A 72,089-nucleotide genomic window follows, 5' to 3' on the forward strand; every position below is an offset into this window, starting at 1 on the left:
CGACATCCATTGCTTTCGTGTCTTCACTCAATGCCACGAGGGGCAACAACAGCAATATGCCTTAGCATCATTTCCTGGCACAGGTTTTAGCCATCTGGAAAATTTAGGATCTTTCTCCCACTGTCCGGCAAGTCTGTGGCCTGTGCTTACTTTTCCGTTGCTCTTCAGATGCTGCCTTTCTCTTTGCTCCTCCACTTTCATCCTCCCCTGGGCCGCGTTAACCCTTGCCGAGGCCCTGGGCAGACACCCCCCCGAGGCCCCCCCCTGAGGCCCCCCCCCGCCTGTTGTCAACTGCACTCAGCAAATTCACCCCCTCAGACGTGCCTGTCTAACTAGACACAGAAACTTAAATAATGACAGTGGCACAATTAGAAATACTATTGAACGATAAAACTTTATATCCATCATCACCTATTTAATCGAGAAAAAGCAATGGTGAAATAGGCAATTGCATGGTGAAAAAATCCATCAGACATCACGGTTAACAAGTCTGGTTAACTAAAGTTTAGCCTCAAGAAGCCTTTGAATGAGTGAGTCAATGAACAACATGTCAAGAACATAACCTAGGCCTACAACAGTTTCTTTAGTATTCAGAACAAGAACATTCATTTGGTAAATAACCGTTCGTTTTCATTTTGGAATCCAGGCGACTTTTAACTTGTGAAAACAAAGAGCGATAACAAAGAAAGAAAAATATCTTGCTTCTCAGAAATAAATCTCAAAATGTTCGGCTATGTGAAACATTTCATCCTTTCACACACGTAATGTCCCAAACAGCAGTGGCACACAGCTTTGCGCATTCAGTTTGACAGCCATGGGTCAACTTACAAGGGCACTTTCCTACTTTTCTGGAAAGCGAAGTCATTAATTAAATCATTGAACTCAAGCTGGCGTAGCGTGTGAAGACATGGTGGACAGTGATCATATTGACAATGACGGGTGATTTATGCGACGGGACAAGGTGGGATTCCTTACGGGTGGCGAAATGCATCAAAAATGTTATCAGTATGATCAAAACTTCTGAAAATATTGTTTCATATTTTCCGATCTGGGCGGCACGGTGGTGTAGTGGTTAGCGCTGTTGCCTCACAGCAAGAAGGTCCTGGGTTCGAGCCCCGGGGCCGGCGAGGGCCTTTCTGTGCAGAGTTTGCATGTTCTCCCCGTGTCCGCGTGGGTTTCTTCCGGGTGCTCCGGTTTCCCCCACAGTCCAAAGACATGCAGGTTAGGTTAACTGGCGACTCTAAATTGACCGTAGGTGTGAATGGTTGTCTGTGTCTATGTGTCAGCCCTGTGATGACCTGGCGACTTGTCCAGGGTGTACCCCGCCTTTCGCCCGTAGTCAGCTGGGATAGGCTCCAGCTTGCCTGCGACCCTGTAGAAGGATAAAGCGGCTAGAGATAATGAGATGAGATGAGATTTTCCGATCTCGCTACCGCCGAGGCCCTGGGCAGCTGCCCATGAAGCCCATTAGGATAACGCGTCCTTGATCCTCCCCTTCGTTTTCTGAACTCATTTAGGCACTTTTTACGTCTCTTTGTCGACAGTTTCTCTCTTCTCGCTTAGCTGCTAGGCTCAAAAGTTGTGTGTGGTAATGATGCATACATTTCTATGGTTACGTGTGTGCGTTCTGTGTATGTCTTTTGATGGCGCCTGAGTGGAAAGCCTGCGAAATGATTCTTGGGGGTCAGAGAGAGAGAGAGAGAGAGAGAGAGGGATGCGTGTTTGGACAACCAACTGAAAACTTTGAAATTATCGTACATTTCAGATTTTTTCCTATTATTGATCGTACATCGTACAGAGGGCAAAATTATCGTACATCTGGCGACACTGGACTCAAAAGAATCTAATGCAATAATGGAATGACACTGAAGGTGGCAGCAATGCAACAAATTGAATACCAGCTGCCATAAAACGCCATAGAAGAAGAAGCAGAAGAAGGAGAAGCTGTGTGTAAGGTGAAGTGACACCTTGTCACCTGTAGGTGGCAGTAATAACAGTTGAAGTGTTTAAGGTCGATTGGACGAAGAAGCACTAGGAGGCTTGTGGGTAGCTGCTGCACGTTGACATTGGGATCGGGTTGTATCTCGTGTGAGCGGGTGAATTGAAGTAAAGGCTTTATGCTTGGCTGTATTATGTATTCTTTACTGTGGCGTATGTGGGATGGATAGGATTATTTACACTTAGCGAGATGCTAGTAGGGGTCGTTAATAGGAGTAAAGTACATTTAATTGGGAATATGTTGAAAGTATGTACACTGATTTAGCTAGCTGTTACTGCTGATGGACAATTTATGAATAATTAATCGCTTATGTGTGTGTATTTATTTATTTATTTATTTATTTACTTATTATCGTTTTCCTGAAAAGTACTCGTATCCTTCATGCCTGTAACAAGAACTCGGTTAGCTGAGAGAATTTTTTTTTTTACCTGATTTAATTGAGAATAACTACATCTAAATAAAATTAGTTTGGATAATTAAAATGTCTGGTAAAGGTAAACTATTGATAAGCTAGCTTAATTGACTTGCTTTAAAGGTCACCTTGTGCAAATGTTAAGTACATATTTATTTCACTATACAAGTTGCTGTCACTAATTATTTGAAGAAAGCAAGCAAGTAAGCATACATAACACGTAGTTTGCTAAATGGTCCTCTTGTTTGGCTATTTAAGGCTCCTTATGGCTTATGTAATATCCATTTCCTGTTATTTCTTTGAAGGAAGAGTGCAGGACTTGAGGATGGGTGGCTCAGTGTCCAGTCCTGCTGCCAGTGTGAAAGCAGATGCTCAGTTTGGCAGCAGCGTGCCACCACAGGGCTGTCCAATGCACCAGGCACGCCAGGAAAGTAAGTCCATTGCAAAACTTAGGTCTTCACTGATCAACTTAGAACATTTTTCACATATACCATGTCTTAAATTCAAGCTTCTCCTCCATCTGAGTGCCCCATGCATCAGGCTGAGTCTCAGACCGCAGTTCCTGCAGGACCAGCGCACCAGCTGAGGGCCTACGACTTTGTGCAGTGCCCCATGAAGGCTGCGAATGAAACGTCTGACATTGATCCAACAAATATGGTACAGACCCTTACTTCTGGATATGATACTTTGCTTGTTTGCTTCTGAAATGATGAACCACAAACTGACTCTCGTGTGTGTCTGTGTTCCTGTTAGATGCCACCACCAAACCAACAGCCAGCTCCTGACCAGCCTTTCCCCTTGCCAGTTAACAGAGAGGAAGCCACCATTCCTAGATTTGGGACTGATAAAAACTGGGTCTATCCCTCAGAACAAATGTTCTGGAATGCCATGTTGAGAAAGGGGTATGTTTATAACATTTTTGTCGCATACTAAATAATACTAGCACATTCAGATATTGCTATAGGTTGTATTCAGCCACATGACTTTTGCTTGCGAGTTTACTTCTGGTGAATGAAGTGGTGTTCAGGCAAAGCAGTTTAGCTGCAGTTATGTAATGAACTAGTAAAAGCGTCTGACTATTTTCGCAGTTTAGAGGCTAATGCACAGTCAAGATACCTTCAGAAAGTTGCTGTTTACAGTGGGAGAAATCCTTACACACTAGTAAAGAAGGATTTTTCTGTTAAGTTGGATAATTATCCATTTGTTGAGTTCCTGACATCTCAAACTACCTGGTGCTGCAGACATCGTTCTGCATGGACACACAGATTAAAAACCTGGAAGAGCATGGAGGCATACAACTTTTTATGTGGCTGGGTTAAAGATCTGGGGATCAGGACACTACAAGATAAATCCTGTTTTGTTTATGCCCGGGTAAGTAGGCATTTTTGGGCTTTTTGTACGCGTCTTTGCAGTGGTTGCTAGGACGCTACAAGTTTTAATATCGGGTGTAAACAAACCGCAGCTGCTCAATTCTCAATCCTGCCTGCTCTCCTCTTCCAGCAAAGGTATTTTTTTTAACAGAGAAAATGCAGTGAGAAGAAATAAATGCTGCATATCATAAAGATTGGTAGGACATCCTGATAAATAAAGTGAAAACATATATATGTTAGTTTACAATATGGTGACCACGATCAAACATTAAACAAAAACACATCTGGAACAAAATAGAAACACAAGTACTTCTTAATTATAACTAAACACTAAAAATAAGTTCTGTTTTCTATCTCATCTAAACTCTGTGGGCTTGTCAGATCACACACTGATCGACACCAGTGTCTCCCAACAACATGAACAACTTCTTGATAGTACCAGTATTGGCAGTCATTGAGTGATGGGATGGGATGTTTTGCACAGGGAAGGTGATGAAAATAAGATAAGATTGTGTGGACTCCACTGCTTCTTCCCGTTCTCCTCGCTTGTTTAAAAAAGCAACACTGATCAGCAGTGCAGTTTGCAGAAGCAGCATGTTTATCATGTCTGGTTTAAAATGGCATGAAAGCCTTTTGTCTGCTAATTCAGCTGCTTCCAGTCATGTGGTGGCATGCAGCTTATTTACCATTTAGGGTAGTGAGTTCTGCTGGTGAAGCTCAGCAAGATCAGCTAAAATTGCATATTTGTTAAATAGTTTTTGACTTTTCAAACTGCCCAAGTGTAAATTATAACTATTACATGTTTATTATGAGTATTAATGTGGGTTATTTGGACAAATATACAGCTTGTCTTGCTTCTCGCAGTGCTAGCTGTACAGTAGATCAGTGGTCACCAACCTTTTTATGCCCGAGATCCCTAACCTCTGCCTAGATGGCAAGCAAGATCTACCCCTTGAAGCGTTGACAGAAAAAAAATCCAGACTAGACTGTTTCAAGTTGAGGCTTTTTATTTAGCCTAATTTTAACTAAACAATGGAAATTAACTATACACAAAAAATATATAGGCCTATATATCTGTAGAGCAGAATGAATGAACCACCAATGACTCAGATTATCAATATCAACTAATAATATTATGAGAAAGCTGAACTGTTAACACCAGTTGCACTGTCTTGTTTGTATTGTAACACTAAATTAATTAATTTCACAGCAACATAAAATGGAAATTGTCAACTGAAATTACAACACAACAGTGATGATATATCACAAATTGTAACTTATTAAGTGACAAAATGACAACTTCAATTCAACATGAAATGATTTTCTTTAACCATGCACACACAATAAAGACAAATATGTACTTGCAGTGATATTACTACCACACATTCATGAGGTCGTCACCTGGAATGCTTTTCAATTAACAACTGTGCCTCGTCAAAAGTTAATTAGTGCAATTTCTTGCCTTCTTAATGTGTTTGAGATCAGATAGTAAATAATATACAGTAAATAGCCCTATTTCACAACTGTAGTAATTCATATTATATCAAGAGCCGCTCAACTAAGTAAAGAGAAATGACATCCATCATTACTTTAAGACATGAAGTAACTTTTAATGAATAAAAATAAAGAAAAACCATTGAATTAGGTGTGTCCATGCTTTTGACTGATACTGTAGTGCTGCCAACCAAAAATAAGATGGGGGGGGAAATTGAAACTTCTAATAGAAACAAGAAAGTTCTTTCTTGTTGCCATTCATGGTACATTAAGCTCTTAAGAAGATAATTAAGCTAATTAAAAGGAAAATAAAGTGACAGGGGCTTTGAAACTTTTGTTTCAAATGTAATGAGTAATGAATTAATTCCAGCGTGCAAATACAGAAACCAACACTTTTTCTTAACATGTCTGAAGCACAGAAATAATGGTCTTTTTGTATAGGTGGCGTTGGAAGGATGACAGTCTTTCCCCAGAAGACATGACTAATATCATCAAAATCCACAACCGCAACAATGAACAGGCCTGGGAGGAGATCCTAAAGTGGGAGGCACTGCATGCTCAGTGAGTACATAGTTGTTGTTACCTAATAATAATAGCAGTAGTAGTAGTAGATTTACTATCTACTTTATTAGGAATACTTGCTGATGACGGACCATGTATGGGTGGGGATATTTCTTTTTTGCAAAAAGAAGTATTGGGAGATGTGGGCGGGGGGTGTTAGGGTTGTTTTGTGTGGGTTTTTTTTTTTGTTCTGTTTATTGTAGTCTGCACAGCTGGGATTGTGGGTGGGCATTCCCCTCTATGGGCACACCTTCAGATGTTCAATGTATTATTACCAAATGGCTAAAATGATGAAAATTATAACATGGAATATAAATGGTTCCCAGATTCCTATAAAAAGAAAGAAGTGGTTAAGCTATCTGAAGTCTCACCAAGCAGATATTGCTTTAATTCAAGAGACTCATATGGAGGGTAAAGAAGCAGAGAAGCTCAAACGTGATTGGGTAGGACAGGTATTTCACAGTTCGTACAGTAGTAAGAAGAATGGGGTGGCAATATTGGTGCACAAAAAACTAAACTTAGTAATGCTCAATCAGAAGAAAGATGAGGAGGGTAGGATGATTTGTATTCATGCTGCCATTGATGGAGTGAAGATGAATATTTGTAATTTGTATGCTCCAAACAAAGATGATAGCGACTTTTTTCATATGGTTAATAAGAGTGTTGGGGAACTTGAAGAGGCTCAGATAGTGATGGCTGGTGACTTTAATCAAGTACAAGATGCCTATATAGATCGAACTACATATCATAAATCTGTGCCAAGAGACAGGTTAGCTATACAACTGATGATGAAAGACCATGGCCTGATAGATATCTGGAGGGTGGTCAATCCTAGAGAAAAAGAATATACTTTTTTCTCCCACGTGCATAAATCATACTCAAGGATAGACTATTTCTTGGTTTCAAGAAAAATGACTGAGGTTGTAGCTGAGTGCAAGATTGGAGCAATAGCTTTGTCTGATCATGCTCCAGTAGAGTTGATATTAGAGCTGAAATCAAGTAAGCCAAGTGGAGGTCGGTGGAGACTAAATGTGTCATTTCTTCAGGATCCCACACTTAAGGCATTTATGGACACCCACCTTAAGAGCTTTTTTGAGCAAAATGTAGATTCAACAGAGAAGATCTCAAGTGTATGGGAAGCTTCAAAAGCGTTTATGAGGGGCCATTTCATCTCAAAGTCAAGTTATTTAAAAAGAATGTCTTCTTTGAAGATTAAGGAATTAGAATCCCAGATCAAAAGTAAGGAAACCATGTTGTCACAATCTTATAGTGAACATCGATTTAAAGAAATATGTAACTTGAAATTTCAGCTAAATGAGATTTATAATAAGAAGGCAGAATATGCCCTTTTCAGATTGAAGACCAGTTTCTATGAGAGTGGTGAGAAGGCAAGTAAATTGTTGGTTTCACAACTGAAGAGGAAGGATGCTAGCCTCTTAATACCAGCCATTAATAATGATAGAGGGGAGGTGCTGACAGAGAATGCAGAAATTAATGGGATATTTAAGAATTTCTATGAATATTTATACAGATCAGAAATCCCTGTTGATAAGGATAGGTATACAGATTTTTTTTTTTCCAAATATAGAGATCCCTGTTGTGTCGCCAACACAAGTGCACATGATGGATACCCCTATAGACGAATTGGAGGTTAGAGCTGCCATTCTGTCAATGAAATCTGGAAAGTCACCGGGTCTTGTTGGTTTTACGGCTGAATACTACAAGGTCAATATTGACACATTGGCTCCCATTTTAACAATGGTTTTCACAGAAGCATTTGAGGAGGGGGAACTCCCTCCCACCTTTAATGACGCAGTAATAACTGTTCTACTGAAGAAAGATAAGGACCCGTATGCACCAAGTAGCTATAGGCCAATTAGCTTGGAGAACGTGGATTGTAAAATTCTGTCTAAGGTATTGGCAATGAGACTGGAGAAAGTCTTACCAACGATCATTAATGGAGATCAGGTTGGTTTTGTTAAGGGTAGATCTTCTGCAGATAACCTTAGGCACCTGTTACATCTTATGTGGATAAATCGTGATGAGGGTGTTCCTGTGGCTGCTTTTTCTCTGGATGCTATGAAGGCGTTTGATAGAGTAGAGTGGGGGTATTTGATACACACACTGCAGGCCTTTGGTTTTGGGAAGGGATTTATCAAATGGGTTAAGGTTTTGTATTCAGCACCACGGGCAGCTGTTCTAACGAATGGCATCATGTCCCCTTTTTTTAATTTAGGAAGAGGCACAAGGCAGGGGGACCCATTATCCCCACTGTTATTTACCTTATTTGTGGAACAGTTGGCAATCGCTATAAGAGCTGATCCAAAAGTTAAGGGAGTGTTGGCAGGGGGGCAAATGCATAAGGTGTTTCTATATGCTGATGACATATTACTGATGTTGTCAGATCCAGCCTCCTCTATTCCAGGGGTTATGGATATTATTGAGAATTTCTCAAGAATTTCAGGCTATAAAATCAATTGGCAAAAATCTGAAGTAATGCCAGTGTCCAGTAGTTGCTCAAAGGCAGATATTGGGGCGTTTGCATTCACTTGGATACCATCAGGAATGAAATATCTGGGCATAAGGTTGACCATGGATTTCCAAACATTGGTACAAATTAATGTGAATCCAATTCTTCAGAATATTAAGACCAGCTTTGATAGGTGGAAAGTATTACATTTATCTTTGTGGGGTAAAATAAATACAGTTAAAATGATGGTCTCTTCAAAGGTCAGCTATGTTTCCATGATGATTCCTCTGACTATTCCTGATTCGTTGATAAGGCAATATAATGATATGGTTAAAGAGTATTTGTGGGAGGGGAAAGAAGCCTAGGATTAGTTTAAATAAATTATTTACTACTAGGAGAAAGGGTGGACTGGCTTTGCCAAATGTGGATCTGTATAGTATCTCCTTTGAAGTGTTCAGACTGTGTGAGCACTGGACACAGAATGACTTAAAATTGGGATGGTTAGAAATTGAGAGGTCTCTGACCTTTCCATTTAGACACATAGATGCTTTGTCTCAAAAACTACTAGATGCCCAAAAAGTCAATCCCATATTTCAACATTCCAGGTATGTCTGGACAAAAGTCCATAAATTGCTTGGAGTGAGTCCTTACAAACAGGCTTACTCATCTATATGGGACAATCCTGCAATTAAAATAGGGAAGAGACCAGTGTTCTGGAAGACATGGCACGATAAGGGTATTACCACTATTGCTGATCTTTTTGAGGAGGGAGTGTTTGTTTCATTTCAAAGGCTCAAAGACAAATATAATGTAAATGACAAGGGGGATTTTTGGAAATATCTTCAGTTACGAAGTTCTGTATTGTCTATGGGTTATAATGCAGGACAGGCTGAGAATGTCCTGCAAAGTTTCTTTAAGTTTCCAAGGTTTGGGCAGTCATCTTCTGTTTTTTATAACATGGCTGCTAATGCTCTGTATGGTGTAAATGAAAATCTGAGGTTAATATGGCAAAAAGATTTAGGTCTTGAGTTGGAACAAGGTGTTTGGGATAATATTGCGCATAACATGGGTTGGTCAGTGAGAGATGTTAAGACAAGATTTGTACATTACAAAATAATTCATAAATACTACTGGACGCCTGTTAGGCTTAAGCGACTTGGTCTAATCAATAGCGATGAATGTTGGAAATGTAAGAATTCTAGGGGTACTTTTCTACACCTCATGTAGGATTGTCCACTTGTCTCTCCCTTTTGGACTCAAGTGATTGGGACTATGGAAGAGTGGTTGGAGCAGCCTTCGCCGGGTTCACCTCGGTGCTGCTTGCTCGGCGATCGAACGGTGCTAACGGCTGATCTTACAAAGGCACAGTTTGGATTAATTCTTGCAGGCTTCCTTACTACAGCCAAAGTTATTTTAAGGAAATGGAAAAGTACAAGTGCACCTTGCTATAAGGACTGGATCGAGCTCATGACAAGTACAGCCTCTTACGAACTAATGCTTGCCAAAGTGAAAGACACTGTGTCAAAGTTTTCTGCTATGTGGGATAGTTTCCTTACATATATTAAAGGGGAGGATCAGTGAGAAATGAGGTACAATACTAACTGACCTAAGGTACTGTGCATTGTGATGTGTGCTGGGGGAGGGGAAGAAGGGGGGATCTGCTGTGTGGCTATGTTGTGTTTGGGTGTTGTAATTGTCCTTATGCATATGTTTGAAAAAAAAATGTGAATTACAAAAAAGGAATACTTGCTGATCATAATATCTCGTTTCTAGAGTTGTATCCTCAAGCTTGTGCATTCTGAGATGCTTTTCTGCTGACCATAGTTGTACAGAGTGGTTACATTACTGTAGACTTACTGTCCTCTTGACCCAATCTGGTTATTCTCCTCTGATCACTCTCATCAATATGGCATTTCTGCCAACAGAAATGCTGCTCGCTGCCTTTATTTAAAAAAAATAAATAAATAAATTCTGTGTAAATTCAAGACTGTTCTGTGTGGAAAATCCCAGGCAATCAGCAGTTTCTGAAATACTTAAAGCAGACTGTCCAGTGTTTCCTCTAAGATTTATTTCAGCAGCGAGGGTAAAGGGTTTTGTTGTACCTGGCTGGTACACATGCAGTATGCCAGTGGTTGGAGTGAATATCAGTAGGTATTTAAAAACATTAATTATTAAATTATTTAATATTGTTTTAACTCTTTACCCCTTAAAGCAGTTGCTACAGCCACCCTTGTATATGTATATACTGTTCACCCTGAGAACATATTTACAAGGAAAAAAAAAGTCTAAAGACAAGGTTTTGACAAGGTTTTAGGCCCTGTCCACATGGCAACGGATTCAGGTGACTCCGATACAATTGCTTATCGTTTAGGCCTGGCATCCACACGGCACCAGCGTTTTGGGTGCCCAAAACGCAATCTTTTTGAGAACGGGTTCCAGAGTGGAAAGATCTGGCAACGTTGCCGTTGTGAAGTCGTCTGGATGAGTAGAACGGATTTGTTTACGATGACGTCACAACCACATGACTGTGAGTGCTTCACGCCGGGTAGAAGTGTAACGAACTCGATGCGAGTTGTCAACAAATCCTATAACTTGGTTCATGAAACATGCTTACAAAATATTTTCACTGTGAATATTTATTGTGTAATGGTGCAAAGTGAGAGAGAGAGAGAGAGAGAGAGACTCTGCCCTTAGGGCAGAGTCAATCCCGCCAGCAAAAATAGGGAAAAAAAGGAGCGATCTCACCTCTTCAGATGATGGTTTAAGTCCTACAATACATTCCTCAAAAAGGGCATAGAAGAGCAAATTAATCCATCAACGTGTAGCATTCAATTTATTCCGGACCATTAAAGACGCCGCCTTCCGCGTAGAATCATACGTCATCCTCGCCGCCATATTGGATAGGTCAAAGCGGAGAATAAAGATTCATGTGCTGCGTTTAACTGTGCCAACAGGTTTACCATCCAAACGAGATCACATGGGATTACCTTTCACAGGTGAGAAACAACAAATTAATCCATCAACGTGTAGCATTCAATTTATTCCGGACCATTAAAGACGCCGCCTTCCGTGTAGAATCATACGTCATCCTCGCCGCCATATTGGATAGGTCAAAGCGGAGAATAAAGATTAGCTGCGTTTAACTGTACCAACAGGTTTGCCGTCCAAACGAGATCACATGGGATTACCTTTCACAGGTGAGACTGGAAAAATACTTTTCATTGTATTTGGTCATTATAACGTAATTTTACGAACAGATTTTCCTGACTTTGTGGCTAATATGAAGTCTCGCGCATAATAGTTTATGCGCATGCGTCCTTACTACTTCTATTGTTCTGGTGTCTCCGAAGGGACCGTCTTACAGCGCCCCTAGAGGTGTGGCATGTGTATTGCATCGTTTTCAGCAAGCGTTGCGTTGCTATATGGACCTGATATTTTACTGATCGTTGCCCATTTGGACGCGATATATTTTTAAATAACATCTCGTTGCCGTTGTCGTGTGGATGTAGCCTTAGACAAGGCATCATATGTCGTCATTAAGGGATATACACGGGGTCGTCATATGTTGTCATTAAGGGGTAAAGAGTTAATTGCCTATTGATGGTCACAAAAATAGTGTCGTCACAATACATGGGCAAAACCAACTTTGATTATTTAATGTTTATAAAATAATTTAACAGTAAAGAGGAAAAATCCAATTCTGTAATTTCAAAAAATCATTTCATAGTTTTAAAAATTAAGTTTAGCATCAAATCAAAATATTTGCATTTAAAAAAAAAATGTATAACTGGGTGCAAATAAGTGGATTGTGACAATCTATCATGATATGGATATTATATTGTCCAACTCTGTTATAAATGTATTATTCTTGGGCACGTTATAACTGAATTTTTTTATTTTTATTTAACAAGTAATTTTATTTTATCTTGGTCTGTTTTTCTCCACTCTCCTCTCCACTCTGCTGCACTACTCCTGCCTCTCTACTTGTCCAATAATGTTACATTTGAGAACGAGTAACGTTAGATAATTCTCTCATCACAAATATTTAATCACACATCCAGTAAGAACATTAGTGGTAGCTATTACAATATTTTAATGTTGCATATTTTAGAACCATAAGGCATTTCTTTCCGTTCAAAACTATGGAGCATAGCTAAGAACCTTGAGCCCCTTCTGAGCTAAAGCATCCTTAAGGGGATGCTGATCCTGGAAATGCCTGGCTTTCCTGCTGCTCCTGCAGACCTGCCCAGGCTGGTACCTGGTGAGCACAGATGGTTCCACCTATAGAGAGAGGGAGTTACTGGCAGCATTGGCATGGCAGCACAAGGGGGTGAGGGAAACTGGGAGGAACGCAGGCTTTGGGGGAATTGGCCCCAAATTTTACCCAAATGTTACTGGCTTCTTTCTGCAAGAATGCAAGAGACACAAATTGCCAGTAATCAAACATAGGTGAAACTCATCACGTGTTACCTGCCAGGTCTACATGACTCCTCCCCACCCACTGTTGATGCTCACTCACACCCTTGCTGCCACAATATTGTAAATATTAATAATTAGTTGGCCAGTAACAACAGTAGATAATGCATTGTGAATGTTTTCTTTAAACAGTCAAATCTATTAACGTTAGCTAGTTAAATCTACCTTTCTTTCTTCTCTTTCTTTTTCTCTTCTTTCCATCACGCCTTCTCATCTCGGTCAAGTGTCGCAACATGTCTCCACTTCCTGTGCCATTTCAAATTAAACACTGTCTCGTATAATTACAACTTCATGGCGTTTCATAAAATTCTGAAGCAGCGGCGGCAATAATTCTGCTGCAGCTGGCCACTGCTGCAAAATGTATTAGTGCATCTCAAACAATTAGAATATCGTGAAAGTTTATTTTTTTATTTGTAATTTAATTCAAAAAGCTAAACTTTCATATATTCTAATTCATTACAGTTAAAGTGAAATATTTCAAGCCTTTTTTTTTTTTTGTTTTCATTCTGATGATTATGGCTTGTAGCTCATGAAAATCAGAAATCCAGTATCTCAAATTAGAAGACTTCCTAAGATCGATCCAAAAAGGATTTACAATACAGAAATGTCCAACTTCTGAAAAGTATGTTCATTTATACACTCAATACTTGGTTGGAGCTCCTTCACCACGAATGACTGCATCAATGCAGCGTGGCATGGAGGTGATCAGCCTGCAACACTGTTGAAGTGCTACTGAAGCCCAGGTTGCTTTGATAGCAGTCTTTAGTTCGTCTGTATTTTTGGGTTGGTGTTTCTCATCTTCCTCTTGACAATACCCCATAGATTCTGTCCAATGTTCAGGTCAGGTGAGTTGGCTGTCCAGTCAAGCACAGTAATATCATGGTCAACAAACCATTTGATAGTAGTTTTGTCACTGTGGGCAGGTGTTAAGTCCTGCTGGAAAAGGAAATCGGTATCTCCATAAAGCTTGTCAGCAGATGGAAGCATGAAGTGCTCTAAAATCTCCTGGTAGAGGGCTGTGTTGACTTTGGACTTGATAAAACAGGTCATCTACTGGTGTTGGTCCACTGGCACCCCAAATCATTACAGACTATGGAAACTTCACGCTGGACTTCAAACACCTTGGATTCTGTGCCTCTCCACTCTTCCTCCAGACTCTAGGAACCTTGACTTCCAAATATAATGTAAAATGTACTTTCATCTGAAAAGAGGACTTTGGACCACTGAGCAACAGTCCAGTTCTTTCTCTCCTTAGCCCAGGTAAGATGCTTCTGACGTTGCCTCTGGTTCAGGAGTGGCTTGATATTGGGAATGTGACCGTTGTAGCCCCTTTCCTGAAGATGTCTGTGTGTGGTGACTTGATGCGCCGACACCAGCCTCGGTCCACTCCTTGTGAAGCTCTCCCAAGTTCTTGAATTGACTTTTCTTGACAGTCCTCTCAAGGCTGCGGTCATCCCTGTTGCTTGTGCACCTTTTCCAGCCAGCTTTTTTAGCAATGACCTTCTGTGGCTTGTCCTCCTTGTGGAGGGTGTCGATGATCGTCTTCTGGACAACCGTCAAGTCAGCAGTCTTTCCCATGATTGCAGTTGCTTGTACTGAACTAGACTGAGAGATGCATAGTAGTTATACTATTTTTATTTATTTATTTATTTTTAATTCAAAATTGAAATGAAATATTCTAATTTTTTAGGGGTTTTTTTTGTGCTGTAGGCCATAATTATCAAAAATAAAATTGAAAAATGCTTGAAACATTTTAGTTTATGTGTAATGGGTCTTGAATATAGTGAAAATATAATTTCTTAACTAACTGATGGAAAATTAAACTTTTTCACAATGATCTAGTTGTTTGAGATGCACCAATTTACAATTTAAAAGCAAGTGTCTGGTTCCAGCAACCAGGAAGCAGTCACTGAAATTCCATTCTAATGTTTGATGTGAGCATTAACTGTAGCTGTTGGCCTGCCTTTGCATGATTTTAATGCATTGTGAGCTTGTGGCAAGAGCATGAATTGCATGAAGGTGCAGGTGTATAAATGTTTCTATGAAAGTGGTTGGGGAGTATAGTAATAGTTTCATGGCAGTTCTACTGAAGTGTAATGCTAATTCTTTTCATTGTTATGGTTTTAAACTCCTGTTAAATCTTTTTTTTTTCTTCTTTGTTTCTGGTTTATAGTGAATGTCCATGTGGCCCAACTTTGAAGCGGTTTGGTGGTAAAGCAAAGGAGTTTTCACCTAGAGCCAGGATACGTCATTGGATGGGGTATGAAGTCCTGTCCTGTTTAAGTGATGAGCTAGCTAGCGTTCTTCAGCTTTCCCTGAATAGTATTCTAACTTTATTTGTGAAGTGTGTTTCAATCAAGCTATTTTGTTTGTAGATACGAACTACCCTTCGACCGGCATGACTGGATCGTGGACCGTTGTGGAAAAGAGGTCCGGTACGTGATTGATTATTATGAAGGAGAGCTTGACAAAAACACGTACCAGTTCTCTGTCTTGGACGTGCGTCCTGCGTTTGACTCTCTCAATGCAGTGTGGGACAGAGTAAAGGTGGCCTGGTGGCGATGGACATCTTAAACTCCTGAAAAGCTTGCAAGGACACTTCTCCTATATCAAGATGTAAATAAAAATTGAATGGTGAAATAGCAATGTATGTTAAAGTATTCTGCACACTGATCACCATGTGGGGGAGTAACGTAGACTTGTGTGCAGATGTGTTTTAGAGATGTGACTGAGATTTCAGTTCTGATCAGTGGCAGGATACCATACAGTTAGGCTCAAAAATATTTGGACAGTGACACAAGTTTTGTTATTTTAGCTGTTTACGAAAACATATTCAGGATACAATTATATAATCAATATGGGCTTAAAGTGCAGACTCTCAGCTGTAATTTGAGAGTATTCACATCCAATTTGGAGCAAGGGTTTAGGAATTACAGCTCTTTAATACATAGCCGCCTCTTTTTCAAGGGACCAAAAGTAATTGGACAATTGACTCAGAAGGCTGCAAAAAAAAAATAACAAGGCTGCATGGGCTCTTCCCTCGTTAACCTGTCATCAATTAAGCAGTTAAAAGGTCTGGAGTTGATTCCAGGTGTGGCGTTTGCATTTGGAAGCTGTTGCTGTGAACACGCATGTGGTCAAAGGAGCTCTCAATGGAGGTGAAACAGACCATCCTGAGGCTGAAAAAAAAAAAGAAGAAATCCATCAGAGAGATAGCAGAAATGTTAGGAGTGGCCAAATCAACAGTTTGGTACATTCTGAGAAAAAAAGAGTGCACTGGTGAGCTTGGGAACTCAAAAAGGCCTGGACGTCCACGGAAGACAACAGTGGTGGATGATCGCAGAATCCTTTCCATGGTGAAGAAAAACCCCTTCACAACATCCACTCAAGTGAAGAACACTCTTTCCAGGAAGTAGGTGTATCAGTATCTAAGTCTACCATAAAGAGAAGACTTCATGAGAGTAAATACAAAGGATTCACCACAAGGTGCAAACCATTAATCAGCCTCAAAAATAGAAAGGCCAGAATTGACTTTGCCAAAAAACACCTGAAGAAGCCAGCCCAGTTCTGGAACAGCATTCTTTGGACAGATGAGACTAAGATCAACCTGTACCAGAATGATGGGAAGAAGAAAGTTTGGAGAAGAATTGGAACAGCTCATGATCCAAAGCACACCACATCTTCTGTAAAACATGGTGGAGGCAGGGTGATGGCATGGGCATGCATGGCTTCCAATGGCACTGGGTCACTTGTGTTTATCGATGATGTGACAGACAGAAGCAGCCGGATGAATTCTGAAGTGTGTAGGGATATACGGTACTTTCTGCTCAGATTCAGCCAAATGCAGCAAAGTTGATTGGACGGCGCTTCACAGTACAGATGGACAATGATCCAAAACATACTGCAAAAGCAACCCAGGAGTTTTTTAAAGCAATGAAGTGGAATATTCTGCAATGGCTGAGTCAGTCACCAGATCTCAGCCCAATCGAGCATGCATTTCACTTGCTCAAGACAAAACTTAAGGCAGAAAGACCTACAAACAAGCAACAACTGAAGACAGCTGCAGTAAAGGCCTGGCAAAGCATCACAAAGGAGGAAACCCAGCGTTTGGTGATGTCCATGGGTTCCAGACTTCAGGGAGTCATTGCCTGCAAAGGATTCTCAACAAAATATTGAAAAGTAGCATTTTACTTAGGGTTATGTTTATTTGTCCAATTACTTTTGAGCCCCTGAAATGAGGAGCGTTTGTATAAAAATAGCTACAGTTCCTACATGTTTAATCATATATTTTTTCAACCCCTTGAATTAAACCTTAAAGTCTGCACTTCAATTCTGTTGTAGTTGTTTCATTTCAAATCCAATGTGATGGCATGCAGAGCCCAAATCATGAAGATTGTGTCACTGTCCAAATATTTCTGGGCTTAACTGTATGTGGGTTTTTTCAAGTACATATGGGATTTCCAACCCCCCCCCCCCCCCCTTTTTTTTTAAAGAAAAAAATTCAGAACCCCAAATGTGCAACTGAATATGTGAAACATTATTATTATTATTATTATTATCTAAGAAGTTGGTTTGAAGTTAACTGGTTTTTGACGTTAATGAAACTGAATGACACTGAAATATAATTTATTGAAAGAAAACATTATCGTTTTAGTTAAACAAGTGAGTAAGGATACTTTAAAATCTAACTCAGTTTTTACACAATTTGCTATAACTTCTCAAATCTGGTAGGAGTTCTTTTGAGTTGTTACATGTTCTGCCATTTTTTTTCTTTTTTTTTCACTCCTTCCCTTCCCCTCTGGTGTGTTATCAGGATTTTCTCATTTCATTTTTACCACTACCTTGTTTTTGACCTCAGATGCATTATTCTTCACTAAATGCTGTTGAATTGATTTTAAAGTTATGCTATACTGGCTATAGTTTTGTGAGTGGGCTGTCTTTTAAGGCTTGTGTATTTAATAAAATAAATGCTGTCCTTATGAATGGTTTGCTTGACCACTTATTTCTGGATTTTCCAAGCCAATTAAAAATGTAACTGGATTACAAACTATTTCATTTGGAATGTTTAGAAATCGAATCATATCGATCTTCAGAAATTTTTCCAGAAGTTAATTTTAATAACCTTGCTTCACCTTTTTCCTCGTTATCATGTCTGGTGGGCAGCACGGTGGTGTAGTGGTTAGCGCTGTCACCTCACAGCAAGAAGGTCCGGGTTTGAGCCCCGTGGCCGGCGAGGGCCTTTCTGTGCGGAGTTTGCATGCTCTCCCCGTGTCTGCGTGGGTTTCCTCTGGGTGCTCCGGTTTCCCCCACAGTCCAAAGACATGCAGGTTAGGTTAACTGGTGACTCTAAATTGACCGTAGGTGTGAATGAGTGTGAATGGTTGTCTGTGTCTATGTGTCAGCCCTGTGATGACCTGGCGACTTGTCCAGGGTGTACCCCGCCTATCTCCCGTAGTCAGCTGGGATAGGCTCCAGCTTGCCTGCGACCCTGTAGAACAGGATAAAGTGGCTAGAGATGATGAGATGAGATCATGTCTGGTTTGCCTGAACATCATGAGTCTGTCCTATCAAGTTGATGTGGTTTCTGCATGCAACCACTAGATGGCCACGTTTACACATCCTTGTCTCCCCACTTTTCATGAGTAGGTCACTTTAGGCATTTTATTTAGAATTTCCAACACTTGTCATATTTTTAGTTTTTGACACCCACATACATAATATACATGACCATTAATGGGACAATAAACATTTTTTTTTTCAACAAAAGAAAACAAGCTTTATCAAACCTAGGGTTAGATCCATAACAAGCAAACTTGAGGTAAGAGTAACAAGGTAAAAGACCTGCAGAGAAAACTTGAGAGGAGCTAAAAATTAATAACAGCAGAACCTAATTTTGTCTGGACAGCACTGGTTGGATTTCCTTTGTGTATGTAGAGATCAGCTGAAAAGTTCACGCAGGTCTTAAGCTGCATAATTATAAAAGGTGAGACGTTACTCATCTGAACCAATAGATGCTCCTGGAAACAAATTCTTGTTGAATGATGCTAGCTAGGAGACTGGTGAAGGTCTGCTCTTAAATGAGTTTTCAAGATGGAATAATACCAGGTACTTTTTGACTTGTGTTAAGGGTGTGTGGGCAAGATTTTCCTGCAGCATGATAAAGCCTCAGGTCTTTCAACTGTTTAAGATGTCGACTTTAGGTGAGCTGAGCATCTCCCACTCAATAAACTTTCATGAAGACTTCATTTTGATTGGTTATTTCAGCTGTTGTTTTTCTGATTGTGCTACAGGATGCAGTAAAACAGTTTCCTTCTCTCTGAAGGGTACAGAGATGCATGTGATTGCTCAGATATGTGCATGTTACATTTCCAGCAGGACTGCTACTTGGTTGAGAGCCAAGGACCTGTGGCGTAGAGCAAATATACAAACAGCCTGTGGCAATTCAGATGGGCTGGCTGATTCCCTGCACCCCTCAACCTGACCAAAGCTCTCTAGCCTCGTCTTATTTACATACCAAAAGATGCTGTGCTGTGCCAAGTAAAATAACAAGCCTTTGTCAAAACTGTAATTAGCTTAAAGGAGATACGCAGAACCATGGCCTCACTTTGTTTATTCTTGAGACCTCAAGAATGGCACAGGAATAGTTTTAAGCGTTAACAATAAATCTAATATAGAATTTTTACGATTAAAGTGATTCATATAGGTAGCGGTCTGAGTGAATGACCTTGACGTCTGTGACGTCACAGCAGGATGTCTATCGGTCTCATCGCCATTTCCACTATACTAAAACACAGAGCTGACTGAAGCTTCGATCTTCCATTTTGAGCTAATTTATTGCCATGCCACGTAGATGTGTTGCTGGCGGGTGCAGCAACATGACAAGGTGGATTTATGTTGGGGGCGTCGTGGCTCAGGTGGTTAAGGCGCCATACCATGAATGCGGGCGACCCGGGTTCGATTCCGGCCTGAGGTCATTTCCCGATCCCTTCCCGTCTCTCTCTCCCGCTCATTTCCTGTCTCTACACTGTCCTATCCAATAAAGGTGCAAAAAGCCCCAAAAAAAATATCTTTAAAGGTGGATTTATGTTGCATTCATGGCCCAAGAATGTTCAAACTGCAAAGGTTTGGACGCATTTTATGAGAAATTCATGGATTGGGCGCCTACGAAGTGGTCTCTCCTCTGCGCTGCACATTTTACTGAGGACTCGTATGAAATCTCTGATCTGTTGAGGAGCATTGGCTATAAGCCCGTATTGAAAGAGGGTTAGTACCAACAATTAAAGGAAAAGAAAACTACAAGAAAAGGAAAGTAAGTTCAGTTGCACCAGTTCTCCTGGAGTGTGAGCCGAGCAGTAATGGCGGAGTACTCAGTATGGAGAAAATGGAGAATGAGTGGAGCAGTCATCAGATTTCTCTGCTGGATATGCTTTTTTTTCTTTCCTGCTGGATATGCTTGCCTCAGCAGCAATATCTCGCCCTTACATGTAAGAAGTGAATGAACGAAGAACTGAATAAGAACTGAAAGTCAGATTGTTTCAAAACATTCAGCCACAAGCTCAGCCTTCAAGAAGTTAGAACACAGACGGGTAAGAAGCGACTCTCACTTGGTTACATAACAACAAAAACAACACCAGGCGTTGTTTACCTGCATTTAGATTAATACATGTAACTTGTATTGTGTGTTTAAGTTACTGGTATAAGATTATTTAATTTGCTTCAGAATGTGATTGTCTCAGTTCATCTGATTATTTAATTAGCCTTTTACATTTTCAGTGAAAATGCATGCATGTACATGTATGTTGCATAAGTTATAACACCTATCCTGTTTTAATGAGAGTCACATGATACTGTCAGTTCAATTCCATCCAATTCTCTAGATGGCTTTGTTCTCTGGCTTTATTTCGTAAGGTGGGGGCCTCCGTGGCCAACGTGTTACTATCGGATTCACTTTCCGATGGTTAGAACTTATACGGTTCTACATGTATAGCAGTAGCATGTACACACACTCCAATTTCAGGGCTATCACAGTGAAATGTACTACTATCTGAGGAATCCGAAGAATCTTCAATAAATCCGAACGAAGACGCCAGTGTAACCACTCTCGCCTGCCGAGTCTGGCTTTGGTCTATAGCAGCGGTTCCCACTGTGACGTCACCGACCCAGGGCTGGCTGGCTCAGCGGGGCAGCTCGAATGCCAACTTTACAGTCAATTTTAACTTTTAAAAAAAAAAATATATATATATATATTATTCCCAATTATGCAGCATACAAGAGTCGAGGATGGAGATACTATCCACTCAGGAATGTATTTAAAAATAAAGGTTCTGCGTCTCTCCTTTAAGTAAATTGTATGTATGAGAGAGATACTGAATTTTATGAAGCTAGTAGTAGGTAATTAAGGGTATAATTTAAAAATAATGTTATCTTGCTGATAACCTGAACCTGTGCATAAAACAATCCAAAGCAATCTATTTAAGGATTTCTCTTTTGGGGAGCTATAACACCCTTTTGTAGACACAGTATATAAACAAAAACATGTATACAGGCATCCATCCATTATCCATAACCACTCATCCTGTGCAGGGTCGCAGGCGAGCTGGAGCCTATCCCAGCTGACTATGGGTGAGAGGCGGGGTACACCCTGGACAAGTCGACAGGTTATCGCAGGGCTGACACACAGAGACAAACAACTATTCACACTCACACCGATGGTCAATTTAGAGTCACCAGTTAACCTAACCTGCATGTCTTTGGACTGTGGGGGAAACCGGAGCGCCCGGAGGAAACCCACACAGACACGGGGAGAACATGCAAACTCCGCACAGAAAGGCCCTCGCCGGCCACTGGGCTCGAACCCAGAACCTTCTTGCTGCGAGGCAACAGTGCTAACCACTACACCACCATGCCGCCTGTATACAGACACTATATTTTTAACAAGCAGTTTGCACAGTTGACCATCTTGTTCAGTAATCTAGAACATACATACCTCACCTGCAATAGCCTGTGCTTTAGATTTACCCAGAGAGAAAACTATAGCTACCATCTGTACGTTTACATCATTTATATTTGCAACATTTATCAGAGACGCTTATACAGAAGTGCTTTCATCAAAAACATATCCTCACACTAGTTCACCAGATCAGGGTCTAAGAGTATCACTGAGCTAAAATCCTGTGAGAGAGAAATTAGTACACTGAGAAAACTCAAGACAAGGGATATTTTTTCATATGGTCATATCTGAGAGTAATGGCATGTTTATCAGAGAATTTGCTGTTCTATGAAAAGCAGCTTATTACCATCTGTTCCGTTTCTCTCATGCCAGTCGCAAATACACGTCAAAACACTTGCTACAATGGAAATAAGTAAATGTGCACTATTTTTTAGTAGAATCTAAAAATAAAGGGCATTTCTATTATTTAAATAATATTCCATTTAGTCAGTGGAGACGGGGGTGGTGCAGTGGTTAGCGCTGTCGCCTCACAGCAAGAAGGTCCGGGTTTGAGCCCCGTGGCCGGTGAGGGCCTTTCTGTGCGGAGTTTGCATGTTCTCCCCATGTCCGCGTGGGTTTCGTCCGGGTGCTCCGGTTTCCCCCACAGTCCAAAGACATGCAGGTTAGGTTAACTGGTGACTCTAAATTGACTGTAGGTGTGAATGTGAGTGTGAATGGTTGTCTGTGTCTATGTGTCAGCCCTGTGATGACCTGGTGACTTGTCCAGGGTGTACCCCGCCTTTCGCCCGTAGTCAGCTGGGATAGGCTCCAGCTTGCCTGCGACCCTGTAGAACAGGATAAAGCGGCTAGAGATAATGAGATGAGTCAATGGAGACTTTTAGAGGACTAATACTCTACAGTGTAGAGAAAAAACACCTGCAAACTGCCTTTGGTCTGATCTGAGGATATAAGTCATCTTTTAAGATGACATGGTAATATCTGTTTTGGTAAAGAACTTAGAATGTGCTGCCATGGAGGTTATTGAATATTAAAATAGTAATAGCGAAGTCAAGGTTCTAATGTCCCTTCTCTTAATTTGACCATGGTTGCAATGATCTTACTGCAATGGGCAGTGGTGGCTCAATGGTTAAGGCTCCGAGTTACTGATCAGAAGGTTGGTGATTCAAACGCCAGAACTGCTATGCTGCTACTGTTGGGGCCTTGAGCAAGGCCCTTAATCCTCTATGCTCCAGGGGCACTGTATCTGACACTGTGCTCTGATACTAACAAGCTGGGATAGAAAAGAATTTCACTGCACTGTAATGTATATGTGACAAATAGAGGTTTCTTCCTGAGTCCAGAACAGGTGTGTAACGGCTTTTTATGCTCGGGCAATAAGGAACTCAGAGACAGGCACGACACTTCAAGGTGCATTTTATTATTTCCCCATTTTCACTTTACAGTGACTTCTTATACACACACACACACACACACGTGTATGGACGTGTGTTGGCGAACAGTTCTCTCTCTCTCATTACTGGCCCTCTGAAAGACACACAAAGGCACACATTAATAGATAGCCATTAATTAGACACAGGTATAACTCATCATGCTTCCTGCTGGTTCAACCTGATTCCTCACTGTTCACAGCCGATGCTCGACCACACCCTCGCTGCCACAAGGTACCATACCATACTACTGCCCACATACACATCAGATTTCACACATTACACACATGCTACATGTTAAAGTTCATAAAAGTGGGTAACATTTACTCTTTAAAGGCTTATTCCTATTTTTTTCTTTCAATTCTGATCTCCGGTTGATGTTAAACCTAATTGCTGACACTTGATGTTGTTTTGACACTTTTTTTTTTTTGCATGGCCCTTTACAAAAAAAAATCATTTTGTATAATATAGCTCTAGGCAACTCTGCATGAGCATACCAGTCTATGCCTTATTTGGCTCGATTAACTACCATTGAATTGATTGCCCTACATTCTGCAGCGCTAAGTATGTCATGCCTTCATCAAATCAATAAACAAACAAAAATTATTCAGGAGAAAATGAGCTCTGGTTCTCTGTCTGTCACATGCCTTATTCCATTTTGAAATGATTGTCTAATAATCTCTCCAGAAAATCTATGCCATGACTATGCCAAGCAGGTCTACATAAAATAAAGCTTAAATGAAAGCTGTAAAATGAATGCAAAGTGTGATGATTGCAATAAATCCATTATATTTGGTGGCATTTCCTTGATAGAAATCAGAGAATGCCTTGAATAAATGGTTAATAATTCTTTTATTTAAGCTTTCCGGACATTACTGACATTTGTAGGAATATCCATCAAAGTGCTGTTCAGACTTTCCTTATATTATAAAGAAGCACATTTAAAAAAATATTAGCTTAATTTATAGCCCTTTCTTGCAAGAATGAGATAATAAAACAAAACAGCAATAAAACAAATAATAGTAAAGGGAAGTACATTATTTAATGAAACTGCATTCGTTTTCTTACTTCAAACCCATGTGGTCACTTGAGATGCAGGTACAGCTGCCTTCCAGCAATATTATTCTGTGCTGGAGAAATCCACTGATGAGCATTCAACAACAAAGGCTTCCAATTCCCTCACCCTGGTTAATTTATGCACACACCATTCTGCCTTAGGGCTTTTAAATACTTTAAAGTTTGTGAGAATTTGGACATCGCATTGTTAGTTTGTCATGGACATATACATACATGTGTATGTGTGTGTGTGTGTGGTGTGTGAGTGTAATCCCGATTGCAACTTTGATGAGGAGCCAGCTGAAAACTCCACAGCAGCAATGTGTACACTGCCATATGCTGAAGAATGAATGTCTCAGAAAAACAGGGGATGAAGGTTTTTTTTTTTATGTCTATAAAGTATAATTGAACCAGCTCCAATTTGTGTGTGAGCTTATCACTCAATTGGGAGTGATGAGGTCTTGACTTTTATGGTGTAGTCAACCGACAAACACCATGGATAGGCTCAGTCTAGCATTGTTTTTTAATGAGGCCTGATGAAAACAAGACGCTGCTAAGTGAAGGGAGAATATCAGTCTGTGCATAATCACTATAGCAGTGATAGCGTTAAACCTTCCTGCTCTGCTGGATCAATATTGAAGCCAACCCACTTTTGACTCACCAAGTCAGCGTGAGCTCATTTGAATTCTTCACTAATGTTATTCCCTCAGAGTAAAGACAAGCAATTATGAACTGTATAAATATTGTATATATGTGCAATGTGCATTTTGTGTGTGTGTGTCTGCATGTCTTCTTATCAAAGCTTTGATAAGGAGCAGCTGCTCCATCATGCTAACTCTTTAAAAAAACAAAACCAAACAAAAAACCCTTCAGTTACTCATGGCCACCATGACCTCATTTGCTGCCATTGCATGCTTTATGGAGTGTTTGTGAGCACATGTCCCTTTGCATCGTCGTTACTCATTATTCCTGTTGAACTGCAAGACGTGTGCCTTGCAAACACTAATTACTTTCCAGATTAGTTGCTGGAGCAATTAAATGCTTGGAATATACATTATGAATTGTCCCTTCCCCCCATCAAGTGAACCTCTTGTCCATGTCATCATGCATTTGGAGCTAATGTGAATTGAAATGATCTCCTATCATAAATATCTCATTTTCTCAAATACTCGCGATATGAGTAGACTTCTTAACTTAATGGTAAACTGTGGGTGGTAGAAATGGGCAACTGGACTTGCTTGAAAATTCTTGAAAACGTTTCACCTCTCGTCCAAAAGGCTTCCTCAGTTCTGTCTGACTAATAGGGAGTATCAGATATTTATCCTCTCCTGGCTCAGAATCAGAATCAGAATTCTGATGACCAGCTCATCTAAGGTGTCATTGAGGCATCATGTTGGTGTGGGTGCCTCATGATGCCTCAATGACACCTTAGATGAGCTGGTCATCAGAATTCTGATTCTGATTCTGAGCCAGGAGAGGATAAATATCTGATACTCCCTATTAGTCAGACAGAACTGAGGAAGCCTTTTGGACGAGAGGTGAAACGTTTTCAAGAATTTTCAAGCAAGTCCAGTTGCCCATTTCTACCACCCACAGTTTACTATGACCTGGATGACTGAGAATCTTCACAGACATGTTAACTTAATGGTAAATTTGTAAACACCATTTACATTCTGGCAATGCATATCACTATGTCTGATATACTGTCTGACTTTCACTCTACTGAACCATTGCAGAGAAAAATGGCAAGTTTGGGGTTTGTTATTTTAGATTTTGGTTTGTTAATTCAGTGACATTTGGTTTGTCAAGTAGCATTCTTTGTCTACATACTTGACTGAAACTGAAACACAGCATTGTAGTCTTCTACTGTTTTCACGTGAGACACAAATGTAATGTGATGAGAACTGGTCAAGAAACTCACTTTCCCTCACTCACTTTCAGGAACTGCTTTATCCTGGTCAGGGTCAGTGTGATAGTTTGGAGCCTATGCCAGGCACAGTGGCATGAGGGAGGAATACACACACATTCACACATCGGGGCAATTTACTTTTAGCCATTTCACTCATTGACATGTTTTTGGAAGATGGGAGGAAAGTGGAGAACCAGAGGAAACCCACAGAGATGAGTGAAAATCATGCACAGACTCTCTACACAGACAGTAATTCAGGATCAAACTGGGAATCATGGAGCTGTGAAGTGGCAATGCTATATGTCATGCCTCAATCAAACCAATTAGAAGTATTGATTTTTAATTCAGGGCGGCACAGTAGTGTAGTGGTTAGCGCTGTCACCTCACAGCAAGAAGGTCCAGGTTCGAGCCCCGTGGCCGGCGAGGGCCTTTCTGTGAGGAGTTTGCATGTTCTCCCCGTGTCCGCGTGGGTTTCCTCCGGGTGCTCCGGTTTCCCCCACAGTCCAAAGACATGCAGGTTAGGTTAACTGGTGACTCTAAATTGACTGTAGGTGTGAATGTGAGTGTGAATGGTTGTCTGTGTCTATGTGTCAGCCCTGTGATGACCTGACGACTTGTCCAGGGTATACCCCACCTTTCGCCCGTAGTCAGCTGGGATAGGTTCCAGCTTGCCTGCGACCCTGTAGAACAGGATAAAGTGGCTACAGATAATGAGATGAGATGAGATTTTTAATTCAATGTATTTATGACAAAAATTTAGTCTGTGATTCAGAATTTTACAGGCCAATTTATTTGAACTGAGATTTTTTTTTTTTTGAGTGAGGGGCCATAAATCAAATAATTGTGTTGTTTTCTTGCGCCACATGTGTTTTAATGGAGATTAATTCTTAATGTTGAATTAAAATTGAGTTATTTTGTATGTCTGAATTGTGCTGTAGCTTAATTATGCATATCTCATCATGATAACTTGGCCATGTGTTCTCATTTCAGACCATGTGTGGTAACAGCTTTTGAGGATTATTTTTTATCCAATAATGGAAAGTTGACCTGGCACTACCTGTGTTTGCAGGATCATGTTTTGGGTTTCTATCTATAGTGACACTAGCAGAAAAATGTCAGAATAACCCTGGCATGTTCATGCTGCTGGGAGCTTGTGATAGATGACAATAGGTTGAGGAGCTCATGGCCTGATCTGATAGGAAACCAGCAGGACAAATAAATTCAGAACCACTAAAATACAAACACTGATTAGGAAGAAAGGCTTTCTTTCTCATTCTCTAGCTCCCTCACCCCATCTCCCACCTATCTTTGTTTCTTTTTTTTCTTTTGCTGTTACAAGCTGTTGCTGCACAGAGGAGGTACAAATGCACAGATAGGAATTTCTTAACATGCTCATGATTATCTCGGCAGGTTTCTAATAATAACAGTTTGCGTATGTGAGGAAGAGTGGGTATAAATCATAGTAATCAGGCGGTACAATAGATAAATAGACTCCTCACAGTGAGTCGGGATTTGGACACTGTGCAGAATGGATACTGTCTGCCAGGAAGTTTGAAACCTGAGCACTTCAGCTGAGATCTTGCATTTCAGCAAGAGAAAGCCAGTCAGCCAATATTCAGATGACGTGACTGCTGTATGTGAGCCAATATATGAAATCATGCATCCTGAGAGTCATGGATATAATGAAGCACTTGAATGGTAATTCACCAGAAGTAAGTTTATACTGTCACGCCAAAAAAGATTTAACTGGGTAATTATTAATTTGTTGTTTATTAACAACATTGTTTCCTAGAGTTTAATAATTTAAGGTTAATTATGATTGCACGTTTATATTGAACATTTAAAAAATTTCATGGGTTGTTGCAGCCGTTCATATGATTGAGACAAATGTTCATCCTGTTGGGGGGGGGGGGGGGGGGGGGGATAGTCAGATAAAATGGGTAAATTTTTTTTTTTTGGGGGGGGGGTTATAACGTATAACGTGACAATACACGGCTGCATCCCAGAAACAGCCTGACATTCACACTCTGTCCTCTATTATTGAGTGTATTGTCTTAACATGCTGCATGAATGCACAAGTTCATTTGCATGCAGTTTCAGAGGCTTTTATATTATGTATTTAAAAATATGTAGAATTTATTTTAATTATGCTGCAGTAGCAGATTTTTAACATGAGATCCAGGCTACTCTAAAAGTAGTGAATATAATTTAGTAACACTTTATATGAAGGGTGCTTACATAGGGTGTTTATAAAAGATGAAAAGACAAAATCATTTTAAAGCAATGAGAATAAGAAGAGGAAGTTTTACATACCTTCCTTGTTACATGAATTAGAGAAGAGAACAGCCCTCGAAGTCAAGTGGAAGTTTTTATTAACTACAAAATGAATTCAGAGCAAGTTGTTTCACATATATATAGTGTTTTATATCATTGTTTTCATGCACTTTTTTATCATTATATTAGCTTGAGGAGACATTATTCATTATTATTCATTTTGGTGGCATATGGGCTTCTTAATTAATGTGTTTGTAGATGGGCCTCAGGAAAGTCCTGATTATGCAAGAAGATTCAATTCTAACGTAGATATAGTAAATACACCTCACAAAAAGTAAAATAAAACATTTTTCTATACTTCATAAATGTGCTATTAATAAAGTTAAAGTCCTTCCCACGCCTTACAGTACCTGGTATTCCTAGGCAGTCTCCCACTCAAGTACTAACCAGGCCCAACCTGTATGGTGGCGCATCGGGCGGCGCTGATCTCCATTTCCATAGCCCTCGGCCTCTCACATAGCTAGGGTTACAGTGGGGGGCTAGTCCTCTGGTAACCCATGCACATCTGTATTGCAGCGTGCCTTGCCAGATGGTAGTAGGTACCATTTTTATGATGGTCTTTGGTATGACCCGACCGTGAATAGAACTCACGATCTCCCGATCGAGAGGCGGACACGCTACCACTAGGCCACTAGTCAGTGCTATTAATAAAGACAAAAACAATAAACAATAACACCCAAGATTTTATGATTTTATTTATATATATATATATATACACACACACCAGTAGTGCTTGAAAATTTGTGAACCCTTTAGAATTTTCTATATTTTTGCAAAAGTATGACTTAAAACATCATCAGATTTTCACACAAGTCCAAAAAATAGATAAAGAGGACCCAGTTAAACAAATGAGACAAAAACATTATATTTGGTCATTTATTTATTGAGGAAAATTATCCAATATTACATATCTGTGAGTGGCAAAAGTATGTGAACCTTTGCTTTCAGTATCTGGTGTGACCCCCTTGTGCAGCGATAACTGCAACTAAACGTTTCCAGTAACTGTTGATCAGTCCTGCACACCGGCTTGAAGGAATTTTAGCCCGTTCCTCCGTACAGAACAGCTTCAACTCTGGGATGTTGGTGGGTTTCCTCACATGAATTGTTCGCTTCAGGTCCTTCCACAACATTTTGATTGGATTAAGGTCAGGACTTTGACTTGGCCATTCCAAAACATTAACTTTATTCTTCTTTAACTATTCTTTGGTAGAATGACTTGTGTGCTTAAGGTCATTGTCTTGCTGCATGACCCACCTTCTCTTGAGATTCAGTTCATGGACAGATGTCCTGACATTTTCCTTTAGAATTCGCTGGTATAATTCAAAATTCATTGTTCCATTAATGATGGCAAGCCATCCTGGCCCAGATGCAGCAAAACAAGCCCAAACCATGATACCACCACCACCATGTTTCACAGATGGGATAAGGTTCTTATGCTGGAGTGCAGTGTTTTCCTTTCTCCAAACACAATGCTTCTCATTTAAACCAAAAAGTTCTATTTTGGTCTCATCCATCCACAAAACATTATTCCAATAGCCTTCTGGCTTGTCCACGTGATCTTTGGCAAACTGCAGATGAGAAGCAATGTTGTTTTTGGAGAGCAGTGGCTTTATCCTTACAACTCTGCCATTCACACCATTGTTGTTCAGTGTTCTCCTGATGGTGGACTCATGAACATTAACATTAGCCAATGTCAGAGAGGCCTTCAGTTGCTTAGAAGTTACCCTGGGGTTCTTTGTGACCTCACCGACTATTACATGCCTTGCTCTTGGAGTGATCTTTGTTGGTCGACCACTCCTGGGGAGGGTAACAATGGTCTTGAATTTCCCCCATTTGTACACAATCTGTCTGACTGTGGATTGGTGGAGTCCAAACTCTTTAGAAATGGTTTTGTAACCTTTTCCAGCCTGATGAGCATCAATAGCGCTTTTTCTGAGGTCCTCAGAAATCTCCTTTGTTCGTGCCATGATACACTTCCACAAACATGTGTTGTGAAGATCAGACTTTGATAGATCCCTGTTCTTTAAATAAAACAGGGTACCCACTCACACCTGATTGTCATCCCATTGATTGAAAACACCTGACTCTAATTTCACCTTCAAATTAACTGCTAATCCTAGAGGTTCACATACTTTTGCCATTCACAGATATGTAATTTTGGATAATTTTCCTCAATAAATAAATGACCAAGTATAATATTTTTGTCTCATTTGTTTAACTGGGCTCTCTTTATCTACTTTTAGGACTTCTGTGAAAATCTGATGATGTTTTAGGTCCTATTTATGCAGAAATGTAGAAAATTCTCACAGCAAGAAGGTTCTGGGTTTGAGCCCAGTGGCCAATGGGGGCCTTTCTGTGTGGAGTTTGCATGTTCTCCCCGTGTCTGCGTGGGTTTCCTCTGGGTGCTCCGGTTTCCCCCACAGTCCAAAGACATGCAGGTTAGGCTAATTGGTGGATCTAAATTGACCGTAGGTATGAATGTGAGTGTGAATGATTCTTTGTCTCTATGTGCCAGCCCTGCGATAACCTGGTGACTTGTCCAGGGTGTACCCCGCCTCTCACCCATAGTCAGCTGGGGTAAGCTTCAGCTTGCCTGCGACCCTGTGGTTATGGATAATGAATGGATCTATCTATCTATCTATCTATCTATCTATCTATCTATCTATCTATCTATCTATCTATCTATCTATCTATCTATCTATCTATCTATCTATCTATCTATCTATCTACAGATGAAGTTTTTCTTCTTTCTTTCAGGGACGGACAATCTTCAGACATACTTCATAAAAATGTTATCTCACAGATTTTGATACAAGAAATACCATATTATCTTATAAAATATTAACGCAGTGTTTATGACTGTGTTATGTTATCCAGTATAGGTGCATTTCAAATAAAATGCCACTGATAGTTTATGTATGCCAGCTGAACAGCAACAAACAGATTAACTGAGAATGGAAAAAGTTCAGCTCCATAAAAAAATACATATTATGCTGTATCATACACTCACGGTGAACTTTGTCATCTCATTTGAGCAGTTATTACCAACTTACAAAAATAAACACAGGAATAAGTAAAATAAGCCATTCTATGGTGTGTTGTAGCAAAAGCAGAACCCATTATTGTATGAATTGAAATCTCCAAAAGGACATGTGTAAATATCATCAAGCTTAATAACACTGTGAATAGGATTTCATTCCATAAAACATTTTTAACTACAAGAATATAAACCAGTCAAGAAGTTTAAGGAAAAAGACCCATAGGAACAGAGCCAAGGAAATAACCATATGCAATAATCTGGAGCACTGTTAGGCTATCAAGCCACTAACAAAACCCTGCGTCTGTAGACAAGCAGACTCGGCTTAAGCTCAGTTTCTCAAGGTCTCCTTGAGTAAGCAAAGGTACCTACAGTATTTCTGTTTACTGTACAGGCCACCAATCTTTCACCTCAGAGGCAGAGATAATCCTTTCCTGCCCTATTACAAATCCATGTCACGGCAGCATGTAAACATGACCAATACATTACACATTAACACAAGCATTTCACATACAGTTTCAAGTCACCGCTGGTCTTCCTATGCACTGAAACATTACTCGTGAGTGCAGACAATTCAGTTCAGTTCCATTTTATTTGTATAGACATTGTTATAAAGAAGCTTTAGCTCAGTAATGACAGTTGCAAGGAAAACTCCATAAGCCGACATGAGAAAGAAACCTTGACAGGAAGCAGATTCAAAAGCAAACTCATCCTCTTCTGGGTGATACCAGATAATGTGATTATAAATCATTACTCTTCCTGTACACATAGATGACATGTATAATGAAGTTATTTGACTTTTGTCTTTATGAATAAACACATTTAGGAAAACCAGCTGATTGTCGGCAGCCTTATGAGGACGTGGAAATAAATTACGTTGGAATTTTTGACTGGCATCTTGATGTCCAAACCACTTTCTGGCCCTTAAATTAGATGAGAAAAATAGGGTGGGGACAGGGAGCAGGTGGCTTGTGAATACTCAGTGTGAGCTGATGCAGTTGGCTGTCGATGTGGCAACCAGTAAAATCAGGTGATTTTTTGTGGTTCACGATCTACATTTGTGTCTTTTGCACAAATTTGTCTTATTACATACTAAACCAATGGAATGTTTGGAGATGCATCAAGGAAGGAGTTTCTTTCTTGCTTGCAATTAAAAACAAAACAAAACTGAGTAACAATGCAAGCAAATCAAAAAGTATAAATCTTAAATTAGATTAAAGTTGAAAGTGATGAAAAAGTAATGATAAAGTCATCCTGATGGTAGCTTTGGACAAATGTACACATTTGGATCATATATTTGTTTTTCAACATCATGAAAACTTCACAATTAGATGTGTCTAAACCTTTGACTAATACTCTAATGCAATCATGACCCCCCTAAAATGGTATATTTACTGTACTAAGAATGCTTCCTTGCATTTTTTCATTGCATTGAAAAGGAAAAGAAAAAGAAATGTTGGTAGCCCTACATGTTTATGCATATGTTACGTGCAGAAGAGGATTTCTGAAATATTAATGTTTGATATATTAAACTTTTGTTTGATGTGGAAACGTGTTAAGTTTTAAACAGTGAGCCCATCTCTGGCATATAAGTTGCTCCTCAACATACACACTGCTGCTTATATATTTTTTTTTAAATGGAAATAATATATAATATATGTAAAACATTATTATATCTGCTTAAAAGAATACTACAGAAAGACCACTGGTGTGTTTTGTATTGAAAAACATCATTTTGTAAAATGCCCTCTGTACTCAGTATTGCCAGAAGGTACAGCTTCACAGCAAAACATATTTCTAAAAGGCCAAGAGAATACAATTTGCATGTAGGCTGTTTTTTTCCCCCATTCTGTTTATCTGTATAGAAGAAAGGCAACACAAAGCAATTTTGCCACAACAAAGCAATACCTGAATACAAGAATCAGTCTTTTTTTTCTCCTGCTGTCAAAAGTGGTTGGACAGCAGAGAGTGCTGTTGCCCTTTTCAAAAACACACTTTACTCACACAAAACTCTTGTCACTCCTCACTGCGAGTTTCTTTAAATATAAAATCATGTTAATGAAACTGGATGGACAGATTATGCTGAGAATAATGTATAATTGGACTTCTTTAAATAATACTTGCTGCCAAAGCATATTTAGCAAGGGGAGAGAAAGAGCTTATCAAGTCAGCACTTCAACACATGGTGCTAACTATGTTAATATAATATTTAATACATTAATATGCAGGCTGTTTAAGCACATATACGTACGTATCTGTACAGCTTTTTAAATACATACCTTGCAAATGTGTCATTATTTACCCATAAGGACACAGTCCTTTGTTTTGTATGGCAATTGGTCTATTTTCCCACTTGTTCAACGGGGAAAAAGTTTCAAGTGGACTACTTGCAGAACTCTTGCTTTACATTAAAATATACCTAATAAATTCTGCTATAAATCCCTTACTTTTTCCTCTTATTCCTCCAGCCTTATAAATGCCCTCTTTGCCTGCCCTGTGCTGGGTTTATATGGGTGATGCCCTTTTGGCATGGCTCCCTCCTATGCATAAGATCAGCTCTGGCTTCTTGCAACGCCAATAGCCTGCAGGCGTGACTAGGCCAAGTGGAGCAGCTCTCTGAGTGAAAGCCTCCATGTCCGTGGGACTGAGACAGTCTTTCTCTGCACTGTTGCTGCTTGAGCTGGGTTCCTCTCTGAACAGATGTATGTTCATCTTGGCTTGTAGCTATGGAGTTCTGTGTGAGAGCACAGAGGGTAAAAATGAAGCTTTTGGAAATCACTACAGGGACAAAGGGAGATACATAATCACCCCCTATTCTGGTTGATATTCCACAGAACACAGAGAGAAAGGCTCCAAATGTGTCCAAGCACCAAATTCTGCCTATGGTTACCAAACTCACATCTTATCAAAGTGTATGCAAATTTGAGCATAGTATTTAACCAACCTAAAAAACACTTGGTTTGCAGTTCAATAATCAAGATCAATATCATTAGTAATTCTAACAAGCATAGTATGTAGAATACTAGCCAATACTACTACTACTACTACTACTACAATAATAATAATAATAATAATAATAATAATAATAATAATAAACAAGTCTGATAACGATAATTCTGCATATAGAAACCCACTAAAATGTAGGTAGTTTATTGTGAAACACATTACTTTTAAACATGAATCAGAGGAACAGAAGTGGATCTTTATTATCCACTCATTAGTTCTTCAGCTGAGTAACAGGTGGATTTGCAACTGTATAAAGCACTAGATGTGAAGTCGTGGGTAGAAGAACCTCACACCTACTCAAAGAAGTTAGTATAAGTTTTTAAAGGTTATAAGTGTAATTTCATATCAATAGAAAAACGGATCATACATGATTTTATTTCTTTTGTTAGTCTGTTTTTCAGTGTTTAAATTTTCTGCATTTTGTTTCTTTTTTCTTTCTTTTTTTCCCCTTTGGGTGAAAACTTTGTTCAGTTATATTCCTAGAAAAATATTTAATTAAATCAATATCAGTATAATTTGACCTATGAGTTCTAAAATTAGGGCGGCACGGTGGTGTAGCTGTTAGCGCTGTCGCCTCACAGCAAGAGGGTCCTGGGTTCGGGCCCCGGGGCCGGCGAGGGCCTTTCTGTGTGGAGTTTGCATGTTCTCCCCGTGTCCGCGTGGGTTTCCTCCGGGTGCTCCGGTTTCCCCCACAGTCCAAAGACATGCAGGTTAGGTTAACTGGTGACTCTAAATTGACCGTAGGTGTGAATGTGAGTGTGAATGGTTGTCTGTGTCTATGTGTCAGCCCTGTGGTGACCTGGCGACTTGTCCAGGGTGTACCCCGCCTTTCGCCCGTAGTCAGCTGGGATAGGCTCCAGCTTGCCTGCGACCCTGTAGAAGGATAAAGCGGCTAGAGATAATGAGATGAGAGATGAGTTCTAAAATTAATAAAGATTGAGCTATAGTTAAAGTCAGCTTTATTATCATTATGTGTATTGCACAATGAAATGAAGTAATGAGCCCTATAAATAGAGTTCACATAATAACCTCCAGCAGAGGTTCAGTTTTCTACCTGATTATGTCCTTAAAGAGCTTAATAAAACAGCACACTTCAGTAACTCTCTTTTTATTTGCAGCAAACACAGACAAAAGCACTTTCAGCTTTACTGAAACATATTGTTCCCTCTTTTTTTTACGTCTTCCTTGGATCTTGGAACATCTCTTTCTTTCTTCAGGTCCTCCTTGGTTCTTGGATACTCTGGTGAATGTTTTTCTTCAATCGGCTCGCTACATGCATAAACGGAACATGTATATGCATATATATTAAATGCATTATGTAGGTCTATATGCCATCTATATGACATATGATATATTCATAAGCATGAATAAGCTGGAGCTTCATCTATGCAGCTGAAACTGATTCAATATTTCCACTAACAGTGTCACTCACAGAAACTCTCACACATTTTACACAGAATATGATGGGTTGTGTGTCCTTTCTTTTACATTATACTGTCAAATTAATTCAGGTTCTGGAGGGTCACAGTTCAACACATATTTGTGTTTTCAAAACACAAAATTCAGCCCAGTGAAAGCAGTAGTAATTGTGTGTTATTTTTTGATCAGTTGTCTGAAATAACTTACGATACTAAATTCTTCAGTACTGTGAGCTTCCATGCCTGGAGTGTGACATCACTGTTTTAGAATGATGATCCCAGTGTGTGGGGTCAGTACTCTTCCCATCATGCATCAGACACCAGACAGAGGTTGCTGAAATAATCAATGACAATCCAATCAGGTCTGTGTCATTCTGCCTTTCCTGCATTGGCTCAGGACTGAGACAAAACAAGAGACACTTTCCTAAGAATGTCAACTTCATTTCATTAGCCATTATTCTCTCAGTACTTACTGAAATAGCAAAGACACGCATCCAATAAAATTAAAATAAAAAAAAAATCATGCCTTTATCAGGTGGCACGGTGGTGCCATGGTTAGCACAGTTGCCTCATAATAAGAAGGTTCTGGGTTTGAATCTCATGGCCGACTGGGGTTTTCTGTGTGGAGTTTGCATGTTCTGCATGTGTTTCCTCCCACAGTCCAAAGACATATGGATTAGGTCAACTGGTTACTCTAAACTGCCTGTGAATGGTTGTTTGTTTTTGTGTTAGCCCTGTGATAGGTTGGTTACCTGTCCAGGGTGTATCCTGCCTCTTGGCTGAAGTCAGCTGGGATTGACTCCAGTTCACCTGTGACCCTGATGGAAAAGTGTTGTAGATAATGGATGGATGGATGGATGGATGGATGATTTTGTCTGTATCAAATTCTTTCCACCACAAGTCCTTTCTTTTTCCTTTGTAGCCTTATGTCTTTCCATCTCCAGCTTTCTTACTTGTCCCTGCATGGAAGTAAAGCACAGGTGCATGAGGCTTTGTACCCCTGGCAGCAGGGTTTATAGTGGAGCGTGCCTGTAGCTGCTTGAACAAAACAGGAGAATGTGTGTGCAAAGCGGGAATCTTTCCATGCCTGCGTGTGTGTGTGTGTGTGTGTGTATATATATACAGTGTTCCTGGAGCAGTACTGCAGAGCTTGATTAATCAGCCAGCAGATTGTAAGAGCTCCCATTATCCTGCTGCTTCGCTCTGGTTGCAGCCTCCCAGACCTTGCTGCTTTAATTTTTGCCTCTACATTATCTGGCTAACAAGCTTATTCTGAATAGCACATTGTTAATTCCGGAATGAATAACATATCCTGACAACTTTATGTGTTTTCTCTCTCTCTGTAACTCAACCTCTGGTCACCCCTCAGGCTGGAGGTACTTCTAAACCTACTGGCCTTTGGCTGTCCATATACTCTGGCCACTGTTTCTGGAGAAACAGTGTATAGTGTGGCCATATAGTCTCCTGAAGGTCGGAGGATAACTTAATTTTTTTAATGCGAAATTCAGATTTATGATTTGCCAAGCAGCACTGCTTTTTTCTCCACTCAGCTTTCTTACTAGCTTTGAGCATTTTTCTAAAATGTTGCACTTTTGAATCAGTGCATTTTGTTTCTTATGGTATGGTGAGAGAATGTCTGCTCACAGATTTATTTACTCATGAGGAAAACTCATGACGGCAGCTATTAGTCATTTCCTAATTACTTATTCCCACCTCAGACAGAAGCCACCAAACTAAAAGTTTTCTGCCTGGGCATATTTACTGAGCACTTATTTTTGGCAGAGCTCTTGAAGATGTGCCGTGTTTAATTGGCGTAAAAAGAAATAATGGCACTCTACACCCACCTGCTTAATGGCATGCTGGCGTCTGTCCTCTTTGCCTCATCATCCCCAGAACATTCTCCTGATTATAGTGGTGGATGTGATGTGTGAGGTATGTTCAGTAAAATCTTCTAAAATTGTTTATATGAGGGGAAGAAAGTAAATATGTTGTACATTTATAGATACTGTACATTATATGTCCAAATGGTGTATATACTGTATATCAGTCTGTAAATAATCCATTCATTATCTGCAGCCACTTATCCTTTGCAGGGTCGCAGGCAAGCTGAAGCCTATCCCAGCTAACTATGGGCAAGAGGCGAGGTACACCCTGGACAAGGAGCCAAATCATCGCAGGGTTGACACATAGAGACAAACAACCATTCACACTCACACCTACGGTCAATTTAGAGCCACCAATTAACCTAACCTGCATGTCTTTGGACTGTGGGGGAAACTGGAGCACCCAGAGGAAACCCACACAGACACGGGGCGAACATGCAAACTCCACACAGAAAGGCCTCGCCGGCTGCTGGGCTCGAACCCAGAACCGTCTTGCTGTGAGGCGACAGTGCTAACCACTGCACCACCATATCTGTAAATAATGTATTTGTTAAATGTATATACTATATACTGCATCTACTGTATGCATAACTGTGTGGGTACTTGTACTGCCTATTTGTACTGTGTGCATTCTGTATATTGGCTGTGTGTAAATGTATATATATTGTACATATACTGCATGTGCACATGTGCAATTTCTGTGTATTTCCTGCATGTGTAAATGTGTGTACACTGTGTATCTACTGTAGGTATAAATGTACCCCTTTACTTAAGGTGCATCTGGAAATCTGTTCTTTGCATTTGTGTCCTAACTGCCTTGTTTTTGTGAATCAACTCTCTCTGAGGTGACTGTGGTGTGCCTTATTATTGATGCCTTAAAAACTGGTCCTTGCAGGCACATCAAGTTTAGTTCAAAAGTGAAACCATACAAACAACAGCCAAAAGTACCAAGCTCACATGCAGTACTAGTGCTGTCAGCGCACCAACACAATACATACATAAGGCGAGAGATGCTGTCTGTCTGGCATATATATATATATATATATATATATATATATATATATATATATATATATATATATATATATATACAGTAGACTGGTTCCAAATGTATTTATGAGCTTTTATTCATAAATTTTATGTGTTTTGGGAGCTGAGATGAAAGACTGGCTTCTGCACTCACTCAGTGCTGACTTGAATGGACACACCACTCCTATTTTACACACACACACACACACACACACACACACACACACACACACACACACACACACACACACACACACACACACAGAGAGAGATATCGGGGGAGTAGGAAATGTCAGCTGTGCATTACTATTTCCCCTTCTACTCTACTGCATGTAAAGATGATGAATTTTGATTATGATTGGGTGAGCCTAATGCAGAATGAATCTCTCTGTCTCGTCACTGTCACGTGTGTGTGAGCCGAGGCTGATTATCTGTCCTTGCCGAGGGAACAAATAAAAACTTGACCCTCCCATTCAGCTTTGACAGGAGATGTATGTGCTCTGGAAGTGGATATATGACTTTAGGATATGCATGGATTAATTTCTTCTATCAAAACAAAGCCACAAAATTGAACTGAATATTCATGGGAAAGCATCTCCCATGAAGTGCAATTATTTGCATAGATTTTTGTCAGCACAGAGATGATGGAAGGGAAGACAGAAAAACAGTTCCTGCTGTCATCTCAAACCATATTTCATTTTATAGTGTATCACTGATGAATTGTTTTTAAAACAGTCTCATTTATAAGTACAGTGTATGAAGTGTAAAACTCAGGCTGAGATTTGAATGTGTACAAAAACACCTGTGACATTCTATGTAAAACCAGGCACAGTCTGCTAGCACATGCAAGCATGTGCCATTAGAATGAGCTGTGCACTACCTCTGTCCAACCTATTACTGTGAGGAAATGAGCTGTTTGAATTCTTAACAAATATAATTTGTCAGCATTTAATATGGCAAGCTGGGAGGAGGAAAGGCAGTGAGACGTCCCGTCTGGCTTCACAGCAGAGCTGTAGCTAAATAGGTACATCCATGTGGATTAGCGTTAGAGGCAACACCCCCAGTCTAGGAGCTGGAACTGGCACTACCCTCCCACTGTCAGACTGAATACACTCCCCAGATTATGGGCACTGCCAACTCGAGAGAGAGAGAGAGAGAGAGAGAGAGAGAGAGAAGAAGGCATAGATTATGAAAGATTCAATGATACAATAACAGAGAGAATGAGATGGGTACCTGTGCGATAATTTCCATTTCTATCTAGCTGGTCATCTGCCAGTTTAAGAGTCTAACCACCAAAGGTGGGATTAACCCTGAGTATAATCCTTCTCATAGCTCTGTGTGTGTGAGAAAGGTTTGAATGTGTGTGTGTGTGTGTGTGTGTGTGTGTGTGTGTGTGTGTGTGTGTGTGTGTGTGTGTGTGTGTGGTCTTTTGAGAAGCTCTATGTGTGTACAAGTGTGCTTGTGCATAGACAGGGGTGGGGATTACTGCACTTTTTCAATTTCCTTCTTGAAGTATCATAAGCTATTTTTGAAAGCACACATGGGCTGCTTGCGAAAGCAGGCTTTGGGGAGGCCGGATTTTACCAGGCTGAATAGCAATCAAACGAGATCCCCCTCTGTCTGCTGCCGCTGTTGCATTAGGACTTCCAGGGGAGTTGGCTAGTGAGAGAGCTGCTCGTGTTAACATGCTGTGTGCTTCTCAGTCTCTTATTATACACTGCCTATTACTACAGACAAAGCCATCCTTAGGGTCATTGACACATGACAGCTGCCACACCAAAGCCCTAGAGAATAGAGGCACACTGAAGGAAGAACATCCACAAAAGCCCATGCAGTAGATTCTGAACAACAAACCTGAATTACATGATGATCTTATTTACTGTGTGTTTACTCACAGCCTATATAGCACAACATGCTGCTCTTGCTATCTGTGTCCTGTCCAGACTCTAAGTACATTATGTGCACTCTGCTTAATTGTGTGTTGATGGTTTTCAGTGGCTCAGATTCACTGTTTCTCAATGGTTATTATGGATATGGAAGTGGAATTACTTTGAAATGGGAAAAGACACAAAATCACCCAAGGGATCTTGTGGACTTTTCTAAAACAGTGGCAGAGAGAAATGGAGTGTATATCTCTCTCAATGTAAGCACTGTGCTGGTATTAAAAACGAATTGTTCTGGAAATACCATCTCATGCTGTGCAAGTGAGGATGCTGAAGCATATGTGCCAGTAATGGCCCTGTCGTTGTGTCCTCTGAGCAAGAAATAACTTTTAACCCTTCAGACATCACACAGATTCTCTCCTCCACCTGAGCAACTCTGATGTTTAAAAACTTAGCTAAAGCTGACATTTAAAATGTAGCTCTTACATGATTGGTTACAAATTATGTGACCAAGAAAGAAGAAACGTGGATTTACTTTGAAAAATGTAATTGTTCTGTGCTGTGAACCTTGGGCGTAATTTTCTTTTGAAAAATGCTTGACAAAGATCAGAAAAATGGTGTGTGTGTGTGTGTGTGGGGGGGGGGGGGGGGGGGGGTTTATAATATTTGGGTTTTCAAGCAGAAGTGGGTTCATAGTCAAAACTCTGTTGTAAATAGAATTAAATAAACAATGGGATACAATCATAATAGAGTACAAACATGACCTTTGTCTATGACACTAAGCTACATATTGACCATATGTATGAAAAATAAGTTAATGTTGAAAACCTGTGAATTTACACATTTTTGCTGCATACTTTGTGAGCCTCAGTTTGTAATCAACATTTAAAAAAAAATTGTCAGTTCCAGAATGGCAGGCATATGAGAAGAACTCATCGCATTATCTCTAGCCAGGTCATCGCAGGGCTGACACATAGAGACAAACAACCATTCACACCTACAGTCAACTTAGAGCCCCCAGTTAACCTAACCTGCATGTCTTTGGGGGAAAACCAGAGCACCCAGAGGAAACCCACGCAGACATGAGGAGAACATGCAAACTCCACACAGAAAGGCCCCCGTTGGCAACTGGGCTTGAACCCAGAACCTTCTTGCTGTGAGGCAACAGTGCTAACCACTACACCACCATGCCACCCATTGGGAAGTTGTCTCATCTCATCTCATTATCTCTACCTGCTTTATCCTGTTCTACAGGGTCGCAGGCAAGCTGGAGCCTATCCCAGCTGACTACGGGCGAAAGGCGGGGTACACCCTGGACAAGTCGCCAGGTCATCACAGGGCTGACACATAGACACAGATAACCATTCACACTCACATTCACACCTACGGTCAATTTAGAGTCACCAGTTAACCTAACCTGCATGTCTTTAGACTGTGGGGGAAACCGGAGCACCCGGAGCAAACCCACACGGACACGGGGAGAACATGCAAACTCCGCACAGAAAGGCCCTCGCCGGCCACAGGGCTCGAACCCGGACCTTCTTGCTGTGAGGCGACAGCACTAACCACTACACCACTGTGCCGCCGATGAGAAGAATTGCTTCGACATATTGTTACTTTGGATCATATCACTGCATCTCCAAGATACCTTCAGTAAAGTCCTATTAGAAGGGAAGCATAAATAAACCAACAGACAGATCCTGCAGGATCATTTAATATGCTATTATAATAATTAATGCTGCATTTAGCATATGTTTAGTAATGTGTAGGATTTCCTTTTTTGGTTAAAAATAAATCACTATTGAGTCAGAAGGCAAAAAAACCCCCAACAAACCCCCCCCCCCCCCCAACCCTTTATGAATATGATGCTCCTGAAATGCTTTTAGTCAACGTGAGAGTCCTGTAATGGTAATTTACAGTCAACACTGTTTCCAGGGTGAAAGGGTAAGAGTTGCTGGAAAATTTGTGCATACAGTACGGTGCAAAAGTCTTATGTCCATGTAAAGAAACGCTGTAGACCAAAAATGGCTTAAAAATACAACCCTGATTCCAAAAAAGTTGGGACAAAGTACAAATTGTAAATAAAAACGGAATGCAATAATTTACAAATCTCAAAAACTGATATTGTATTCACAATAGAACATAGACAACAAATCAAATGTCTAAAGTGAGACATTTTGAAATTTCATGCCAAATATTGGCTCATTTGAAATTTCATGACAGCAACACATCTCAAAAAAGTTGGGACAGGGGCAATAAGAGGCTGGAAAAGTTAAAGGTACAAAAAAGGAACAGCTGGAGGACCAAATTGCAACTCATTAGGTCAATTGGCAATAGGTCATTAACATGACTGGGTATAAAAAGAGCATCTTGGAGTGGCAGCAGCTCTCAGAAGTAAAGATGGGAAGAGGATCACCAATCCCCCTAATTCTGCTCCAACAAATAGTGGAGCAATATCAGAAAGGAGTTTGACAGTGTAAAATTGCAAAGAGTTTGAACATATCATCATCTACAGTGCATAATATCATCAAAAGATTCAGAGAATCTGGAAGAATCTCCGTGCGCAAGGGTCAAGGCCGGAAAACCATACTGGGTGCCTGTGATCTTCGGGCCCTTAGACGGCACTGCATCACATACAGGCATGCTTCTGTATTGGAAATCACAAAATGGGCTCAGGAATATTTCCAGAGAACATTATCTGTGAACACAATTCACCGTGCCATCCGCCGTTGCCAGCTAAAACTCTATAGTTCAAAGAAGAAGCCGTATCTAAACATGATCCAGAAGCGCAGACATCTTCTCTGGGCCAAAGCTCATTTAAAATGGACTGTGGAAAAGTGGAAAACTGTTCTGTGGTCAGACGAATCAAAATTTGAAGTTCTTTATGGAAATCAGGGACGCCGTGTCATTCGGACTAAAGAGGAGAAGGATGACCCGAGTTGTTATCAGCGCTCAGTTCAGAAGCCTGCATCTCTGATGGTATGGGGTTGCATTAGTGTGTGTGGCATGGGCAGCTTACACATCTGGAAAGACACCATCTATGCTGATAGGTATATCCAGGTTCTAGAGCAACATATGCTCCCATCCAGATGACGTCTCTTTCAGGGAAGACCTTGCATTTTTCAACATGGCAATGCCAAACCACATACTGCATCAATTACAGCATCATGGCTGCGTAGAAGAAGGGTCCGGGTACTGAACTGGCCAGCCTGCGGTCCAGATCTTTCACCCATAGAAAACATTTGGCAGATCGTAAAACGGAAGATACGACAAAAAAGACCTAAGACAGTTGAGCAACTAGAATCCTACATTAGACAAGAATGGGTTAACATTCCTATCCCTAAACTTGAGCAACTTGTCTCCTCAGTCCCCAGACGTTTACAGACTGTTGTAAAGAGAAAAGGGGATGTCTCACAGTGGTAAACATGGCCTTGTCCCAACTTTTTTGAGATGTGTTATTGTCATGAAATTTAAAATCACCTAATTTTTCTCTTTAAATGATACATTTTCCCAGTTTAAACATTTGATATGTCATCTATGTTCTATACTGAATAAAATATGGAATTTTGAAACTTCCACATCATTGCATTCTGTTTTTATTTACAATTTGTACTTTGTCCCAACTTTTTTGGAATCGGGGTTGTAATGAGATGTAAGGTTTCAATATTAAAAAATACTATAAACAACAGTAAGCCATAATAAATTAAACAAATTCAATATTTGGTGTGAGATGACCCTTTGCTTAAAAAAAAATAGTACTCTCTGGTACAGTGAGTGTAGTTTTATAAGGAAATGAGCTGTAGGTTTTACTGAGCATCTTGCAGAACCAGCCACAGTTCTTCTGGACACTTTGTCACACTTGCTTCTTAATTTTGCAGCAAAACCCAGAAGCCTTCATTATGTTTTCTTTTTTAAAATTAGACAGCCTTTCGATTTCATAAAATCGGTGAAATTTAGTTCCCTCTGAGATTTGGTCATTGCGATATATGTTTATTTCTGTAATATCTCACAAAATATCAGGCCATTCTGTGGCTGGGAAGTTATTTAATTTGAGGCGATTCCCTAGCAAATAATGTGCATGAAATTGCTCGCTTCGCACAGTCAAGCAGACAGAGGAAGTCCGTGTGCGCATGCGCAGGTTTACCTTCTTCTTCTTCTTTTGGGTTTTACAGCAGCTGGCATCCACAGTGTTGCATTACTGCCATCTACAGGTTTACCTTGACCGTGCATTGACAGTTACATCATTCTGTCGCTAAACGAACAGCTGATCACACCGAGGTGCTTGCTGACCACCGATATTTATTAGTTTGGTCCTGTGTTTCCTTTTCTTTGCAACATAACATATTTTCTTCTTACTTTCCATTACTGTAGTTGGTCTTTCATGTTTCATTCGCACACTCACATCCTCCATTTTTCTCTCCTGTTTCAAATTTGTATCCCACAATGCCTTGCATGGGGAAAGCCCACCACGTGATGCATGATGTATTATCTTGAAGTGGGTCATAGTGAAGCAGGCAAAAATAGTGGAGAATTTAGGGCCACATGGCCCTAAATTAATTAATTATTCAATTAAAAAAAATTACAACAATAATAACGATAAAATTGGAAGTCTGTGATTCAAATTCAGTAGCTTTCAGTTCACTAAACAAAAATAATTGGGTGTCAGGGAAAATTGTTTTATGACCTACACTTGAAAAATCTGAAAGGCAGTCTACCTTTAATCTGAAAAGTGGTCTCTTATGTAATATACTGCTCAGAGGCAAACACTTTTTTCCTGTAACATTTAATTTTGTGCTGGAAAATGAATGTTTGGAACTTTAAAATGTTTTTGTACTGACTCGATAATATAGAAGTCATAAAATAGAAATCTATAACAAAGTTTGCATGAAAAAATAGGGTGCCGAAGACTTTTGCACAGTACTGTATAAGTCATACGCCAGCTCAGATAAGTTAGATGTCATCACACCTCAACTTTAGACATGAAAAAAGTCTAATTACAGGGTGATAGGTGAAAGACAGCAACCAATCATGGAGAAAGTGAATGGGAGCAAGTGAGAGGAAGCAAACAGGTATCAGAGTGAGTCATTATAATACCATAAGATGAAAATCAATGTTGGAGTAATGGGAGTTTTAGCATTCTTTTTCTTGTTGAAGGGGTAAAGCATTTTTTGTTGTCTAATTTGGTAAGCTAATGAATTATAGTCAGCCATTTTATCCTTGTTATGGAGTGTGTACCATTACCAATGTTTTCACTGTTTTCATCAGAAAAACTTTTTTGGTTAACACTTTTAAAATGAAATTCTTTATTTGGAGATTTTTTTTAAATGCTTAACACTTTTAACAGTTATACAAAATTAAAGGCAATTTTTAATAGTTTAAAATAATTTTTTTATCTGCAGTTTTACAGTATTTGTTGGCTTAAACTAAAAAAGTTAAAACGAATAAAATGCACATAAAAACATGTATAAAATGTATTTAGCAAAATTAACTTAATTTGGTTTAAGTGGGGGCATTAAAATATTTTATACCTACTGAGTATCATACACTGTATCTTACAGTAATTTCAGTTAACATTACCTAACAAATGTCCGGTGAGGATGTCCTTAAGACCTTTGGTTCCACAAGACAGTTTCTCTCTGATATAAGTTTATTTGTAATCATTTTTTAACTCTCTGCCTAAGTTAATTAGTTCACTAAGACTGTCTGAAATAACTTTCTATAGTAGCATTTATTGTTGGAGATTAAGTGCTAGCTGGTCAGGTTAGCTTTTTGGTAATTTGTTAATTTAATCTAGAAACTGCAGGTGGTTGTTTCAAGACTACACGGGAAGCCTGGCTTCCCCTAAAATTTCATTAAAATGAGGCAATTAAATGTTTACCAAAGTATCTATATTGTCCATTAATCTTGGTGGAATTCAATATTTTAGTGGATTAAATGATCAGAAATCTTACTGTAGTATTGTGCTTTTTGTACGTTTAACTCAAAGTGTTTTCAGTGTTTTCAGTGTGAAAATCTCCTTTGAAGCACCTGACACAGCGCTAACAGACAGTCAGTAAAACCTGTGCATCTCTGGCTGTGTATTACAAATTCTGTACACTGTGTTTCAATGGGCCTAAAGATGAACACTCATTGTTAATTAATTTTAATGGAAAATACATTAAAATTTATAGCTTCTATCAACCCTAACCCTAATTCTGACCCTGACTCTAACCCTAACCCTAAACTTATTACCATATATAACTTCTCTGAGATGGAGTTCCCAAGATAAAACAATGCAGTGAAACAGAAAGGCATTCATCAGCCCAAAAGGTAACACTTTCGTCATGAATATTAATGAGTTTTCCCCTGGCCACCCTGCAAAAAGGAAATCTGTCACCCAGACAGGAACTTCACTGGGTGTTTTGAACAGGGGAAAAAAAAGGGTTTATTGGACAATGCATTCTTAGTTTGTCCTGCCTCTAGATGCTCGACTTTTCCTTATGATGACTGGGAGATCAATAAGGTCAAACTTGACCTTATTGGTGCCAGTCCAAATCACTTGGAGTTGAAGTAGTGGTGTAATTGGTAAATACTGTACAACCCCAATTCAAAAAAAAGTTGGGACACTGTGTAAAATGTAAATAAAAACAGAATGTAATGATTTGCAAATCATGAAAACCCTACTGAAATTAGTACAAAGACAACATATCAAATGTTGAAACTAAGAAGTTTTATTGTGATTTGAAAAGGATATTCTCAGTTTGAATTTGATGTCAGCAACACAGTTCAAAAAAGTTGGGACAGGGGCATGTTTACCATTGAGTTGCATTACCTCTGTTTTTAATAACACTGTAAATGTTTGGGAACTGAGGAGACCAGTTGCTTTAGTTTTGAAAGTGAAATATTATCCCACTCTTGCCTGATATACAATTTTATTTGCTTAACAGTTTGGGGTCTCTGTTGTATTTTGTGCTTCATAATGCCCCAAAAGTTTTCAATGGGAGATAGGTCTGGACTGCAGTTTAGCACCTGCATTCTTTTACTACGAAGCCATGCAGTTGAAATATGTGCAGAATACAGTTTGGCATTGTCTTGGAGAAATAAGCAAGACCTTTCCTGAAAAAAGATGCCATCTGTATGGCAACATGTTGTTCCAAAATCTGTATATATCATTCAGTATTAATGTTGCCTTCCCGGATGTGCAAGGTACCCATGCCATGTGCACTAATGCACCAGATACCATCAAGGATGCTGGCTTTTGAACTATGCACTGATAACAAACCATATGGTCTCTTTTCCTCTTTAGCCTGGAGGACATGCTGTCCATGATTTCTAAAAAGAATTTCAAATTTCAATTCATCAGACCACAGAACAGTTTTCCACATTGTCTCACTCCATCGTAAATGAGGTTGGGCCCAGAGAAGGCGGAAGTGTTTCAAGATCTTGTTTATATATGGTTTTAACTTGCATTTATGGATGCAGTGACAAACTGCATTCACAGACAATAGTTTTTGGAAATGTTCCTGAGCCAATACAGTGATTTCCACTACAGAATTGTATCTGTTTTTAATGTAGTGTTGTGAGGGCCTGAAGATTATGGGGTACCCAATATTAGTTTTCGGCCTTGTTCCTTGTATATAGTGATTTTTCTGGATTCTCTGAATCTTTTAATGATATTATGTACTGTAGAATATGTGATTCCCAAATTATTTGTAATTTTACATTGAGGAACGTTCTGCTTAAATTGTTGCACTATTTGTCCATGCAGTCTTTCACAGAGCACTGAACCCCTCCCTGTCTTTACTTCTGAGAGACTCTGCCTCTCTGGGATGCTCTTTTTATACCCAATCATGTTAGTGTCCTGTTGCCAATTAACCAAATTAGTTTGTTTTTGTTTGTTTGCTTGTTTTGTTAACACAAACACAACTTTTCCAGTCTTTTGTTACCCCTGTTCCAACTTTTTTGAAATGTGTTGCTGGCACTAAATTCAGAGTGAGCATATGTTTTTCAAAAAAATAAATAAGATTTCTAAGTTTGAATATTTGATGTTGTCTTCAATGAAATATAGGGTGTGTGTGTGTGAGATTCTGTTTTTATTTATGTTTTACACAACTTCCCAATGGCTGCACGGTGGTGTAGTGGTTAGTGCTGTCGCCTCACAGCAAGAAGGTCTGGGTTCGAGCCCCGTGGGCGGCGAGGGCCTTTCTGTGCGGAGTTTGTAGGTGTGAGTGTGAATGGTTGCCTGTGTCTATGTGTCAGCCTTGTGATGACCTGGCAACTTGTCCAGGGTCTACCCTGCCTTTCGCCCGTAGTCAGCTGGGATAGGCTCCAGCTTGCCTGCGACCCTGTAGAACAGGATAAAGCAGGTAGAGATAATGAGATGAGATGAGACAACTTCCCAATGGGTGGCATGGTGGTGTAGTGGTTAGCACTGTTGCCTCACAGCAAGAAAGTTCTGGGTTCAAGCCCAGTTGCCAACGGGGGCCTTTCTGTGTGGAGTTTGCATGTTCTCCTCATGTCTGTGTGGGCTTCCTCTGGGTGTTCTGGTTTCCCCCAAAGACATGCAGGTTAGGTTAACTGGGGGCTCTAAGTTGACTGTAGGTGTGAATGGTTGTTTGTCTCTATGTGTCAGCCCTGCGATGACCTGGCAACTTGTCCAGGGTGTAACCTGCCTCTTGCCCATAGTCAGCTGGGATAGGCTCCAGCTTGCCTGCACAGGATAAGCAGTTATGGATGGGATGGACAACTTCCCAATGTTTTTTTTTTTTAATTGGGGATGTATATAAACTGTAAGTATAAAGTTCTATTTGATTATTTGCATTCATTTCTGAAATTTGTTGTTTTCAAAACTAGCTAGCCGTCATTTCCCTCTTTAGCTAGCAGCTTAGCTGCATGAAATAGACAGACACCACTAAAGTTGATCAGATTTTAGAAAAGTCTTTAGATTCTCATACTTATGAGGAGAGAAAGAAAAAAAAGTCAGGCCAACAGGCAACGTAATTCAAAAGCGCAAACAAGGTCCTCTTAGCTGTCTTGGTAAAGTAAAATTGATTAACTGTGTTTATTATTAGTCTTTATGGAAATTATGTGAAGCATTTGCCAAACAAGTCCTGTATAAGATCTGTAATTATAGAAACGATGTGAGAAGGAGTGCATTATTATCAACCTAAAGACAGTTGTGCTTCCCCATTTTAATAATTTTTGTGTCAAAACAACTATGGCAAAGTCAAAACAACTTTAATTTCTTTCATAGGACCATTCATTCTCATCCATGCCATCTGCTCATAGTATATGGTAGTAGTTGGTGGTGTCATTGTGAAAACAGCTGGGATACTATCTGAAATGTCCCTATGCATGTTGGAGTTCATGTTCTCAAATTTATGCTGGTAATAAATTCTTCAGTAACCTCAGTATCTTGGTTGGGTCAGGGTGGATCTGCAGCCTATACAGAGAAAACTACATGTGAGGTGGAAATACATCAAACTTTTGACCATTTTTAAACAGTTGGTGACATATTTTGGAAGCATATGTTCACAAGTTACATCAATATTTAGGCAAGGAAAGTTCTCAAATCAGACCATTTTTAAGTAGCGCTAAGAACCTTGAAATGCAGGTTTCTCCACATAGCAGACTACATTATGCCACCACATTATCAGGATGTCACATGTCGAATTTGACAATTGGAGGCAATGTAAGGGATTTAAAAAAAACCTTCTGAAACTGCAGTGCTGCAATAAGGTACCCTTAATGTAAAGCATTACTAAAGATAATTGTGTGATTGCTGTTTCTTCTTCTACTTCTTCTTCTTCTCTTCCTATTTATTTGGTACCTGACTCCTTCTACAAATTTTGTGGTAGAAACTTTGTTCCAGTGGTAAAATGTTCAGGTCACTGAGGAGAAGTGTGCTTCTATTTTGTTTTTTAATATTTCATATGCACCCATCTTTTTCAAAATTTTCAAACTGCTCCCATATAGTCAATTTTTGAAATAATACCTCTAACCTTACTAGACATGTTCTGGGCAATACTACAAAGCACTCCACCTCTTTTCATACCTCTATCTCTCCTGCAGTTTGTTTATCATGATGTTCCAAACAGTAAAGTCTTGGGATATTTTAAATGATTAATGCATTGGCAATTTTGACAAGTACTAAACACAAATAGTAACTTTTAATCATTAAACATATACACATTTAAGATTAGTATACTGCAAGACAGAGTGAATTTTGACTAATAAATAAGGAGCTTATATTGCCATATGTTAAGGATTACTGCCCTTAACCGTATCGGCTCAACCTATCTAGATCAACCCCACATAGAGGTGGGAAAAAAGATGGAAGAAGAAGAAGAAGAAGAAGAAGAAGAAGAAGAAGAAATGAGGAGCTTATATTGAGAGTTTTTTAAAGCACATCTTTCAGCTGTAGTGTTTTCTACTCAGAAAGGCAAAACACTTGATATTTACACTGGCACAAGGAAATATGTCAGGACCATTCTTTATAATGCGCTCTGAGAGAAGAGACTGGAGAGAGAGAAGTGGAAGGTTAGAGAGAGGCAGTGGAGAAAGAGATATAGAGAAATGATTTTTCCATGTAATCAATTTGAGGATTTTCAAATGGTCCATTATTGGCGCACACACACACACACACACACACACACTGCTCTATTCTGTGCACTGGGGGAAGTAGCATTATGGAAGGCTTGCAAGCTCTCTACAAAGCTGCAGGATTGGGTGGGGGCTACTAGCACAGAACAGACTGATTGCACAGATGGCATGGTCCATTCCCAGCACCAATTAATCCCCAGCTAAATGTGACACATCTTAACCTGCACTGGGTCCCATTCAACACTCTACAGCAAAACCCATATGGCAAGGAGACACTTTCAGGCAGCAATTTGGACCTGGCAGTAAACCAGCCTCTGTAGGCTACCCCCCTCCTACTACTAGACATATTTGTTCTACACATCTAGTCAGCACATGTCAGGACTGTCCTCTTGCCTTAACGAAACCCAGTCCTGATATCACCTTGTCTTACATTCAAAACGAGGTATGAAGTCAGAGAGAAAAGACTCTCCACTGCTATACTGATTGGCTGTATTATTTTTATACATAGCTCAGGAATAAAAAAGTAGGGAATAGTTTATGTTTTATCAATATTATACAGTATTTGGCATTAATTATTGTATGATGTACTATGCATTTTCACTTCTGTGTTGTAACCTTGAATTATTATTTAATTCAATAGCTAATGTAAAATAAGTGGTTTATATGGATAAACCATAGGTGATAAAAACAAAGGCAACTGGACTTGCTCTTGAAGTTCTACAAGTTCTTGAAGATGTTTCACCTCTCACCTGAAAGGCTTCTTCAGTTTCGGATGAGAGGTGAAATGTCTTCAAGAATTTCAAGCACGTCCAGTTTCCTTTTTTAGCAGCTATGGTTTACTATGACCTGGATGACTGAGAACCTTAAGACATATTTGTATGGATACTATAAGCCTAGTTGTCTCACTGGGCCTACAGAGCTCTTTTGCTCAGAGTGACTAAAAGTGTCCAGAGAGAAGTTGGCACAAGTGCAAATGCAATATGACCTTTAAAACCATATTTTAAGTTTTAAAGATGGAACCTCCTGCAAGAGGTTGTTGTGGTTGCTGAAGTGCAAGCACTAAAGCAAAAAGCAATGACTTTGAATGGACAAAGAACATCAGCTTTATACTGTTAAGAAATGCAGGCACAAATGAGGACACAAATAGCATTAAAAGGCAGGATTAAACAAATTCTGTGCAATTTACCATTTATAAGAACAGCAAAATTGGTGTGACAACTAGATGTTCTCCAGTGCTCTATGTCCAAATTACATTTTCAAGAGGTGTCACAGAAAATGACTTCACTTGAACTGAACTATCTGAAAGTGGGAAGCTCACCTGCAGCATTGCTGTGGCTTGTTTAGGGTTAGGGAATTGCCTAAGATTAAAAAGTTGCAACTGTGCAATATTTACTTGCAATTGCAGAAAAAAAAGTTGCTATGGCATGCTATAAACTTGCAAATTGCATCACAATTTGGATTGTTATAATTGTTACACTATTTACACTGCAAAGCACAACTACATAACCTACTGTGAGATGATCAAATGCCATTTATGTATTTATTTTGAATCATTCCACTTTTGTATTACAAGCACCCTGTTACATCTGCAGTAAAAGGATATTTCGTGTGTGTGTGTGTGTGTGTGTGTGTGTGTGTGTGTGTGTGTTCAGAATAAAAATAGATCAAGAGAGAGAGAAGAAAACCATTCCACCCTGAGATCTTGCACTACAGCATTAGCCCTGCATGCCCAACATCATAACTAAAGTACTGTGCAAAAGCTTTAGGCGCATGTAAAGAAATGCTGTAGACCAACAATAGCTTAAAAAATAATGAAATGAAATATTTCTACATTACAAAATACTATAAGCAGCAGTAAGCCATAATAAATGAAACAAAATCAATATTTGGTGTGAGACAACCCTTTGCTTTAACCCCCCCCCCCCCCCCCCCCCAAAAAAAAAAATAAATAAAATAAAATAGTAATCTCAGGCACAATGAGTACAGTTTTATAAGGAAATGAGCTGTAGGTTTTACTGAGCATCTTGCAGAACCAGCTACAGTTCTTCTGGACACTTTGTCACACTTGCTTTTTAATTTTGCAGAAACACCCAGTAACCTTCATTATCTTTTCTATTTTAACCTGAAAAGTGGTCTCTTATGTAATATGCTGCCTAGAAACAACCTTTTTTTCCCCTGTAACATTTAATTCTGTGCTGGAAAACGAACATTTGGAATCTAAACTGTTTTGTACTGACTTGATAACGTAGAAGTCATAAAATAGAAATCTATAAAAAAGTTTGTACACAAAAAATAAAATCTGAGGAGAAGTAAATTTAACATAATTTGAATGTTTGATATTAACAATAAAAATTCAAGTTTGTATGTTTACACAAATATATCTAGTTTTGAATCAATCTGTGTTTGTTAAAAGCAAAATAATTTTTTTTCTCAACAAGAATAATTAAGTAATCCAAGTCACTCTTCTTATGTTCACAATCTCAACAAAACAAACCTTGTTATCTTTACTCTTTCCCATTCAACACTAAACACTATGAGGTAGACCCCTTTCACTGACGTCACCCGAAACCGGAAGTAAGCAGACCCTGCGCCATTTTGGAAGACCAACAAACTCGTGATAAGGGGATAATAACGGCAGCGGTATGTGAATCCACGAGAATAAAGTGGAGTGGCAAACGACTTAAACAAACAAATCTGAGCTGTTTTATTTATGATTTATTGGCCCAACAGTAGACTTGAAAGAAACCTGTGTGAGACTTGGCAAAAAACTGTGGATATAATGGATAAGTCTGTGCATGATCTGTGGACACTTTGAGGTAAGCGAACGCAAGAAATTCAGACTTAAAACATGCTAAATTGGCCCCAAGTTGATAACTGTATGAGGAGCAAGCCTCCCAGACTTCTACAATTTAATAATAATAATAATTTAGGATGGTTTGGGGCTTGCTCGCTGCTGCCAGGTTGGTTGTTGAGTAGCCTGACTGTTTTTTTTTTTCTTCTTGCGTGTGGTATCATTGTTGACGCGAGGTTGTTTTTTGAACATGCCAATGCGGACACAATTTCCCCTGATGAGTTATGACTTCAGACGCGATGCATGTGTGGAGGTGTGGAGTCCGCGTGATATGTGCGCAAGATAGGCTTCTCATGTGTTTGGAGATCCGCGCTCTGAGACAAGCCCAAGCACACACACCCCCAAGGGAAAAAAAGGGGCCCCCCGAAAATATCGGCATAGTTCGAACACTGAGTGTAGGCACTGGGTGTAAACAACAAATAGTTTACAATGTCTGGGTAGCAAACAGATGGCAGAATTGGTGTCCGGTCCTCCTTATGTTTCCATTCTCCCTTGCCCCGAGTCTTATCATATGGGTCAAACCCATCAATCACAGCCAGTTTCTCCACATACCGTGCCCTTTCTGCAACTGGTAATGTACTCACATAACCCGAATTATCATTCATTGTGTCACTTTACTCTCGCTCGTACTTTGTTTTATATTGTGAGTGCATGTACTTGGTCTTCCAATATGGCGCCTAACAAAATCTCGCAGCGCGGTGACGTCATGTGAAAGGGGTCTATATGTGCCCCAAGTGCATTATGGGAACATTTTGCAGCAACAAGTCTGGTCCAAACCAGTCTGAACCAGGTCTGAGCTGAGTGCCTTTGACACTTAACATTAAATGTCAGTAAGGTAAGAATAATGTTTTTCTTTCTTTTTTTTGCTTATTATTGTCGAAAACCAGAATTAATCTGACACTTTTTGTGTTAACTGAAGTTAATGTAGTGTGTTAAGAGCCTTGTAAAGGAATAAAGTTACATGACTTATAAGCTAACAACTTACTAGCGCCAATCTGTAACGTTAGCTAGACCCTACCAAACCTTTGGTCAGCCTGTGGCTAGCGCCGGTCTGTAAGCATTATTGCTGGCAATTTTTTTGCGGTGTATCCTGCCCCATTTTAAGTAGAGATGGTCACCTTGCTAAGGCCTTAATGCTTAATGTTATCTGAACAGTAGGTATAAATAAAGTCGATCATTTAAGTGGGCTGCTCGACCGTTACTGTTGAACGGCTGGGCTGGTCCTCACAATTATAGCTGATTCTGTGCAAATATAAAACACACACGTGCCGCAAGTTTAATGCCATCCACACAGCTTCTTTACTTAACTGACAACACGGAGTTATAAAGAATCGCGGCAGAATTAAAATCAAATGTCCCATTTTTATTTCGCTGTACATATATGTGCGCAACCTCCAGTTTCAGCTCTCCATCCTTGGCTCCCTGAGGCTGGGGGAATACAGCACGTTAAAGTATTATCCAAATGATGTTTCCGAAATAAACCTTGACTACGGTGAGACACTAAAACAAAACTTAAGCATATGAATATGCAAATAAAAAGTTCGACCTGACATGAGACATGCCACTCTTCAGGAAACACAATCATCTCATCTCATTATCTCTAGCCGCTTTATCCTGTTCTACAGGGTCGCAGGCAAGCTGGAGCCTATCCCAGCTGACTACGGGCAAAAGGCGGGGTACACCCTGGACAAGTCGCCAGGTCATCACAGGGCTGACACATAGACAACCATTCACACTCACACCTACGGTCAATTTAGAGTCACCAGTTAACCTAACCTGCATGTCTTTGGACTGTGGGGGAAACAGGAGCACCCGGAGGAAACCCACGCGGACACGGGGAGAACATGCAAACTCCACACAGAGCTTGTAGCTGCGGCTACAAGCTCTCCCTACCTGTGCATTTTTTTTATGTTTTTTGTGTGTATTTTTGAGTGTTGTTCGTCTGTACCGGACTTCAATATCCACTACAACCGTATGGACTTACTGGACATTGGTTTCCAGCAGAAAATGACGGTTTGTAGCGATTTCCATCGCATGCACAACATTCCAGATGAGAAAAAAAAAAAAAAACATTCCGGATGAGACAGCGAGACGAGCGGGGTCTCCGTGGATTGTTATTGGAAGCAAAGCGAAGGAGGCGGCGCCGGGAGCAGAAGCAAAAGCGAGGCTACAGGCAGAGCCGGCCTGTTGACTAAGCTCAGAAAACAGCTACTCAAACCTCCACTGCTAAGCCTCTACCTCTCCAATGCCAGATCCATGTAAACAAGACGGACGATTTGGAATTACCTTATTCTATTCTATAATCGGCTGGTCAGTGCTATACTCAATACTTAAGTGACTTACCCATCCAATGAGGATTATTTTCTTGTTTACAAGATGCCACATCTGAGTCGCTGACAAATCCTGAATTTCTGTAAAGAAAACTGTCCAGAGATTTATAAGCACGCAGTGCTTCACCACTGAACAGCGAGGGAAAGTTAATGAGGTAATTATACACGTCCGGGTATTCCACTGGCAGTTCAAAATCCGGTCGTGAAAACTCCGTCCAGAAAGCCATAAGGGTCACAAATCTGTAGATCGTTTATTTTAGACATATATCTAGTTATCTGTTCATTAGAAAAATGAGCCGTGTAGTCCATCGGTTGAAATTGATCCATTCTGTACACGAGTGCAGCAGTATTCAGCGGTGTTTTTGACCGACAAGATGGGGGTTGTGTACTTTCCGGTCACGTGACTGCAAGATCTCGGAATGCACATGTAAACAGTAAGTTAAATCTAAGCAAAACAAAGATCATGTTGTTTAGGAGACACAAAATAGATTGTAATGTCTCATCTCATCTCATTATCTCTAGCCGCTTTATCCTTCTACAGGGTCGCAGGCAAGCTGGAGCCTATCCCAGCTGACTATGGGCGAAAGGCGGGGTACACCCTGGACAAGTCGCCAGGTCATCACAGGGCTGACACATAGACACAGACAACCATTCACACTCACATTCACACCTACGGTCAATTTAGAGTCACCAGTTAACCTAACCTGCATGTCTTTGGACTGTGGGGGAAACCGGAGCACCCGGAGGAAACCCACGCGGACACGGGGAGAACATGCAAACTCCGCACAGAAAGGCCCTCGCCGGCCCCGGGGCTCGAACCCAGGACCTTCTTGCTGTGAGGCAGATTGTAATGTAGAATTGATAATAGACAATACTAAGATAGAAATGGTACAGGAAATTAAATTTCTTGGTGTGATTTTGGATCATAAAGTCTGCTGGAAACCTCATGTAGGATACATACGAGCAAAACTGGCAAAGTGCTCGGCAATTCTGTGGAAAACAAAACATATTCTTGATTGCAAATCTTTGCATACTCTATATTACTCATTATTTTCGCCATATCTGACTTATGCCGCTTTTCCACTACAAACGCGGCTGAGCCGTGCCGTGCCGAGTCGAGCTGAGTCGGGCTGAGCGGGGCTGTTGGAGTTGCATTTCGACTACAACCGCGCTGAACCGTGCTGGCTGGAAGTGGGTGGACACATTGGGTGGAGTTAGCGAAAGTGGGTGGACGTCAGGTGATGTCGTTAAGCAGCGCAAACAGTGACATCAGTGACAGTGGCGGAACAAGTCAGAGCCGGGCCGGGGGCGGGGCAAATGACCGGGCCCTTTATTAAAGCTTATCATAACATCATTTTAGGCTACAAAATGTCCGCAACTGCGGTGTTTACCAATTTCAACACTACCGGGTGCAACGTTATTTAGTACATCAAGTCCTTCAAACGAACATGTAACTCAGAAACAAAAAACATTAGGATACTGTACATGGCTCATAATAAAACATCAATAGCCTATACTGCGCACATTATTTGAAGGGCATACGAATGAGCGCTCAGAGGTTGCAACGGTGACAGGAAGAGTCAGAAATAAAAGGAGGGCGGTGCAAACCTCACTGAATGCACTGTGTTTACCAATTTCAACACTCCGGGGTGCAACTATGTTATTTTGTACATTAAGTCCTTCAAACGAACATGTAACTCAGAAACAAAAAAACATTAGGCGACATACTGTACATGGCTCATAATAAAACATCAATAGCCTACTGCGCGCATTATTTGAAGGGCATACGACGAGCCTTGCGCTCCGCGAACTCGTCCACGATGCTCTGTATGTCACTGATTCAGTGATCTTTTAAGCGGTAGTCTCACGACCCGGAGAGTAAACAATAAACATGGAGGACATGGAGTCGTTAGTGTTGCTGGTCTTGGTGCTGTGGCTTGTTGTCACCGACAACGCGGACAGATACTGGCAAGAGCGTATAGATGAGGCGAGGCGCATAAGGCTTCAGAAATTCTCATAATTCATAATTCTTCTTCTTCCGGGTTTACGGTGTTTACAGATCCCAGCGCGCTCGCGGGGCGTGTGTGGGCATGTGAGGACACTCCTCCTCACCAATCAGTACACGGGAGTGTCTGCTCACGCCCCCAACCTCACTCGGCACGGTTTGGCTCGCTTCAGCCCCACTCCAAAACGGTGCGAGTTTTAGGGGCTAAGCAGGGCTGAAGCGAGCTGAGTCGTGCTGGTTTTTGGTAGTCGAAACGCGAGCCGTGTCGGGCTGAAGCGAGCTGAAGCGAGCTGAAGTGAGCTGAAAAAGGGTAGTGGAAAAGGGCCATTACTGTGTCGAAGTCTGGGGAAACACCTACAAAACCACTCTGCAGCCGATATGTACAATACAGAAAAGAGCGATAAGGACAATAAACAAAACAGGATACAGAGATCACACAAACTCACTATTCATAAAATCACACACGTTGAAATTTATGGATCTGGTCAAATTCAGAACAGCACAAATAATGTACAAAGCGAGAAATAATCTATTGCCAAAAAATATACAAGGAATGTTTAGTGAGAGAGAGGGGGGATATAATCTAAGGGGAGACCTAAATTTTAAAAAACTAAAGGTTCGAACAAATATGAAAAACATGTGCGTATCGAGCTGTGGGGTGACTTTATGGAACAGACTGGAGACAGAAATAAAACAAAGTGCAAATATAAATCTGTTTAAAAAAGGTACAAAAATATTTTTAAACAAGTATATAGAAGTGGAAGTATGTTAATGGAGGATGATGAGGGATAAATAGAATAGGGTTGATTGTTATATTAGAACTAACTTAGTATATGGTATATATGGTATATATTTATTTATGGGTATAGTTTATATATTCATATTTACAGGGATAGGTATGTAGTAGATATTTATTTTTGTAATTATATATTTATATAGATATTTATGAAGTGTATATATGGTATATAGTGTGTGTATATATATATATATATATATATATATATATATATATATATATATATATATATATATATTTATTTTGTAATTATATATTTATATAGATATTTATGAAGTGTATATATGGTATATAGTATATATTTTTGCAATTATATATTTATATAGATATTTATGAAGTGTATATATGGTATGTAGTATATATTTATTTTTGTAATTATATATTTATATAGATATTCATGAAGTGTATATATGGTATATATTTTTATAGGTGTATTAATGTAGTTTGGATTTCGGGGTAGTTAAAAAGGGGTGGGAAATTAAAAAAGTATTGTACTTCTTCCCACTCCTTTTTCGAACAATGTGCGGTGTTTTGTCATGTCTTAGCACTTTGTTATTTTATTTATTTTTTTGATTTCTTGTTTTCTTTCTTTTGTATGTACAAATAGTTACATACATTTTTTTATACATGTTCGAAATAAAAATAAAATTCATTCATTCATAAGTTAAAAATAACTCTAGCATGTTTGAATAATAACTATATCCCACATATATGTAAGGGAAGTTCTTGATATAACTAATTAAGCTGTCTACAATAAAATCCAGTTAACTTGCAGATTTTATTTTAAATATAAAAAAGTAATTCATATTTTTAATATTATGTTTGATGTACTTAAAATAAAGTTGATATTACATGCAAATGTCATTATGTTAAAAAATTGAAGTTTTTTTAAATAAAATATAGTTCTATTTCATTTCTCCTGACCGCCAGAGGCGGTGCTGTAAGCACCTGGATGTCCATCACATGCGCATGCAGTTCGAGTGTCTGTATACCAACAAGGTCGCTTGCGACAGGGGGTGACGTATGTCACTGCACCGGTACTTAAGGTGCGTTCACCCCGGAAGCGTTCTCTTGCATCTTCTCGTGCAGAGCAGATTATTCGAGTAGTACTATTTTCTAAGAGCAATCGCTGGAGTCTTGCAAACCCTTAACGGGTTGGAGCTGCGTTTTTTTTTTCGCCCTCTTAAAGACTGCGATTTGCCATTTGCTTAAGGTAAGAAACCGTTTATGAGTAAGTTCGCTGACTTTGGCAGCTAGCAGCTTCCAATTATAAATTTCAGTTTTACCTCGATCATAGGGGTGTTTTCTCGCCTTGTAGCGATCTAATAAGTATCGTTTTGTTGCAAGTATGACACTTATTTGGTGCTTGTGTGCGCTTCTGATTCGCACGGTAGCTTGTTTACTTCAGCTAATTGCTGAGTGAAGTTCGCTCTGACTTCGGCAACTAGCAACTTATAATTATAAATTTCAGTTTCACTGTGATCATAGGGGTGTTTTCTCGCCTTGTAGCGTTCTAATAAGTAGTGTTTTGTTGCAAGTATGACACTTATTTTGTGCTTGTGTGCGCTTCTGATTCGCACTGCAGCTTGTTTACTTCAGCTGATAGCTGAGTGAGTTCGCTCTGACTTCGGCAGATAGCAACTTCTAACTATAAGTTTCAGTTTCACCGTGATCATAGGGGTGTTCTTTCGCCTTGTAGCGATTTAATAAGTATCGTTTTGTTGCAAGTATGATACTTAATTAGTGCTTGTGTGCACTTCTGATTCGCACTGTAGCGTGTTTACTTCAGCTGACTGCTGATTACCTAAACTCGGCTGGGTGAGTGTGCCCGCTCCTGACTCCGCCGCGGATATTTCATTTGGTTGCTTGGCTCTGTATTGGTACTTCGACACTGCTTGTTTACCGTCACCTAATCCATATTTAGGTAAGTAGAATAAACAGCGGTCATGTTTATGTGCTGATTGTCTCAAACCTTTAAGGTAAGTAAAGTATTTGCAACTAAACCAGTTATGAGTGAGTCCACTCGGACTTCGGCAGCCAGCAATCTCTAATTATAAGTTTCAGTTTCACCGCGAGCACCTGGGGATTTTCTCGCCTTGTAGCTTGTTTATTTCAGCTTTGATTGCTGATTACCTGAACGCGGTTGGGTGAGTATGTTCGCCTGACTCCGCCGCAGATATTTCGTTTTGTTTGCTTGACGTACTGCTAGGCTTGTTCAGCTGGAAAGCAGTTTGGGTTCTCGACTGCCCCCAGCACCAAGCGACTATGCTCTGCCTCCTAAGTCTAGGAAGCGCCCTAAGCAGCCGTCACGGGAGGCTCCCTGTAGGCCCAAGTACCAGAAGGTGGACCCCTTGGCACAACAAGTGGGCACCTTGGCTCTTTTTGTATTGTATTGATTTATTTCGCAATAAAAACATAACATGTAAACATAATATAAATATAAATATTACGGAGGATAACACAAAAGTAAAAGTACTTTTTTCCATTGTGGTCCTTCAGAGCTTGCTGAGATTAAGGCTTTGCTCTATAACCTACAACCGCCTGAAGCACAGCCTGCTGATGCTCTCGCCTCTGCTGCTTCATTTACTCCTCCTGAGCCACAGCCTCCGGTGCTGTCCCCGGCCACGGAGCTTCAAGAGGAGGACGTGCTTTCCACTATGGTCAAGCCCGTGATAAAAATGGCACCTGGGGTTGGACACGGCACCATCTGAAGTACGGATGCAGAGTGCCTTTTTTAGACTCCCCCTCTGCTGTTTTCACTGTTCCACCTTCAGCCCTCTTTATTGAGGAGCTGGAGAGATACAGGATGCGTCCAGTCAGGGTCTGGTCAGCATGGAGGCGTTGAGACCCGACGCTCGCTGTCCACGGCCACAGTGTCGTTTGACCGATGACTTCATCAGGAAGAGCTATGACGCTGCAGCACGGGCTGCACGCATAGGCAATTCGTTATCTCACCTGATCCTGGCCCAGTCTCAGGCTCTTCAGTCTTCTGGAGCAGACCCATCACTGCAAAGCCTAAGCGAGGCCTCGCTGCAGGCATTTGCTTTCATGTCCAGGGAGCTGGGCAGACTAATGTCGTCTTTAACTCTTGCCAGGCATCAGGTATGGTTGGCTCAGTCACCACTCTCAGATCCCTGCAGGAGGGCCCTCCGCACCCTCCCAGTGATTCCTGTACAGCTCTTTGGTGCCGCTGCACAGGCACGTCGGGGTACAATTCCCACTCCCCCCCCCCCCCGTAGGGGGCGTGGAGGCAGACGTTGACTACTCCACTCCGGCGGTCGGACACTTCACCAGTCAACAACTTGCCTACTGGGAAGTGGTAACATCGGACCCCTGGGTTATATCCACCCTCTCTCAGGGTTACAGCATACAATTCAGATGACGACCGCCGAGATTTCAAGGGGTCAAAATGAAAGCTGGCAGTATGCCAGGAGGTCTTGACCCTCCTGAAAAAAAGGGGGCCATCGAGCCATTAGATCCACCTTCACAAAACAATGGGTTTTATTCCACCTATTTCATCATCCCAAAAAAAAGGGGGTGGGCTTCGCCCCATACTGGATCTGAGACATTTGAATGACCATCTCAAGGTCTTCAAATTCCGTATGCTCCGCACATCTGATGTCTTAAACAGCATCAGACGGGACAATTGGTTCACAACCATCGATCTGAAGGATGCATACTTCCCAGAATCTTTGAGATTCATCGCGGCAGCACTATCCCTACTTCAGAGCAGGGGAATGCGTATCCTCCCCCTACCTGGATGATTGGTTGATTGGTTCTCAGTCAAGGGTAGATGCGCTCAGCGACCCAGCCGTGCTGGTTTCTCACATCACCAAACTTGGGCTCAGGGTGAACCATGCCAAGAGCTCCCTTACACCCAGCCAGAAGACTGTTTTTCTTGACCTTCAGCTGGATTCTCAGCTGTTGAAGGCAACCCTGTCTTAGCGACGGGTGAGCGATATTGTCCGACAGCTACATTGCTTCAGGAAGGGACGAACCCTGACCTTCAGGTCTTTCCAGACACTACTAGGTATACTCACCGCGGCCTCGTCGGTAGTTCTGTTGGGCCTCCTCACACTCGGGCCTCTACAAATCTGGATGAACAGCCTTGGGTTACATCCACAACATCACAGGCACAGGCCAGTCAGAATCATGGCCAGTTGCTCCTCATGTCTATGTCCATACCCTCTCGCAGAGAAGTAGTCGCCACCGATGCATCACTGATCGGCTGGGGCACAGTGTGGCAGTGCAGGACTGCCCGGGGCGTATGGGCCCCACAACAGCAGGGACAACACATCAATGTGTTAGAGCTCCGGGCCGTTTTCTTCGCCCTGAAACATTTCCATCCAGTTTTAGCGAGTCGGCATGTCCTTATAAAGACCGACAATACATCTGTGGTCTATCATATAAACTACCAGGGCGGCACCAAGTCACTACCTTCCCTGAAAGCTCACTCGGCACCTACTGACATGGGCTTACCCTCGTCTGGTGAGCCTGAGGGCAATGCATTCACCAGGAGTGAGGAACACTGCTGCAGATCTTCTGTCACAACAGAACCCCAATCCGGGGGAGTGGAAGCTGCACCCGGAAGTGGTGCAGAGTATTTGGCTGCAATACGGCAGGACAGAGGTGGACCTTTTCGCCTCCCAGGCCATGACACATTGTCCCCTGTGGTTTACACTGAAAGAAACGTCAAGCCCCTTGGGCCAAGACGCACTGGCACACAAGTGGCCACAGCAGCTCCTATATGCTTTCCCACCACTCCCGCTAATTCGGCCCACTCTCGAAAGGATCCTCAAGGAGGGTCACAGGGTGCTGTTGATAGCCCCCTATTGGTCGGGGAGAGTCTGGTTCCCTACCCTGTACGGGTTGCTGCACAAGGATCCTTGGTGTCTCCCTGCACGGATGGACCTCCTCTCACAGATGGAAGGTCAAATTTGGCATCTGAACCCAGTACGGTTGCAGCTGTGGGTGTGGCCTCTGAAGGGCCCGACCCACTGCTAGCAGAATGTGAGTCGACCGTTGTGCGGACCATCCGGTGTTCCCGCGCACCTTCCACCAATGCGCTCTATGCCAATAGGTGGAAGCTCTTTGTAAGTTGGTGCCAAGCACGCCATCAGGAACCGGCATGTTGCCCGATACCGGGGATTCTCAGCTTTTTACAGTCTCATCTGGATGAGGGCCTTGCACCCTCCACCATCAAGGTGTATGTAGCGGCTATATCCGCAATGCACAACAGGGTAGACGAGCTGACTGTGGGATCCCACACATGGGTGAGCCACTTTCTTAAAGGTGCTCAGCGCATAAGACCCCCTCAACACAGTCCAAGACCAGCTTGGGACTTGCCTCTGGTTTTAAGTGCACTGTGTAAACCTCCATTTGAGCCCCTACAGGGGACGGAGCTCAAGTGGCTATCTTTAAAGACAGCCGACGTCATAGCTAAAAGGAATGCTAAGAGAGCGGGTGAACTGCATGCCCTGTCTATCGGCCGGGAGTGCTTACAATGGAGCCCAATGGCACGGGTGTAACACTGTGGCCTAATCCTTCGTTTATGCCCAAGAACTTCTCCTCCTCTTCATACACCAATCAGCCCCTCAGCCTGGAAGCCTTCAGACCACCATCTGAGGAGAATGAACAGGGCCAAGGTCACATCCTTCTTTGCCCAGTTCGAGCACGGAGGGCATACATTGAAGCGACTGCTGCATTTCGGCAGTCGGATGCACTGTTTGTGGGCCACACTGGACATAGGCGCGGCCACGCGCTGTCCAGACTGTCGAACTGGACCGTGGAGGCCATTAGCAGCAGCCTCCCGGTCCCTCCCCACATCCGAGGCCACTCCACTCGGAATGTGGCTGCATCATGGGCGGCTCTACGTGGAGTTCCACTCTCTGATATCTGCGCCACTGCCTCATGGGTCTCAACTTGCACGTTTGCAAGGTTTTATAGGGCTAATGTGGCCATGCACAATCCACTGGCCACAGCCACCCTTTTCAGCCATCCATAGGGTAACTAGGTCTTCCTCGTGACCCTGTTGGTATAAGTCATCCAGGTGCTTACAGCACCGCCTCTGGCGGTCAGGAGAAATGAAATAGAACGATGGTTACATATGTAACCGCGGTTCTATGAATTTCGGATGACCGCCAGAACTTGGCCGTCACTCGGAAGGCTGACGAGAAGACTGCCAAGAGAACGCTTCCAGGGTGAACGCACCTTAAGTACCGGTGCAGTGACATACATCACCCCCTGTCGCAAGCGACCTTGTTGGTATACAGACACTCGAACTGCATGCGCATGTGATGGACATCCAGGTGCTTACAGCACCGCCTCTGGCGGTCATCCGAAATTCATAGAACCGCGGTTACATACGTAACCATCGTTCTGTTTGATCTCCATAATAAAACCAAGTTGGTTTTACTTGCAAATTTAATTTATAACAAAAAAATTAAGTAATTCATACAAAGACTAACTTTGAATCTAAACAAGAAAATTAAGTTAATATTATTTGGATTTTTTTTTATGTACAAAAACAAATGAGTAGTTTATACAAAGAATAATCTGGTGTGATCTACATAAATAAATAAATTATGCAAAAACTTGCCTCAATTTTAAGTAAATCTGGCACTTTATTTTTCAGTGTATTTAAAAAAAATAGGGTGCCTAAGACTTTTGCTCAGTACTGTATGTCAGATGTGCAGCACATACCTATCAAAAAGAAGTTAAAGTCCTTAAGCATAAGCATAGCATAAGTGCTGAACATAATGGCCATTAAGTCTGTGGGCAAACCTACAGTGTCCTCCTTACCTGCTCTGAGGTCAGTTGAAAACAAATTATCACCACTGACTGAGTCTAGAAATGCAGGTTTTCCACACAGCAGACTACATTATGCCACCACATTATCAGGATGTCACTGTTTTCATAATGAGCTTGAAAACTGGAGGCAACATAAGGGATTTAAAAAAAAAAAACCCTTCTGAAACTGCAGTGTTGCAATAAGGCACCCTTAATGTAAAGCATTACCAAAGATAATTGTGTGATTGCTGTTTCTTCTTCTTCTTCTTCTTCTTCTTCTTCTTCTTCTTCTCACTTATTTGGCACCTAACTCCTTCTATAGATTTTATACTAGAAACTTTCTTCCAATGGTAAAATGTTTGGGTCACTGAGGAGAAGTGTGCTTCTATTTTGCTTTATGATATTTCACATGGATCCCTCTTTTTTCACATTTTTCAAACTGCTCCCATATAGTAAATTTTTCCCATATAGAAATTATTCCTTTCTTTACAGACTTCCTGTGTACCTGGTTCGGGAGGTTAGCAAAGCCCACATAACCGGCAGCCTCAAGGAACTTGCCTTTCCCCCTCCTAGAACTGCCACCTTATTGTGGTGGAGGGGTTTGTGTGCTTGAATGATCCTAGGAGCTATGTTGTTGGGGGCATTATGCCCCTGTCATGGTTTCCCCAGGCAGACAGGTCCTAGGTGACAGGCCAGACCAAGAGCAGTTCACCAAAACCCCTATGGAGCAAAAATCCAGGACCGTGACGTCGCCCGGTATGATGCAGCCGGGGCCCCACCCTGGAGCCAGGCCCGGGGTTGGGGCTCGTATGCGAGCGCTTGGTGGCCGGGCCTTTGCCCATGGGGCCCGGCCGGGCTCAGCCCGAAGAGGTGACGTGGGCCCGAACTCATGTGGGTTCACCACCCACAGAGGTAGCAGTAGGGGATTGGTGCAGTGTGGATTGGGTGGCAGTCGAAGGCAGCGGCCTCGACAACCTGATCCCCGGACACAGCGGCTGGCTGTTGGGACATGGAATGTCACTTCGCTGGGGGGGAAAGAGCCTGAGCTTGTGCGGGAGGTTGAGAGGTACCGGCTAGAGATAGTCGGACTCACCTCCACGCACAGCTTGGGCTCTGGAACCCAGCTCCTCGAGAGGGGCTGGACTCTCCACTTCTCTGGAGTTGCCCGTGGTGAGCGGCGGCGGGCTGGTGTGGGCTTGCTTATAGCTCCCCAGCTCAGCCACCATGTGTTGGAGTTTACCCCAGTGAACGAGAGGGTTGCCTCTCTGCGCCTTCAGATTGGGGAGAGGGCTCTTGCTGTTGTTTGTGCCTGTGGACCAAATAGCAGTATAGAGTATCCGGCCTTCTTGGAGTCCCTGGGAGAGGTACTGAGGGGTGCTCAGACTGGGGACTCCATTGTGCTACTGGGGGACTTCAATGCTCATGTGGGCGATGACAGTGACACCTGGAGGGGCGTGGTTGGGAGGAACGGCCTCCCTGATCTGAACCCGAGTGGTGTTTTGTTATTGGACTTCTGTGCTAGTCACGGTTTGTCCATAACGAACACCATGTTTGAGCATAGGGGTGTCCATAAGTGCACGTGGCACCAGGACACCTTAGGTTGGAGGTCGATGATCGACTTTGTAGTCGTTTCATCTGATCTCTGGCCCTATGTCTTGGACACTCGGGTGAAGAGAGGGGCTGAGCTGTCAACTGATCACCACCTGGTGGTGAGTTGGATCCGCTGGCGGAGGAGGAAGCTGGACAGACCTGGCAGGCCCAAACGTATGGTGAGGGTCTGCTGGGAACGTCTGGCCGAGCATTCTATTGGGGAGGTCATTAACTCCCACCTCCGGGAGAGCTTTTCCCAGCTTCCGAGGGAGGCGGGGGACATTGAGTCTGAGTGGACCATGTTCTCTACCTCCATTGTGGACGCAGCTGTTCGGAGCTGTGGCCGCAAGGTCTCCGGTGCCTGTCGTGGTGGCAATCCCCGAACCCGGTGGTGGACACTGGAAGTAAGGGATGCTATCAAGCTGAAGAAGGAGTCCTATCGGGCCATGTTGACCTCCGGGACTCCTGAGGCAGCTGACGGGTATCGGCAGGCCAGGCGTGCTGCAGCTCGGGCAGTTGTGGAGGCAAAAACTCGGAACTGGGAGGAGTTTGGGGAGGCCATGGAGAAGGACTATCGGTCGGCCTCGAAGAAATTCTGGCAAACCGTCCGGCGCCTCAGGAGGGGGAAGCAGTACTCTGACAACACTGTTTACAGTGCGGGTGGAGAGCTGTTGACCTCGACTGGGGACATTGTCGGGCGGTGGAAGGAATACTTTGAGGATCTCCTCAATCCCACTGTCATGTCTTCCACTGAGGAGACTGAGGCTGATGACTCAGAGGTGGACTCGTCCATTACCCAAGCCGAAGTCACTGAGGTGGTTTGCAAGCTCCTCGGTGGCAAGGCACCGGGGGTGGATGAGATCCGCCCTGAGTATCTCAAGTCTCTGGATGTTGTGGGGCTGTCTTGGTTGACACACCTCTGCAACATCGCGTGGCGGTCGGGGACAGTGCCTCTGGAGTGGCAGACTGGGGTGGTGGTCCCTCTTTTTAAGAAAGGGGACCGGAGAGTGTGCTCCAATTATAGGGGAATCACACTTCTCAGCCTCCCAGGGAAGGTTTACTCCAGGGTACTGGAGAGGAGAATTCGACCAGTAGTCGAACCTCGGATCCAGGAGGAACAATGCGGTTTTCGTCCTGGTCGTGGAACACTGGACCAGCTCTATACCCTTCATAGGGTGCTCGAGGGTTCATGGGAGTTTGCCTAACCAGTCCACATGTGCTTTGTGGATCTGGAGAATGCATTCGACCGTGTCCCCTGTGGTATTCTGTGGGGGGTGCTTCGGGAGTATGGGGTTCGGGGCTCTTTGCTAAGGGCTGTCCAGTCCCTGTACGAACGGAGCAGGAGTCTGGTTCGCATTGTCGGCAGTAAGTCAGACCTGTTCCCAGTGCATGTTGGACTCCGGCAGGGCTGCCCTTTGTCACTGGTTCTGTTCATAATTTTTATGGACAGAACTTCTAGGCGCAGCCAGGGGCCGGAAGGAATCCTGTTTGGGAACCACAGGATTTCATCTCTGCTTTTTGTGGATGATGTTGTCCTGTTGGCTTCTTCAAACCAGGACCTTCAGCATGCACTGGGGCGGTTTGCAGTCAAGTGTGAAGCAGCTGGGATGAGAATCAGCACCTCCAAGTCTGAGGCCATGGTTCTCGACCGGAAAAGGGTGGCTTGCCCTCTCCAGGTTGGTGGAGAAGTCCTGCCTCAAGTGGAGGAGTTTAAGTATCTCAGGATCTTGTTCACGAGTGAGGGAAGGATGGAGCGTGAGATCGACAGGCGGCTCGGTGCAGCCTCCGCAGTGATGCGGTCGCTTTACCGGTCTGTCGTGGTGAAGAAGGAGCTGAGCCAAAAGGCGAAGCTCTCAATTTACCGGTTGATCTACGTTCTGACTCTCACCTATGGTCATGAGCTTTGGGTAATGACCGAAAGAACAAGATCGCGGATACAAGCGGCCGAAATGAGTTTCCTTCGCAGGGTGGCTGGGCGCTCCCTTAGAGATAGGGTGAGAAGCACAGTCACTTGGGAGGAGCTCGGAGTAGAGCCGCTGCTCCTCCACATCGAGAGGAATCAGCTGAGGTGGCTCGGGCATCTTTTTCGGATGCCTCCTGGACGCCTCCCTGGGGAGGTGTTCCAGGCATGTCCCCCCGGGAGGAGGCCCCGGGGAAGACCCAGGACATGCTGGAGGGACTATGTCTCTCAGCTGGCCTGGGAACGCCTCAGTGTTCTTCCTGAGGAGCTGGCCGAGGTGTCTGGGGAAAAGGAAGTTTGGGCTTCCATGCTTAGACTGCTGCCTCCGCGACCCGGTCCCGGATAAGCGGCAGAAGACGAGACGAGAAATTATTCCTCTAAACTTACTCAACATGTTCTGGGCAATTTTACAAAGCACTCGACCTTTTTTCATACCTCTATCCCTCCTGCTTTCTTTTTTTATCCCTTACTTTTCTTCCCACAGGCTTCAATTCATTTTTCCAGGCCTAAATGCTTCTAGAGATTTTGTGCTAGCAACTTTGTTTCAACTGTATAATGTTTGGGCCACTGAGAAGTGTGCTTGTGTTTTTCTTTTTGATATTCCACCCACATCCCTCTTTTTTAATCTCTCTATGTCTATTTTTACTGTAGACTTTGAATGTGAAAACTGCTCCCACATAGTAAATTTTTGAAATAATACTTCCAGACTTACTAGATGTCCTGGGCAATACTACAAAGCACTCTACCAATTTCCATACCTCTATCACTCCTGCTTTCTGTATTTTCATCTCATGCTTTTCTTCCCATTGGCTTCAGTTTATTTTTCAAGGCCTAACTGCTCACAGAGATTAAAAGCTAGGACCACCCAAGTTGGTAAATGTCATTAGGTTGTCGTACCTTACATAAATACAGCATTATGTTTTCTCTGCTCCTCTTTTTCTTTTCATCCCTCCATCCTCCCATTTGAATTTTACTATTCCTACTTCTTTTAAGGTGGAGTCATGAAACTTGGTATATGGATTCAACTGAAAAGTACAGCACTTAACTGCTTTTCATACTAATGACACTCATCTGTCTCACTCTTCTAGTTTTAATTCATCCCTCCATCCTTCCATACCAATTCACTGGCTTGACTATTCCTTCATCTTTTATGATAGAACTGCCAAACTTTGTACAGTATGTAGATTCAACTAGTGAAACAAAGCACAGTCTTTTATTATTCTTTCACCCTTCATTTCTCAGTTGCTTCCTTTCTAGTTTAATGCAAACAGCAATCACATGCATTTTCTCCAAAAATGCCCTTTTCTAGTTAACCTTCTACACAATGCCTCAGTACAATGTCACCAACATGCCTCCTTGGGCTTCTTCTGCTTGTCCTTGGCTTGAGTCTAATGTTGGTACAGCTGCTGAAAGAAGATGGATGAAAAACAAACAGAACCGATTTATATACTTATTAGACACTGCAGGCTAAAATGCCCTCTTCCACAGTAGAAGCCAATTCTGTTTTTCCCCAGACAAAAGTTCAGATTACAGTCAACAAACTTTGTGAACTCTGAGACTTTCATATTTTTATTTTCTTCAACGTTACTATCATACCATCTGCTCTCTCAGCAGAGGACTGCGCAACCACTTTATAAAACAGCTACAATACAGTACTGTATGAGGAATTGTACACAATAAAATAATTACAAGCTGTACGTACATTGATGCTCTCTGTGTGCACTGTACACCTGGTTCAACCGATTATTCGGCTGTCAAAACCTTCATGAAAATCATGTGTGTTAGAAGAGGGAAACAAATTACAAGGGGCTGTAAATACTACATGGGAGAAACAATGCACTGTAAATATACCTGCCGTCTGATCTGCTACTTCAGTCTGCATCACATATACTGCATGAGAATGTATAAATTGTCTAAGAAAGAAACAAAGCTCAGATGTTGACTTCAACATAAGAAAACTACAATTTTAATATCTAGTATATCTATACATTAAAAATAAATGAGCTTAGTTCATTCTTCCTGACATAAGTCACTCTGTAGCATTGGTCATTGATTTTTGGGGCTCAGCACAGTTTTAATATTTCCTTGACTTAATACACCAATTAATTACTTTCTTTAATATACACCCAAACTTTGGTGGACTCCAGATACTTACAATTTAAATTCTCCACAGTAATTCTGGGTTTATATCATCAGGGTGTTCTATTTTCCCCAGAACATTTCTATAGCATTTGACACAGTGAACAATTAGCTGCTCTGACCAACTCCATCACCTTGGGTGTCTCATGAACAGAGTGAGCCTCTTATCTACACAATCATTCCAATAGTTTACTGATAAACCTCTGCCTTGTTTCCTCATTATCTCTAATAGGCATCTATAACAGGCTATGGTTCAATTCTCAACCTTTTCTGTTTTTGCATTAGTCACTGATTCTAATAGCACCTTGTACTACTGGTATACTGACAATTTACA

The 72,089-nt window shown here is 41.3% G+C and overlaps 1 protein-coding gene across 6 annotated transcripts; it reads left to right on the forward strand.

The window, feature by feature from the left end:
- The first annotated feature begins 2,018 nt into the window (after nucleotides 1-2,018).
- Nucleotides 2,019-17,765, forward strand: LOC132886860 (holocytochrome c-type synthase). Of its 6 annotated transcripts, XM_060922024.1 has the most exons (8): nucleotides 2,049-2,106; nucleotides 2,581-2,614; nucleotides 2,717-2,842; nucleotides 2,920-3,068; nucleotides 3,165-3,313; nucleotides 5,717-5,836; nucleotides 14,956-15,042; nucleotides 15,158-17,765. In XM_060922024.1, exons 3-8 carry the CDS (start codon nucleotides 2,737-2,739, stop codon nucleotides 15,354-15,356), a joined length of 810 nt encoding a protein of 269 aa, XP_060778007.1. In that variant the 5' UTR covers nucleotides 2,049-2,106; nucleotides 2,581-2,614; nucleotides 2,717-2,736; the 3' UTR covers nucleotides 15,357-17,765. The 6 variants fall into 6 exon arrangements, with proteins under 6 accessions (XP_060778008.1, XP_060778010.1, XP_060778012.1 ...); XM_060922025.1 differs by lacking the exon at nucleotides 2,581-2,614 and having other exon boundaries at nucleotides 2,019-2,106; XM_060922027.1 differs by lacking the exon at nucleotides 2,581-2,614 and having other exon boundaries at nucleotides 2,019-2,106; nucleotides 2,937-3,068.
- Nucleotides 17,766-72,089: the final 54,324 nt, after the last annotated feature.

The sequence above is a fragment of the Neoarius graeffei genome, chromosome 5 (genome assembly GCF_027579695.1).
Source record: "Neoarius graeffei isolate fNeoGra1 chromosome 5, fNeoGra1.pri, whole genome shotgun sequence".
Classification (NCBI taxonomy): Eukaryota; Metazoa; Chordata; class Actinopteri; order Siluriformes; family Ariidae; genus Neoarius; species Neoarius graeffei.

Coding starts and splice junctions, on each gene's coding strand:
- LOC132886860 (XM_060922025.1), top strand. CDS start 2,737: ATGGGTGGCTCAGTGTCCAGTCCTGCTGCCAGTGTGAAAGCAGATGCT. Junction 5,837..14,955: donor TGGGAGGCACTGCATGCTCA/GTGAGTACATAG, acceptor TCTGGTTTATAG/TGAATGTCCATGTGGCCCAA. Junction 15,043..15,157: donor AGGATACGTCATTGGATGGG/GTATGAAGTCCT, acceptor TTTTGTTTGTAG/ATACGAACTACCCTTCGACC.